General features: G+C 41.7%; 1 protein-coding gene across 1 annotated transcript; it reads left to right on the forward strand.

The window, feature by feature from the left end:
* The first annotated feature begins 9,038 nt into the window (after positions 1–9,038).
* Positions 9,039–55,466, forward strand: LOC126204123 (odorant receptor Or2-like). The gene is made up of 5 exons (XM_049938537.1): positions 9,039–9,847; positions 13,090–13,189; positions 22,310–22,411; positions 44,961–45,116; positions 55,410–55,466. The coding sequence occupies exons 1-5, from the start codon at positions 9,039–9,041 to the stop codon at positions 55,464–55,466; spliced, it is 1,224 nt and encodes a 407-aa protein (XP_049794494.1).
* Positions 55,467–72,089: the final 16,623 nt, after the last annotated feature.

Here is a 72,089-nt window from a genome sequence, read left to right on the forward strand (position 1 = left end):
AAGAAAATTTGATTCTAGAGGTATGCTCAACAATTTGAATGGCTAAGCAGACTCCAAGCTCCGGCCTTTTTGACCGAGAGGTTCTAGACGCTTCAGTCTGGAACCGCGCGACCGCTACGGTCGCAGGTTCAAATCATGCCTCGGGAATGAATGTGTGTGATGTCATTAGGCTAGTTAGGTTTAAGTAGTTCTAATTTCTGGGGGACTCATGAGCTCAGATGTTAAGTCCCATAGCGCCCAGAAACAGACTCCAAGCCAATGTTTAAACAGATCTTACTTAAACAGAATTTAACTAAAAAGCTGTAGTTCAATAAAACCTGGAAAAACTTCAGGTACTTGAAAAGTACATGCACGTACATCCATAATTGTACTCATAGTTCAGATTGGAAGGCAAGTTCCTTACCATATCAAGAACAATATATGACATGTCGGCCATGCGCCAGTCCCCTTACTTGGCTTAGGTGCCAGACTACCCATGGAGTAACTTCAGGAATGTTACTCAGATACATTCGGCCAAGATAATTATACAGGCAATTCTACTAATGAATAAATTATATGGTTGTAGTTGATCGAGATTTATCCCTAACCTTAACACAACCAATAACAATAGCGCGAGAGGAACATTAGCTTTGATTTAAACTAATGGTTGCGAAGGGCTAAATTAAGACTGACCTCCTGTGAAAGATGTATAACAATCCTTTCCAAAATCATGGATAAAAGCCACACTCAATCATTCTTAAAGAAGGGATTCAAATGAAAATTTTTATATTGATATGCCTCCAAAAGTGAATTTAAAAATATTTTCTCACGCTGAGGCAACCCTTAAGGGAGACTTACAACTTTAAATAAATGCATACAACTGAAAACAGAGCAGTTGCACAGAGCAGTCCATAAAGAGTGATAACAGTTTTCCAGATCTTGAACAAAAAAGTAGGATTACACTGACCCACTCTGAAACGCAAGATCTTTCTCTTATAGATCCCATCCCCTCCTTTTGATACCGTTACTCACAAGCAACTATTAATCAAATTACGTGCATATAGAGTATCGTCTCAGTTCTGTGACTGGATTCGTGATTTCCTCTCAGAGAGGTCACAGTTCGTAATGATACACGGTAGATCATCGAGTAGAACAGAGGTGATATATGGCGTTCGGCAAGGTAGTGTCATAGGCCCTCTGCTGTTCTTGATTTACATAAATGATCTAGACTGTTTCCCGATGACACTGTAATTTACCGTCTAGTAAAATCATCAGACGATCAATTCCCATTATAAAATGATCTAGAGAGAATTTCTATATGGTGCGAAAAGTGGCATTTGGCACTAAACAAAGAAAAGTGCGAGGTCATCCACTTGTGTACTAAAAGAAATTAGATAAAGTTTGGGTATACGATAAATCGCACAAATCTAAGGGCTGTCAATTCGACTCAATACCTAGGAATTACAGTTACGAGCAACTTAAATTGGAAAGACCACATAGAGAATATGATGGGGAAGGCGAAACAAAGACTGAGTTTTGTTGGCAGAACACTTAGAAGATGCGACAAACCCACTAAAGAGACAGCCTACATTACACTTGTCCGTCCCCTGCTGGAATATTGCTGCGCGGTGTGTGATACTTACCTGGTAGGTTTGACGGAGAAGATCGAAAAAGTTCAAAGAAGGGCAGCTCGTTTCGTGTTATGGCGCAGTAGGGGTGAGAGTGTCACTGATATGATACGCGAGATGGGATGGCAGTCACTGAAACATCTTCATGTAGATGTAGATGTAGGTCCTCGCCCCCGCCCCATCCCTCAGATAGGTGACAGAAGTTTTAGAATAGGCCAGCAAAGTCGCTGCATCTATCCCCAATTTAGAACACGTGGAGCATTATGGGCACGGACCAAAAACCAGCTCGCGATTTTGACACTCTGACGCATCAATTGGACATATTTTGGCACGATATCCCTCAGGAGTACATCTAATAACAGTATCAGTCAATGCGAAGCCGAATTACTGCTTGCATAGGGCCAGAGGTTGATGAACGCCCTGTTGACTTTTCCAATATTTCTGAAATTATAATAACTTGTTTGTCTCTACTTGTACATCACCTCCACCGATATCAGTCGCATTCAGATAATTCATTCATGATGCATCTGCTTTTATTTGTATTAAGGAGGAAGTGGCTCTACGTCATAACAACACGATGTATGCCCGGTTCCTTCCAGATGTGCAGGCGTTACCAATTCGCCAGCACGTTCGCCTGATTTGACGCCTCGAGACCGTTTTCCCTGGTACAAACTAAAAGAAGAAGTCTACATACGAGTTCCGACAACACAAGGAGACAAAAGAAACACCTTTTTGGAACATTTGGAATTGTATAGAATCTTCAGTCTCTTGAAAGTCCTCTCATCAACGTCAAAAAACGTGTATTACGGTAGTCGGAGGGCATTTAGAATAGTTGGTGAAATAAATGGAATCTTAAAGATGTGTTTATGACGAGCTTTGTTTGCAATTTCATTTTTCTTGCTGTAATATATGTAATTTTGCTACGTAAAAGTGTCTCTTGACATCAAAGACATGACGTGTAGTTAACAATTTTCTAAGACTCAGTTCTTTCTTTTACTAATGCACATATTTTCTGATGTGCTCCTATGTCGTTGGGTTCCGGCAGAAATAGAGCATAGTTCTTACACTAGAATCAGTTTTAAATTAGTTTCTCCAAGACACCTCTCAGATGTGTCAAGCTAGAGCGCTCCGTCAGCCAGGTACGACAGTTTCGTATTACAACACTATCATCTACATCAGACAGCAGCTGGTTTACTGTCCAAAGGAGATAAATCCTAAGTTTTGAACATTACGTTTTCTCCGATACATAATGGGATTTTGAAGAATGAAATTCCCATGAATTGGTCTCCTTTGTAACTACGATACTAGCAACAGAGATGATTGTAGGTAAATTACAGAATATCGGAATTGATGTTGATATTGCTGTGATTAGCTATGAGAAGGGATTACATGTAATTTAATGAATACTATTTCACAATTCAGGCGGGTTAATAGTAAATTATGACAGTTTAGTTCTATCACCATACACACTGACTTCAAACGTTCCGTTTCAGACACTTCGGCATACTCGCTTATAAAACTCCATTTAGAAAGCAAGAGCCCACAATTGCAGTTATTATCACACGATCACCTTAACAGATCATGCATCCAGTTTACTAACAAGAATAATTCGTCCCTACTGTGTAATCTGTACAGCGAAGAAGGAATAAAAATGACGGAAAAGAAGAAAAACTTCAAGGATGCGATTAAATTTCGAGGTTGAAAGACATCAGTGATAAGATTTGCTGATGATATTGTTATGCTCAGTGAAATTCCGGAGTGGAATGAAGAGTCTAATGAACACTAATCTTAGAGTATATGGAAGCAAGATGAAAGTAATGTGAAGTAGCAAAAAAGAGTACAGCGAGTAACTTAACATAAGAATTGGAGATCACGAAGTAGACAAAGCTAAGCATTTGTTTCCTACGAGGTAGTGTGACCGGTGATGGACGGAGCAACAAGGACGTAAAAGAAGAGACTAGCACTATCAAAAAAGGGTATGCCTGGCCAAGAGGAGACTGCTAGCGTCAAACGTATGCCTTAATTTGAGGAAGCGTTGTAGTGGAACGTGGACTCGGAAAAACCGGAACAGAAGAGAATCGAATAATTTGAGATGTGGTGCTAATGAAGAATGTTGATAATTAGGTGGATTGATACGTTAAGGAATGATGAGATTCTTCGCTAAATCGGCGAGGAAAGGAATCGAAGGAAAACACTCACAAGAAGAAGCGACAGGATGATTATTACATGTGTTAAGAGATCACAGAATAACTTCCTTGGTAGAAAAGGGAGCTATAGAGGGTAAAAACTGTGGAGAAAGACAAAGATTGGAATACATCCAGCAAATAACTGAGGCGGAGATTGCTACTCTGAAATGAAAAGTTGGCACAACATAGTAATTAGCGGCAGGTCTCATCAAACCAGATTGTTGACTGAAAGTAGAGTTTTTCTTTTTGGCAACAGCTTTCTAAACTACTTTTGCACTAGTATTTCTTTCTTTTCCGATCCATACAGTAATGTTTTCACTCTAGTTTAAACACAAAAATCTTCATATCCTTCTAAAATTGCGTTGTTTACTTATATGAATTTATTTTCAGTGCGCTCATTGTCTGCAGCTTTGTTTTAGTTTATTTACTTTCCGTACCAAACACAAAATTCTCTAATAAATACTTCCATACTTTTAAATTTATCTGAAGCAGATACACTGTCATCAGTATAACTAAGGTGGGGACAGATATTACATTAACCTTTCTGCATTCAGACATTTTGTGTGGTGAGTGCTAAAAATATGGCATTTGTAGATTTGGAGAATGCTTTCGACAGTTTTGACTTGAATGCATCCTCTAAATTTCTGAAGGCAGCAGAAATTTAGAGGGTGTGGTATTCCAGCCAGCAGGGGTAAAAAGACCTTGGAAGTGCGTTTGAACGGAATGGACCCTGCCTTGAGGGGAGAATATAGGATGAACGTCAACAAAACCCAAATAAATGTAATCGAATGTGGTCAAATTAAGTTAGACGGTTCTGAGGGAGTTTAGTTATGAAATGAGACACTATAATTTGCAGATGAGTTTTGCTATTTGAATATTAAAACTAATGCACCATAGCGAATGTAGAGAGGATTTAAGATGAAAAGCAATGTCAAGGAAAGAGTATCTGATTAAAAGAAATTTGTTAATACCGAATATAAATTAATATGTTAGGAAGCCTCTTCGGAAGGCATTTATCTGGAGTGTAGCCGTCTATGGAAGTGAGATGTCGACGATAAGCAATTCAGACAAGAAAAGAAGGCCGGCCGCGGTGGTCTAGCGGTTCTGGCGCTGCAGTCCGGAACCGCGGGACTGCTACGGTCGCAGGTTCGAATCCTGCCTCGGGCATGGGTGTGTGTGATGTCCTTAGGTTAGTTAGGTTTAAGTAGTTCTAAGTTCTAGGGGACTTATGACCTAAGATGTTGAGTCCCATAGTGCTCAGAGCCATTTGAACCATTTTTTGAAGAAAAGAAGAGAAAGTTTTGAATTGTGATGCTACAGTTTTATGCTGAAGATTAGATGAATACATGGCGTAGCCAATGAGGAGGTACTGGAGAGACTTTAAATTCGTAGTATAAGATCTGGATCGGTTATTAGGACGCATTGTGAGATATGAAGGAATCGTCGATTCCGTGTAATGGGAAGTTGAGGGGAACGGTGGGGAGAGGGGGATTGCAGAGGAAATCAAGAGAAGAGAATAGTAAGGAGATTCAGAAGGCTGTAGGTTGCCATAGTTAGTCGAAGATGAAGGGGCTTCTACAGGATAGAGTAGCGTTGAGATGTGCACCAAACAATATTCGGGTTGACGATCACAAGAACAGTTGTAATTAACACTACACTTAATAGAAAACTCATTAATGGACATAACAGCTACACAAATTTCAGAGTGAGATGACAGAAAAAATTGTTTTCTGTATCAACTAATATTTGTGTTTAGGAAAGCATTCACATGTAAATGCCTTGTTACGCCTTCCTTTGCTAGTACACGCACAATATCTTGACTCCCTCCTGTCTGGAAGTTTTTTCAAATCTTTGACAAAATGCTACCTGACGTTAACTAGACTAACCTAAACTATCAAGCTTCCAGCTGCGTCAAGTGGTTTAAAATCCACTAGCTTTCGGTCGAGTGCTCGTCGCCCATTGTCAAATGGTAACTGTCTTTTGATTGTTGCTACCGACCCTTCACAGCCGCGCTGCCTTCTGTGCCATCACTGGTGCTCCCTCCAGTGCCATATAAGGTAATACTTCGTTGCATGCCCACCACGTCGGCTTCATCCTGCCGATGGCCGGGTTCCAAGCCGCTATCTTCATTGACGATACGTCAACAGCCTCAATTTATCTCAATACCTTCTTTTATTACGCTATCGAGGCACTATTAGTCTGTTTATCGGTCCGTGTATTAACGCCTGTCTCTGAGAATGCAGTACGTCGTCCGTTTTACAGAACATGCGCTGTTCCTGCTTATTTCTCTGGGTACCGAAGGCAAAAGTGTATTTCGTTTACTACACGGCGCTGTTCCATAGCACGCATAAACCCGAGGATTACTCGGCCGATAGCTCTTGGATTTTAAATGACTTGGCGCGGCTGGAAGCTCGATAGAACTTAATCAGTATATATCGCTGCGGGACCATACATTCGTACACTTGGATTATTGTTCGCATTTTTCCTTGTAACCATTCTACAAACAAAGCTTCATTTACCAATACAGTAATTAATAAATTCCTGGAGTAAATTTTTTTCTTTTATTAAGTATGCCATCATTCTTGACACAATGATGATAGCTAGTTTGTTCCAGTAATGAAAAGTTCTCCTTTAATTCAAATAGGCATGCAACATCATGTCAGAAGCGTCTATTACAACCCGTTTACTGGTTGTATCCGTGTATTATTTGTGGCTACCTGACTATTTCGTTTCTATGTTTGATCACCAGCACCAGATAATAAGAGGGGATGGATTTGTTGAACTCATTTTCCTCGGAATGCACAAGGTAGTACGTGACCTAATCCACAGTGTATCACCTTAATATTGCTTTTTAAATTGGTCTAGTTAAAAAGTTCTGTTTTTCCTTTCAGTGAAGTAATGTAGGGAACTAAACAGAGGAATCTTTTTGCAAGTGCTACACACATGAAGAAGTTGACTACGAAAATGTGATTAACTTTATTCAAATAATTACCTAGGCACAGTAACAGCTGAGAAGCACAGTATCCTAAGCCTCGTCTTGCCATTTCATTATTATCTTCTCGACTTTTAGCACATATGCAAGTATAAATCCCAATACAATTGTGTGTTATCGAGTCACAAGGCATCCAGAATTTAGCTCTCCAGTGGTGGTGGTGATTGTTTGACAAACACTGTTATAAGAAAGTGTGACATTTAGTACCAACAAGGGCTTCGTCAATGCTAATATGTTCATGTGGTGTGTAACGATTAGCATGACCTGGTGCTTCTCATAATTAACAAGATGAAGCATTGCACAAGGTATCTGAATCGCTGAGCAGAATACAATTTGTCAAATAAAAGAAATGCCTGAGATGGTTTTGTACTCTAGTATTTAAGTATTGTGCGTCTTCTGTTGAGTCCTATATTCAGTAGGCATGCTGTAAAACGTCTTACCTCAGCTATTGTGAGATTCGTCCATTTTTAATATGGGCTTGTCAAAGTAGTAGCACTTTTAGACACAAAATTCTTAGCTGAGCTATTTATTTCGGTGAAGTAACGCTGAAGTGAAAAGTAAATTGAAATATTCAGTTGCAGAAGATCCCATTGGCGGCATATGCTTTGGTCCAGGCCGCTCATTGAATGGATGTGGTGGCAGCTGTTGTATTCCAAGTGCCATCACTTAGGTGTACTGTGCATGTTGCATATCGTATTCTCTTTCCTTCAGTAAATCGGCATTAACATTACTTTCACTCCAATCTCAAGCTATTTCGGCTAATTCACGGATTTCATCGCCAGGAAGAACTCTACCTGCGCCAGCGTTGGAATAATTAAAACAAATCACAAAAGCCAATAACATAAATAAACTGAAAACAAGAACTCAAAGAAAAAAGCACAAAAACTATATTATATCACAATATTGCTGTTAGACAGCAATAAGCACAATTAGGCGCATATTTTTCTTCGACAACGGGATATATCCTCTGGACTTCATATGAGGTTAACATATTTCAAACATTATTTGTATATGCATCAGTCGATTGTATGTTGAAAATACGAGCAGCTTAATTTGCTGTTTGCTACAAATAAAATAAGCCATCAACAGATCCTCAACCTGAATACCGATCGCATAGAGAAAAACCTGTCAATTACTTTAAACTCCAATTGAGATCAACGTAAAATTCCATGGAAATTCTTATGTACTCCTTACAAAAGTAGACTGACGGAACAAAAAGTTTCAAACATCTTCGTTGATGTGTTTGAGGAGAGAGGATATTAATAAATTCGTCAAATGAGAACACTGTAACTCAGGCAATTTTTATCTCGTACTCTCTACTCATTTTCAGGAAATAACTGAAAGGTGCCCTCTCTAAACATTGGCAGATTAGTAGGAAAACCATCCAATGCAAGTCGCAAGAACCAAAACGTTATTTAGAATATCTCGTAAGGAGATCCTGAAATAATATTTGTTTCCTCTTATATGTGCCGTGTCTCTCAACTTAGACGTTTAATCAGTATGATATTTAACAAACACGCCAGATTTGCAGTTGAGTTGTATTGGCGAATTCAGTTGTATTGGCAACCGAAAGTTGCACTTCACTTGAACTCCCGGCACATGTCTAAAGTAATGGCTCAAAAACTCCATGCAGGGGCTTTTGTTTCACATTACGTACCCAGCTGAAATCGCGGCACATGTCTCAAGTAATAGCTCAAAAACTCGATGCAGGGGTTTTGGTTCCACGTTACGTACCTCTTTAAGCTTAATGCGATTTCCACGTGTGTTTCATGTTCTACAAACATTAGAATATTCTAGTGCCGAAGTGCAGCAAGCACGTTAAATAACGATCGAGCTAACCTCCTCCGCGCATGTCAAATAGATTCTGCTAAGCAACACACGGGCTGTCACGCAGTGCAGTGGGACATAAATTTACATTTCCCGATTCACGGGTTTATTAATTGTTTCATGGAGGAAGTGAGAGGTTTACATTATTTACTTCAAATGATGGCCTACGTTTGTTTATATTATATAACTTGGACATAACTAGGTGGCAAACAACGTGAATAAATTACACTGGAATAGCGAAGCATTATCCGATTATTAAAAATTTAACAGAACTGCGGTACTTTCTACCAGCAACGTTCATAAGCTTTCCGAAGAACGAGGGAGCTGCAGAATCGTTCAGAAGGTCTTTTCACTCATATCGGAATCAAAACACAGGCGTGAGTAGTTAAGGGCTGCTTGGGAACCTAAAAGCCAGTTACCACTGAGATGGCCGAGAGGCGGGAAGAAGACCTGGAAAAGGCTCTGACCTGGACAGAAAGCGGTCAGTCCGTCCTCAAGCTGAACATCCGCCATCTGTGGCTGTTCGGCCTCTGGCCACTGTACGAGTCCAGCGCATTCCAACTGTACACAGTCTATGTTTACATTCTAGCCCTGTGGAACGTCACAGAGTGCTTGCTGACCGTTTACTTCGCCTGGGGAGACATGGACGAAGTGACGCTAGTGATCATGTCAACCGCCTCCCACTTGAACGGCCTGATCAAGATGATGTTCTTCCACTGCGACAGACGGCGCTACAATGCGCTAACTCGCCGCGTGGCCGCGCTGCTTTCGATCCAGAGCGACGTCTGCGACAGGGAGTCTCCAATGGCGGCCATCGTGGACAGCTCTCAGAGGCACGCCTTCCGCCTCACGCTGTCGCTGGTGCTCTTCATGTTCGCCCAGTGCTTCGTGTGGTTCCCCATGCCGCTGTACACACACCCAGAGACGAGGCGCCTGCCCTTCGCTCAGCACGCCTGGGACAACAACTCCAACCTGTACAGCCTCTCGTATTTTGCCCAGTGCTCGGCAGGATTGTGGACGACGCAGATAAGCTTCGGCTTGGACTGTCTCTTCGCGTCGGCCATGATCCTGGTGACTGCGCAACTGGATATTCTCGCAAGGCGTATTCTGGCCCTGAAGTATGATACTTACAAGGAGAAGGTCGAACATTCTGAGAAGAGGCCAATTGCAAAATTCGGTGATAAAATGTACAATGATTTGTGCTTTTGCGTCGAAAGTCATCAAAAAATTCTAAGGTACGTAATGCAACACTTTCTTGCTTCAGATATGTAATGTGGACACACGTACCATATGACGAACTGTACGATACGTTAGAGTGGGGTCTTATACTAATAATAATATGTCAACGGATGAATATTTTCCTGTCTGTTAGGAACAGGTACATTTTTATCATCCGGGATACTAATACAATTATTACGTTTTTAACGGACATTTTCTATACTTCTTTCAAGTTTCTCTTTTCAACAGCTGCACAGAAGTCTTCGCTGAAGTAGATTAATAATAGTTTAACTAATAATGAAGCCAGATTTCTTAGGCTGCCAATACATCGTGTTTGCATAAACGTGAATACAAAGCTAGGTTTTGAACCTCTTATTTACCTCATTTCCCCGCTTTTTTAATTTGTGACATTGGATGTATTTCGTTCGTTAACCATTACGAACGTATAAAATAAAATGTCATGTCTATGTCTCTCACGATGACCTCTGTAAAGACGTTTAACGAAAAGAAAATAATCGTTCTATTTAACGAAATCTAAATAGATTTAACATACACATAACTTAGGAAGTATACCAGGTACAGGGAAAAAACTCCATTCGTGTAAAATGTCGTTTAGATACTGTAAACATTTTGTCCGTATTATGTACGGTGATTTTTTTCACCGTGTATCTCTAGGGATTGATCCATGAGAGGATACGAAACAAAAAAAGTCTAAAGAACTTCTTATGTCCGGAAAGACATGGTTTCACGTCAGAGACCATTTATTCAATCATACATTGTTACACAGACTGCGGTCTAAAATGCGCTATACCACGCAGCCAGAGTTACAATATGTGTTGAAAATGGTTTCTATGTGGCTCAAAGGATGACTGTACGCGCCTTAGCGTGTTGTGTCCCTCAAGCTTACATCGGCCAAGCTGCATCCGAACAATGTTAAAGACAGCATAAATACGTTGTTCCAGTGTCTCCACATATGAAACGGGCTGTATATAAACGGTACTTGTGAGATGGCCCTATAACCAGAAATCGCACAGGTTGAGGTCCGATGAACGAGTAGGCCATGCAACTGGACCTCCTCGTCCGATCCATTTACCAGGGAAGACATGACTGAGATGCGTCCAACGTTAATGGCTAAGTAGGCTGGAGCACCATCATGTAGCAGCCACATAAGCCTTCGAATCATCAATGGAACGTCTTCCAGCAGAGGAGGCAAAGTTACTCGCAAGAAATGCCGATAGTTCCGGCCTGTTAGGCAACGTGGAAGGAAGACTAGCCCCAAAATACGATCGCCAATTATCCCGGCCCATACATTTCGGCTGCACCGATGCTGATTATTCGCTATCACCATAACATGCGGGTTCTGCATACTATCCCGCAGATGACTGTTATGAAAGTTGAAGTTACAGTTGAAGATACCATACTCGGCGTAAAAGTGGCCCCATCTGTAAATAGGATGGATGACAAATCCCAGAGTCATGGTTGCCTCTTGAAGAAACCAAAGACACAACTGCTCCCGATGTGGAAAGTCTGTTGCTAGTAAGTCCTGCACAAGCTATAAGTGATTAGGGTGGCAACATTTGCCATGAAGAATATTCTACACGGTCGTCTGGCTTACCCTGTACTGGCGGGCCAACTGCCTGGTGTGTTAATCACATTTTCCTCCACCTGGTGTCACAACCTTTCGGGTACGTTCTTCATGATTTCCTGAAAAGACACTCTCTGACAAAAGGCGAAACACTATAGCAAACATTGAATGTTGTGATGGTTGTCGGCGGGGATAAGTTTCCTGATACAATCTTGCTGCCTGCCGCCCATTGCCATTGGCCTTTCCGTAAGTAAACGACGTGTTGGCAAGCTCTCGATTCGATTACGGGACCATTGTGTACAACACTGCATCACTTCCACTACAAGGTGAGTCAGAAAGAGAAGGGAATCGCACACAACATTACCAGTGACTATGGCAGGAGAGCGCGCTAGAGATTTGCCGTATGAGGAACAGTACCACCCTAAACCATGCGTACTGTAACTTCGGCTGCGTGCTACGGTGTATGTTAGACCACACTCTCTGTAATAAAACACGATTGAATAAATGTTCTCTAGCATGGAAACCATGCATTTCCGGACGTAAGTTCTTTATACATTTTTTGTCTCGTATCCTCTCATCGATTAATTCCTAAAGTGTGTACACGGAGAAAAAATATCAACCTCTGCCACAGATGTTGAGCACAATTCGTGGCGGCTTTTATTTTATAGCTGATTCAATTCCATTACAGCTAGACACTATTTATAGCCTCGAGTGTTCTGTTCTATAACAAACATTTGTAGTTGAAACCGTTATTTATTTCTATGACCCGGTCCCTGTCTCAAATGTTATAACATGAAGACAAGTTTATTCACCAAACTGCTGGACACATAGTTGTGTTTTGTGTTGGTCAATGTCTACAGAGAAGCAGTGGGAAAATCTTTCGGTAACACCCGTGTGAATCTTCATATCCTGATAAGTACTTTTACCACAATTTATGGAATTTTGTCATTCAAAATTTGCTTTTCTGTGTTAGTGACCATATTTATCAGTTCACTACGGAACATATGTCAGTCCTTTTACATTTCAGCTGTTGATAAATTCGGCCCTGATTCTTAAACCGAATCTACTGCTGCATTTGCCGCCCATCTCTTTCGCACTGGGATTATATCCGTTGCTAATGGGCCAGTTGCCATTGAGATATTAAGTTATAATCTTCGAATATTTCCGCTGTTGCCAGTGCGTTTACGACTTCGTTTGGAGCGACAGCGGTCACTCTTTTCCTCTTATTTTTTAAAGGATGTTAAGTAGTTACCAACTCGCTCGGAGTGACAATGAGTTCGTGATCGTTATGGAGAAGGTAGGCCATTTTTTTTCATCGACCTCGAATGCAGCTGATTCAGTCGATCATGTCAAGATTTCCCATTGGATAATGGTTGAAAGAAACAGCTACTGAATTGAACATCTTATCTTTCCGATAGCAACACAGCAATAGACGAGCTAATACATCACTTGCCTATTAGGGCCACCATGTGCGGAAATAACAGATTACGCTATAACAATAGCACACTGTACTCCAAATTGTTGCATTTATTCTACTACATTTTTGGCGATCTTTTTTCATAGATAAGCTACATTCCAACAAAAAGACACTTGATAGTTCGCTGATTAGTGAATAAGAATAAGAGTAGCATTCTGCCTGCCGTGCAACAACAGTTTTCTTCTCTTCTGTTACAGTTTCGTCAATCAACTGCAGGACACAATGAGCCCCATCGCCATGTCGGAGTTCTTTTTCAGCGTTCTTGTCATATGTTTAGGACTATTTCAAGCAACATTCGTAAGTTAATTAAAATACGTCCGTAAGGTATTAGTGATATACATTAAAAGCTAATCAATTCAAAGGTATTTACTAATTGATTTAGTTAGCCTACTACATAAGGTGCTGAATGATGATGATATTAGATATATATTTTGTGTGACGTTATTTAATAGCAAGAAAAAATCGATAATAGAAAAGCTTGTCAAAGAAACACCAGATGTTTCTTTCGGAATTTTTATTTTGTTATTGCAGCATAGGTGTTATAGTATGAACACAACGCGAATTCGGTGTTTCAGATAAATGTGGGAAATACTTGTTGATTACAGACACCCCTTAGTCAAATTTTCCACCCGTGTCTAAATATTAGGTCTGTGCATAGAACGATACTGTGGCACGAGCGGAAGGCACGAGCAGAACTTTGTAAAAAGTGATCAGATCAGCTCAAGAGCAAGGAGTTATGGGACAAGATAGGCAGTTTTGGATTGTATTTCAGAAACGTTCACAAATGATTTCATCACCAGGAAATGACTCGGTTACGATGATTATTGTGGTGCAGGTGCTGTGTGACTGTATTATGTTAAGGTCACTGATTGAGGCAAGCGTTATCAGTCCCACCTAATCACAACAGCCTCGGTTCACACTTACTGTTATGCTGTCAGCATGTTTCCTAACATTTTGCCTATCATACAGAAAGATAATACAGAAGGTGACACAACTACAAGTCTCGTCTGTCAGAAAGAAGGTAACGTCCGCAGTCCGTGGTCTAGGGGCTAGCGTTGCTGTCTGTGGATCAGGGGTCCCGGGTTCCATTCCCGACCGGGTTGGGGATTTTCTTTGCCCGGACACATGGTGTACGTGTTGTCATCATCATCACAATCATTCGTGACAGTTGTTAGACCGGACTGTGTACAAACATTGGACTGTGTAAAAATTGAGACTTTCTCCGGGTGCTAATGACCCCACAGCTAAGTGCCCCACAGACCGAACATTAACTCAGAAGGAAGGCAAAGTACGATGAAAATGTATTTGCTTGAGAAACGTAATACGATAAAGGTGAAAGATCTTTACACAATATTACAAATGGAAGATTTCTAACAACCTGACAATTGCTTCATTGCCCACACCTTCTGATCTTCTCGGAATGTTTTGGGTGTACTCAGTTACTTTGTTTTTGATGTAATGATACTTTTTAAATGACTATAGCCGTACTTTTGACAGTTTCAGTTTATGAAATTTACCACTTCCCTCTATCCTTGACGATTTCAAGGGTGCAAAATGTTCTGTTGGTGTGACAAGTGTCAAGTTCGTGAGGATGCGTCTTACACCGTATTTTTCCTTTCTGCATAAATTGTTGATCTCAGTTCACGAAAACAGTTGCTGATGCTGACATGTCTGTGGTAAATCAGTTAACACAATAAACCTTTCAGCTCGAGACTGACTACCAGGCATTGATCATAGTGCTATGTAGGCCTAGTAAGATCAGGCGAATAGCTCTGTGGGCTACCAGAATACTGACAATGTTTGAGGCTGTGCACGTTAAGGGCACCGAAAACCGAGTTGCCGATGGTCTTAGTACGCTGGTTAACTAGCAAAATGCTGCAAAAAATGAAATGTTACCAAGCAAACCATCTCAACCTTACACTATGTGGTCAAAATATCCGGGAACCTGGCTGAAAATGACTTACAAGTTCGTGTCGCCCTCCATCGGTATTACTGGAATTCAATTAGCCTTGATGACAGCTTCCACTCTCGTAGGCATACGTTCAGGCACATGCGCAAGGGTTTCTTGGGGAATGACAGCCAATTCATCACGGAGTTCTGCACTGAGAAGAGGTACCGATGTCGGTCGATGAGGCCTGGCACGAAGTCGGCGTTCCCAAACATGCCATCGGTGTTCTACAGAATACAGGTCAGGACTCTGTGCAGGCCAGTCTATTACAGGGATGTTATTGTCATGTAACCACTCCACCACAGGCCGTACATTATGAATAGGTGCTCTATCGTGTTGATAGATGCAGTCGCCATTCCCGAATTGCTTATCAACAATGGGAAGCGAGGAGGTGCTTAAAACATCAATGTTGGCCTGCGCTGTGATAGTATCACGCAAAACAATAAGTTGTGCAAGCCCCCTTCATAAAAAATTCGACCACACTATAGAACCACTGGTTCCGAATTTTACTGTTCGCACTAGACTCTCTGGCAGATGACTTTCACCGGGAATTCGTCATACCTACACCCTCCCATCGGATCGCCACATTCGGTACCGTGATTCGTCACTCCACACAACGTTTTTCTACTGTTCAGTCGTCCAATGTTTACGCTCCTCATACCACACACAATTACGGGCTTGATGTGTGGCTTACGAACAGCCGCTCGACCATGAAATCCAAGTTTCTTCTCCTCCCGCCTAACTGTCATAGTACTTGCAGTGGATCCTCATGCAGATTGGAATTCCTGTGTGATGGCCTTGATTGATATCTGCATATTACACATTACGACCCTCTTCAAGAGTAGGCGGTCTCTCTCAGTCAACAGATAAGGTTGGCCTTTACGCTTTTGTGGTGTACGTGTCCCTTCACGTTTCGACTTCACTATCACATCGGAAATAGTGGAACTATGGATGTTTAGGAGTGTGGAAATCTCGCGTACAAACGTATGACACAAGTGACGCCCAATCACCTGGCCACGTTCGAAGACCGTGAGTTCCGAGGTGCGCCCCATTCTGCTCTCTCACAATGTCTAATGACTACTGAGGTCGCTTATATGGAGTACCTGTCAGCAGATGGCAGCACAATGCTCCTAATATGAAAAACGTATGTTTCTTGGGGGTGTCCGGATACTTTTGATCACATAGTGTAGGAAGTTAAAGTTTTCCACCACTGCATAAAGATTTTAGACAGCGTGAAGACCAAGATTTACTCATTAACGCCGTTAAGGATCTACTAAATAGAGGAGAGTTTGTAACCCCATATTAACTTAATTGTGCTCATTAGAGCACAAGCTCTGGTTTGGGAAGGACGAAGAAGGAAATCGGCCGTACCCTTTAAAAGGAACCGACCCGGCATTTGCGTGAAGCGATTTAGGGAAATCACAGGAAACCCAAATTTGAATGACGGACGCTGTTAACATAAGGAATGAGTGTTATGCTGCAATGCAGAAGTTGATGGAAAGACAAAAGTCGTGATAATTTCGTAATTATATACAATTTCTCATGAATGCCTGGTGTTTCGGTATCTTGGTTATTTAAGAAACCTGGAAATAATTTGTAGGAATTTTATTTTTTCAAGAAACGTCAAGGGTAGAGCGAGGAATTGTCAAGTTTGTGCTGTGTGAAGCCAGTGCAAAACACAAAGATCAGTTCTCTGGTATCGTTGGAAGCCACCTCTGAAATTTATACGTGTACTGTACAGTTTTTTTTTGGTCATCATTCTACTGACTGGTTTGATGCGGCCCGCCACGAATTCCTTTCCTGTGCTAACCTCTTCATCTCAGAGTAGCACTTGCAACCTAAGTCCTCAATTATTTGCTTCACGTATTCCAATCTCTGTCTTCCTCTACAGTTTTTTGCCTTCTACAGCTTCCTCTAGTACCATGTAAGTCATTCCCTCATGTCTTAGCAGATGTCCTCAGAAATTTCTTCCTCAAATTAAGGCCGGTGTTTGATATTAGTAGACTTCTCTTGGCCAGAAATGCCTTTTTTGCCATAGCGAGTCTGCTTTTGATGTCCTCCTTGCTCCGTCCGTCATTGGTTATTTTACTGCCTAGGTAGCAGAATTCCTTAACTTCATTGACTTCGTGACCATCAATCCTGATGTTAAGTTTCTCGCTGTTCTCGTTTCTACTACTTCTCATTACCTTCGTCTTTCTCCGATTTACTCTCAAACCATACTGTGTACTCATTAGACTGTTCATTCCGTTCAGCAGATCATTTAATTCTTCTTCAGTTTCACTCAGGATAGCAATGTCATCAGCGAATCGTATCATTGATATCCTTTCACCTTTTATTTTAATTCCACTCCTGAACCTTTCTTTTATTTCCATCATTGCTTCCTCGATGTACATATTGAAGAGTAGGGGCGAAAGGCTACAGCCTTGTCTTACACCCTTCTTAATACGAGCACTTCGTTGTTGATCGTCCGCCGGCCGAAGTGGCCGTGCGGTTAAAGGCGCTGCAGTCTGGAACCGCAAGACCGCTACGGTCGCAGGTTCGAATCCTGCCTCGGGCATGGATGTTTGTGATGTCCTTAGGTTAGTTAGGTTTAACTAGTTCTAAGTTCTAGGGGACTAATGACCTCAGCAGTTGAGTCCCATAGTGCTCAGAGCCATTTGAACCAATTTGTTGATCGTCCACTCTTATTATTCCCTGTTGGTTGTTGTACATATTGTATATGACCCCTCTCTCCCTATAGCTTACCCCTACTTTTTTCAGAATCTCGAACAGCTTGTACCATTTTATATTGTCGAACACTTTTTCCAGGTCGACAAATACTATGAAAGTGTCTTGATTTTTCTTTAGCCTTGCTTCCATTATTAGCCGTAACGTCAGAACTGCCTCTCTCGTCCCTTTACTTTTCCTAAAGCCAAACTGATCGTCACCTAGCGCATTCTCAACTTTCTTTCCCATTCTTCTGTATATTATTCTTGTAAGCAGCTTCGATGCATGAGCTGTTAAGCTGATTGTGCGATAATTCTCGCACTTGTCAGCTCTAACCGTCTTCGGAATTGTGTGGATGATGCTTTCCCGAAAGTCATATGGTATATCGCCAGACTCATATATTCTACACACCAACGTGAATAGTCGTTTTGTTGCCACTTCCCCCAGTCCTGTCACACATCCCAGATACGAGTAGCTAATAGACGACGAGTTTTCACCGGGAATAAAGGTATTTGTGTGAGTCACCAGGGAAGTGTGACAGGACCGCTATTATGTTCTATATACATAAATGATCTGGGGGACAGTGCGAGCAACAGTCAGTGGTTTCCGCTGATGATGATGTAGTTTACGAGAAGTCGCCGAACCCGAGTGCCTGTAGGGGGATACAAGATGACTTAGACAAAATTTGTTACTGATTTTATGAATGGCAAGTCGTTCTAAATGTAGATGGTTCAAATGGCTCTGAGCACTATGCGACTTAACTTCTGAGGTTATCAGTCGCCTAGAACTTAGAACTAATTAAACCTAACTAACTTAAGGACATCACACACATCCATGCCCGAGGCAGGATTCGAACCTGCGACCGTAGCGGTCACGCGGTTCCAGACTGAAGCGCCTTTAACCGCACGGCCACACCGGCCGGCGCTCTAAATGTAGAAAAATGTAAGTTAATGCGTATGAATAGGATAAACAATCCTTTAATGTTTGGATACAGCATCACTAATGTCCTGCCTGACAGTCACGTCGTCTAAATATCAAGGTGTAACGTTACAAAGCGATAAGGAATGGAACGACCATTTAAGGATTGTGGTAGTGAAAGCGAACGGTCGTTTCTATTTATTGGAAGAATTTTGGGAAAGTTTGGTTCATGTCTAAAGGGGACGGCATAAAGGACATTAGTGCTACCTATTCTTGAGTGCTGCTGGAGTTTTAGGGGGCCGTACCAGGTCGAATAAAAGGAAGACATCTAAACAATTCAGAGGCGGGAAGTAGACGTGCATTCGAATAACACGAAATTGTTATGAAGATACTTCGGAAATTCAAATGGGAGTCAATGGAGGGCAGGCGACGTTATAATCGACGAGCAATATTGAGAAAATGTAGAGGACCAGCATTTGAAGCTGACTGCAGAACGATCCTACTAACGCCAACATACGTATCGCGGAAGGACCACGAAGATAAATTCGAGAAATTTTGGTTCCTAAGAAGGCATTAGTCAGTCGTTGCTCCCTCACTCTGTTTTCGAGTGGAAAAGGAAAGGAAATTAATAGTCGTGGTACAGGGTACCCTACGCCAAGCACCGTACGATAACTTGCGGAGTATATATGTAGATACAGAACGTCTGTCGAACATGCACTGAGTGATGGAATACATTGCTAGTGCCAAGCTGTGCTTACCTCTGGCGTTCGAGGCTTTAAAAAACACGTTAAGTGTTTTCTTTTTTTTTTGTTTAGTTTTGGTTTTTTACATTTCTATGAGGTAAAAACTGAATGCTGTATTTCTGTATTTATATCATCAGAAATAAAACGTAGTGTCTCAGTGTCAATAGGAACATAACACAAAATACTCTTTCTGTTATTTTATGGAAAACGGACATTTAGAGACTGTAACACAAGTTCATCCTTACAAAGAAGAAACTAGCAAGCAGCCACAGTTAAAAATACTATTTATTTACTCAAATAGTGCAGTTGCCGATTTCAAACCGACAGGTTCATTATCTTCAGACGACTGTTAACTTTTGTATTACATTTACTGTTGTTTAAATTTGTTGGTGAAACAGAATACTGCAGTTAATTTAAAGAACTGCAAATGTAATAAAAACGTTAACAGCCATCTAAAGACGGACCTGTCGGCTCGAACCGGTTAAAGGCACTATATATTTAAATGAATAGCATCATTAACAGGGGCTGGATGTCGTTTTCTTTTTTTCAATAGTCATATCATAAAAACAATCTTACTGGCATTGAGAATGACGTTAGTTGTAGTATGGTAATTAGACCGTTCTTGAACAAGTATTTATTTTCTAATTTCTCTCATTAGTTTTTGTGGTATCGTGGCGTGCAACATAATGCTGTGGCCTTAGAATACACAGATGGACCAAAATATTATGAGCACCGGCTTAATAGCTTGTTTGCCCGCCTTCGGAACGAAATATATTGCTGAGTCTGCATATCAGGGACCCGACCGTTGGTTATTAGTTTGTGGAGGGATGTGCATTCAGTGCCCAAGCTCAGGTCATGTAATTTACAAAAATAACGGGGCACCGATTTGCATAGGTGGTGATGGCGCTCGATAGCAACCGGACAGTTTCCATAGGATTTACGTCAAGCGAATTTGATTGCCGAGACACCAATGTGCTTTCGTTGTAATGCTGCTCACATCACTGAAGCTCGGTTCTGTCTCGTAGACACGTACAATTATACTGCTGAATAAATGACATCGCCGTCGAAGAAGACATCGAGCATTAAGGGACGCAGATGGTTCGCAGCTGTCAGCGAGTCTTAGAGTACTATCACAAGTGCCATGCAAGCACAAGAAAATATCTCCCGCAGCGTATTATTGCTCTTAATGCTCCCACCATCCAGCATCAGTGGGGCGCTGTACATTTCAAGCCTCCGTTCACGACCAAGCGACCTAGTGTAGCTAAAATGTGATTCACTCGAAGAACCGACACGTTTCTATTGACAGACGGTCGAATACGGATGGCCTCTTCCTTCTGCAGTCGTAATCGACGGTGTCGTTGGGTCAACATGTTAACACATAGGGCTGGTCTGCTGCGGAGCTCCTTGTTCGACAGTGTGCTATGAACACCTGTGCGTGCTTTATCAATGTGCGATTTCAGCAGAAGTGGTACAGAACACCATCTATCCTACTTTACAGAGCAGACAAGCCTCCAAATTCCACCTTCTGTGAAGAGTCGTGGACGTCCAACCATTTAGCGCCTAGTGGTAGTTTCAGTACCCTTGTACCTTTTCCGTAGATGCTCAAGATAGTAGCAGGTGGCCAGTTGAGCAGCTTCGCCATTTTTGAAATACTCGTTCACAGGCTCTGCATAATAATAATCGGCCCTCTGTCAAAGTCGATCTCAGTGGATTTCCCATTTGCAGCCCATATATTCGCTAGGCTTATCTCTCTTCCGTGTCTGCTCCGCTTACATACTTTCACCACCGCGTCACGTACCCACAACGCCACAAGTTGGCATCCAATGTCATCATGGACAGCTGTGATAACTTTTTGGCTTATCAGTGTATATTGGCAACTTTCTGAATGTTGTTGTTGTTGTTGTGGTCTTCAGTCCTGAGACTGGTTTGATGCAGCTCTCCATGCTACTCTATCCTGTGCAAGCTTCTTCATCTCCCAGTACCTACTGCAGCCTACATCCTTCTGAATCTGCTTAGTGTATTGATCTCTTGGTCTCCCTCTACGATTTTTACCCTCCACGCTGCCCTCCAATACTAAATTGGTGATCCCTTGATGCCTCAAAACATGTCCTACCAACCGATCCCTTCTTCTGGTCAAATTGTGCCACAAACTTCTCTTCTCCCCAATCCTATTCAATACTTCCTGATTAGTTATGTGATCTACCCATCTAATGTTCAGCATTCTTCTGTAGCACCACATTTCGAAAGCTTCTATTCTCTTCTTGTCCAAACTATTTATCGTCCATGTTTCACTTCCATACATGGCTACACTCCTTACAAATACTTTCAGAAATGACATCCTGACACTTAAATCTCTACTCGATGTTAACAAATTTCTCTTCTTCAGAAACGCTTTTCTTGCCAATGCTAGTCTACATTTTATATCCTCTCTACTTCGACCATCATCAGTTATTTTGCTCCCCAAATAGCAAAACTCCTTTACTACTTTTAGTGTCTCATTTCCTAATCTAATTCCCTCAGCATCACTCGACTTAATTCGACTACATTCTCTTATCCTCGTTTTGCTTTCCTTGATGTTCACCTTATACCCTCCTTTCAAGACACTATCCATTCCGTTCAACTGCTCTTCCAAGTCATTTGCTGTCTCTGACAGAATTACAATGTCATCGGCGAACCTCAAAGTTTTTATTTCTTCTCCATGGATTTTAATACCTACTCTGAACTTTTCTTTCGTTTCCTTTACTGCTTGCCCAATATACAGATTGAATAGCATCGGGAAGAGGCTATAACCCTGTCTCACTCCCTTCCCAACCACTGCTTCCCTTTCATGTCCCTCGACTCTTATAACCGCCATCTGCTTTCTGTACAAATTGTAAATAGCCTTTCGCTCCCTGTATTTTACCCCTGCCACCTTCAGAATTTACTTTCTGAATGTAAATTAGTTATACAGAAACAAGGATACATTGTTTTTTCCTTTTCCATTTGGCTCTTACAACCTATTCCATTTCCACTCTTCAGTTGTGCGTCAGAATTGGTGTGGCACAATAGAATTCAAACAATAGTGACGAAGAAGATTTATTTCTCCTGGCATTCACTTTACAGAACGAGGACTTCGGAGCCGTATTTGAGTGTGCATCCTTCCTGCCAATTCCGTGCGCTCACGTGTTTCTCTACTGCTGGGCAGCCAACAGTGTCACTGTTCAGGTAAGTACCAGGGTCAAGCGAGACCAGACACAGACAATTCTCCTTAAGGATCTCCTCACAATATACAAACTGATGAACCATTAAACTGTTTAGATCAGTAGTCGTCAAACTTTTTAGCACAATAGCCTATACTGACATTTCCGGGCAGCACCTAGCGCCGCACATACACCAGCCAGCGTAGCCGAGAGCACTAATGGGCTGCTTCCTGGACTCGGGTAGGCGCGCCGGCCCGGGGTCGAATCCGCCTGGCGGTTTAACCACGAAGGCCGGTATACCGCTCCGCCTGGATGTTTTCCACATCCTGCTAGGTGAATACCTGGCTGGTTCCCGCGTTCCGCCTCAGTTACACGACTTGCAGACAATTGAAAATGTTCGCACTATTACATGGCTTACACTAGACGCGGACAGCTGGGGTGCACTACTTCCATCCCAGGGAGTTCGGGGTGATGGCAGGAAGGGCATCCGGCCACCCTCTGCAACTAACACTGCCAAATCAATAGCAACAAGGTCGACACCTCGCTGATGCGGGACAAAGGCTGCAAAACAGATAGACAGACCTAGTGCTGTACATACAGGGTGTTTCAAAAATGACCGGTATATTTGAAACGGCAATAAAAACTAAACGAGCAGCGATAGAAATACACCGTTTGTTGCAATATGCTTGGGACAACAGTACATTTTCAGGCGGACAAACTTTCGAAATTACAGTAGTTACACTTTTCAACAACAGATGGCGCTGCAAGTGATGTGAAAGGTATAGAAGACAACGCAGTCTGTGGGTGCGCCATTCTGTACATCGTCTTTCCGCTGTAAGCGTGTGCTGTTCACAACGTGCACGTGTGCTGTAGAAAACATGGTTTATTCCTTAGAACAGAGGATTTTTCTGGTGTTGGAATTCCACCGCCTAGAACACAGTGTTGTTGCAACAAGACGAAGTTTTCAACGGAGGTTTAATGTAACCAAAGGACCGAAAAGCGATACAATAAAGGATCTGTTTGAAAATTTCAACGGACTGGGAACGTGACGGATGAACGTGCTGGAAAGGTAGGGCGACCGCGTACGGCAACCACAGAGGGCAACGCGCAGCTAGTGCAGCAGGTGATCCAACAGCGGCCTCGGGTTTCCGTTCGCCGTGTTGCAGCTGCGGTCCAAATGACGCCAACGTCCACGTATCGTCTCATGCGCCAGAGTTTACACCTCTATCCATACAAAATTCAAACGCGGCAACCCCTCAGCGCCACTACCATTGCTGCACGAGAGACATTCGCTAACGATATAGTGCACAGGATTGATGACGGCGATATGCATGTGGGCAGCATTTGGTTTACTGACGAAGCTTATTTTTACCTGGACGGCTTCGTCAATAAACAGAACTGGAGCATATGGGGAACCGAAAAGCCCCATGTTGCAGTCCCATCGTCCCTGCATCCTCAAAAAGTACTGGTCTGGGCCGCCATTTCTTCCAAAGGAATCATTGGCCCATTTTTCAGATCCGAAACGATTACTGCATCACGCTATCTGGACATTCTTCGTGAATTTGTGGCGGTACAAACTGCCTTAGACGACACTGCGAACACCTCGTGTTTTATGCAAGATGGTGCCCGGCCACATCGCACGGCCGACGTCTTTAATTTCCTGAATGAATATTTCGATGATCGTGTGATTGCTTTCGGCTATCCGAAACATACAGGAGGCGGCGTGGATTGGCCTCCCTATTCGCCAGACATGAACCCCTGTGACTTCTTTCTGTGGGGACACTTGAAAGACCAGGTGTACCACCAGAATCCAGAAACAATTTAACAGCTGAAGCAGTACATCTCATCTGCATGTGAAGCCATTCCGCCAGACACGTTGTCAAAGGTTTCGGGTAATTTCATTCAGAGACTACGCCATATTATTGCTACGCATGGTGGATATGTGGAAAATATCGTACTATAGAGTTTCCCAGACCGCAGTGCCATCTGTTGTTGACAATTGTAACTACTGTAATTTCGAAAGTTTTTCTGCCTGAAAATGTACTGTTGTCCCAAGCATATTGCATCAAACGGTGTATTTCTATCGCTGCTCGTTTAGTTTTTATTGCCGTTTCAAATATACCGGTCATTTTTGAAACACCCTGTATACAGGTCTTATTGTTAACTAGTATGTTGTGACCCTCCCTCACCTCCCCCACCCTTAACTGACTAGCTATATTAAGGGTGGGGTAACTTTGCCGCTGCCCCCAAATTCTGATCGTTAAAAGTCGCTTCATTTAGATTGCATCATGTTGACTGTTCTCTATTTGATTGCTGCCACCCTCAGCGACCCCAAAAATTCTGACACACTAACTGCCTGAAGAAGTGTTGTTATGTGTCAGCGGATGATTAATTTTTTTTAACAAGAATAACTGTACTTTTATTTTAATGCACAATGCGATATGATACATGATCACAAATGTTTACTATTATAAATATTTTGAATGTTATTTTTCTCCTGCTGAGCGCACTGTATTACAACAGACTTAATATGATTTCATATTCCTAGCTACAAATTTTTACTGGTAATACATAATGTGCGTTTACGAGTCAATGTTAATGTGCTTTAAATTTATAACATAGCAACTGATCGGTACGAGATACATACATCCATGAGTTGTCAGCGCTGGAAGACGAACAAGCAAACATTCCCCCTGCCATTTCCCCTCACCCTGCAACGATAAATCTATCTCACCCTGCGGTAAGGTTTGCCCCTGAGGCGATCACCTTTAACTCGCCTTCTATAGTTCCTCCAGCATATTTTTATTCAGTGAGGGAGACAGGCTTAGCCAACAGTTGCAAATGTTTATGGAAAAAAATCGACAGATTTAAGGGTAATATCAGGCGTACCACAGAGAAGTGTGATAGGACCGTTGCTGTTTACGATATATATATATATATATGATCTAGTAGAAAGCGTCGGATGCTCTTTAAGGCTGTTCACAGATCAAGCAGTTGTTTATACCAAAGTAGCAATGCCAAAAAGTAGTAACAAATTGCAGAACGACCTGCAGAGAATTGATGAATGGTGCAGACTCTGGCACTTGAACGTAATTAAATGTAACGTATTGCGCATACATAGGAAAAGAAACCCCCTACTATACAGCTACACTATTGATGACAAACAGCTGGAGACAGCGTCTGCAATGAAATATCCAGGCGTAACTGTCCAGAGTAACCTGAAGGGGAATAAACATATAAAACAGATAGCGGGAAAAGCAGACACCAGACTCAGATGCATAGGAAGAATCTTACGGAAATGTAACTCATCCACGAAATAAGTGGCTTATAAGGCGCTTGTTCGGCTGATTCTTTAGTATTGTTCACCTATCTGGGATCCCTATCAGATAGGACAGATAGCGGAGATAGAAAAGATCCCACGAAGAGCAGCGTGATTCGTCTCGGGATCGTTTAGCTGGAGAGAGATCGTTACGGAGATGCTAAACAAACTCCACTGGCAGACATTACAAGAGAGGCGTTGTGCATCACGGAGAGATTTAGTATTGAAATTTCGGGACAGCACTTTTCAGGAGTAAGACTACGAGGAGAAAATTCGAGATATTAGAGCCAATACAGGGGCTTACCGACAATCATCCTTCCCACGCACTATTCGCGAGTGGAACAGGGTTGGAAGAATCATATAGTGGTACCGAAAGTACTCTCCGCCACACACCTTTAGGTGGCTTGCGGAATATCATGCATATACAGATGTAATTTTGGATACATTTCCGTTATCCTTCATCAGTAGCTATTAAACATTAGTAGCTGTTACAAATGGAAATGGAAATTCGAAACAGCTAATGAATAAATAAGTACCACTCACAACTGTTGGCTGTTCCTGATTTCTTCGTCGAATAAAATTATTGGGCACTTGCTCCAAAAGGAAATAAGAGTCTTAAACTGCTAAGCAATTTATCCCTTTCCCCTGTCGTAAGCGGCTAGTTTTACTTAGCTCACAACTGAATTCACCTATGTCAATTAAAACTATGCGCACCTCAAAATATTACTGTCTCTGTAAGTATTTTTATTACTAAGCAGGAAAAGTGCACTATTAACTATTCTCGCAGTTGGTTGACGTTTTTGGATTAGGCTGCTAGTTGCTAAACGCATATTATTAAAAAATACATGATGAGAACCCTGGGCCGCACTAAAATTTGAAACTCACGCGGCCCGTGGGTCGCTGGTTGACGACCACTGGCTTAGACTGTGAGAACACGTATCTCTATGAACTGTTGTGCTTTCCTTTTATAAATTTCGTGTTTCGCATTCTGCGGTCAGTGTCTCGGTGAGACGCTGAATAACTTACAAACTCGCGAGTAGTAAATTCTGAAAGCGGTAGGGAGTTGGTGTTGAGTGGCAAGGCTCTGAATCAAAAACGTTTATTCATAGTTAAACAAACTACTTTATTCACACAAAAAATTTCACAAGCGTAACACTTACCTCCAACATTTATAGTAATACTTTACCAAGAGATACGAGGGCAAAATTCACCAAAAGCTAAAATATACTTTAAAGTCTTCAATATTTAATAAAACTGCCAGCCAGATCAATTTCAATATAAGGAAAACAACTGCTGACAGCATTTAAATAACAAAACATTAAACACCAGCCGCTAACAAGAGTACTGTTACGACTTACGGGAAGCAACTGGTTGCAGAATTTAATAGAATAAACAAATGAATCAAGCATCAACTGACCGCCAGAATAATACTTCAGAGCAAACAAATGGTGGCAGAATTGAAACGAATAATCAGTGCAATAAATACAGGAGCAACTGCCCACCAGATTTAGTATTATCACTTGCAGAAAGCAAATGGCGGCAGGATGTAAAGGATTAACCAATCCAATCCGTAAAGGACCAACTCCTCACCAGATTCAGCACTGTCATTTATAGAAACCAACTGGTTGTAGAATTTTGAATAATAACAAATTCGATCAGTGAAAGAGCAAATGGCAACGAAATTGAGTATTATCATTTACAGAAAACCACTGGTTGTAGAATTTAAAGTAACAGTCAATGCAATAAGCTAAAGAGCAACGGTCCGCCATATTCAGTATTTTCATTCACAGAAAGCAAAACACGGCAGTAACCCACTGAATTAAAAAAAAGGGCTGCCAGGCAGACAATTACTTAAAAAGACGAACCTTTGGTGAAAATGTAATTTACCATAACACAAAAAATTTAACTGAAAGGTAAATCTTACTGTTTACAGTTCACCAAAGTATTGGAGCAAATACGTTTTCTAGTACCGAACCAGCACGGCCTTCTTTACATAATGAAAAACGAAACAGTACACACCTTCAATCGGAGAACACTTAATTCCGTCTGTAGGATTCCGACAGTCAGGAGGTCACGGAACCTAAGCCAGAACACAAGAATCACTTAGGATCTCTTGACTAAATGGTTGGCCAGCCTAACTAGGTCCTTAATTCAGCTCACTCGGCGTTGCTTACGGATAATAAAGGCTTTAGCAGCAAGTGATCCATCTATTTCTGTATACGCTTCGTTTCGGGGATCCATAAATAGACAAAACGAACAGACGGAATTACGATATCTCCTTCCTGTAACATGTGGGACACCGATAATAACAGCCGGCCGCTATGGCCGAGCGGTTCTAGGCGCTTCAGTCTGGAACCGCGTGAACGCTACGGTCGCAGGTTCAAATCCTGCCTCGGGCATGGATGTGTGTGATGTCCTTAGGTTAGTTAGGTTTAAGTAGTTCCAAATTCCAGGGGACTGATGACCTCAGATATTAAGTCCCATAGAGCTCAGAGCCATTTGAACCATTTTTGAACCGATAATAACACATTTAGAAACTATATACACAGGGAAGAGACGACGTTGGAATTAAAGAACTCGTCCGCACAGGGTACTATAGTACAAAAGGCCTCAAATACAACATCACCGGCTGACTTAAGTTAAATGAGATAGTCATTTTGAACAGTACTCGCAGTTAACCTGACGCGACTCGACTTAGCAGCTCCAATGAAGCCGTCAGATTAATGACAGAAAGTCGCTATGAAAGCACTTAATAGCCGCTTTGACGTAACTAATTCACTGACTTCAGAGTGTTTCTGGAAAGTTTATGAAGAACAAAGGTGGGACGCACACGGGTCGATCACAAAACGACATAAGTCTTTTTTTTCATTTTTACAAATTACCAAATACTTAAAAATTATGTATTATGAGCACTATGAGAATGCGTGTCACATTTACTTTACATACACACTATAACGGTCATGAGCATTAGTTACCTTTGAGATTGTGCATGGTGAGTTGATGTTAACAAAGACGCCGCTATCATCAGCACCTCATTGAGTTCGAACGATGTCGTATAATAGGGACACGAGAAGCTGGCTGTTCCTACCGCTATATTGCAGAGAGACTTGGCATGAATGTAGCCTCTGCACATGATTTTAGGCAGCCGTGTTCACGAGAACGTAAGGTCGCAAGGAGGTCTCCGTATGGCAATGTGGCACTACTGAAAGACCATTGTGTTCGGCGTGTGGCTCTGGTGCATCGCACTGCATCTGCAGCAGTAATTTGAGAAACAGTTGACATCACAGTGACACAACCACCCGTCAGAAATCGTTTACTTGAAGACAACTCTGGGCGAGACGCCGTTTAACATCCATGCCTCTGACCGCAAGCCAGCGCCTTTTGCGACTTCAGTGGTGTCAAGCTCATTGGAGAGCAGTGTCGAGATTTGTGTGTTTTCCGGAGAGAGATTTTTCTGCTTCGGTGACAGTGATGGCAGTGTGTTGGTTAGAAGCAGGCCATTTGTAAACGACCTGTTTCAGTGCTAGACACGCTGAACTTACACCTTTAGTTACGGTCTTAGTTGCGATTTAGTATGGTAGCAGACGCCTGTACACTAAGAGCTGTGTCACAAGTTGCATTGTCCAGCTGGTATTTACTATCGTGACGAGTAAAACCAAACAGTATCTTGGGGTGGACGTGGTTCTCAAGGACAGTTTCATACTTGTATTGATCCAATATTCCCTCCAGAATGAGCAGATCACATAGGGAATACCACTAAAACAGTCTCCAGACAATAATGCTCCCTTCCTTGTCGCAGGATGTTTGCTTTCAGACATTTCAGCCCGTACACATCAATGGCCCTCTTTCCGAAGGAGCGTAAAACGTCATTCATCCAAAGTGGCCAACTGTCGCGACTGGTAGAACTTCATTTGCGGTACTGGCGTACGTATGCAGCCTTCGTCGGCGATGAACTGAAGTTAGCATGGTTACATGAACAAGGCACCTTCTGCGGACGCCAGTACGCAGCAGCGTTCTTTGATCAGTGGTTAAGGAGACACTGTTGGTAGCCTCTTGGTTCATCTGGATGGTCAGTTGCTCCACAGTTGCACGTCTAGTCGCCCCAACAGGTCTCCCCAGCTGTTGTTCAGCCGTGTAATCTACGGCTCGTGTTGTATTATGGTTGTCTTGCAACCGGTTTTCGAAAGCTCCGTTCAGTAATGCACGGCCTACCTTAATCACAACGGCACGCGAACAATTTCCAAATTTTCAGACTTAACCGTTTCGCAAATTCTTCCACCTCTAGCCCCTAAGCTAATGAACGCACCCTTTTGGACGTCAGATAGATCACCCCGTTTCCCTATTACGATAGGGACTGTATTACTTTACTTCGTCCCCCCCCCCCCCCCCCCCGACATGCTTTATCTACCCTTCACTGCCTGTGCCGCGACCCGCCGTTTGTGAGTGGTTGGTGTCGAGCATAGGTGGTGCTCACATTAGTGGGACTGTACCGTGAAATTTCTTAATATTTTCTGAGGTGGGCTGAAGAGCCCAGCTATACGACGCCCATGTAGGTTTCCTTTCTTACAGTTAGGTTTTGTGGCATTTAAGAAAAAATGCTGACTCACTTTCTCCCAGAAATTCAGTATCGGAAATGGTGTTCAGTTTCATTTCTCTCTACCAGTTGCACACCACTCTTCAATAGACATTCACAGTGAGACCAAAGAAAGAAACTTCGACAACAAAACAATACTGAACACTCTTCTTCAAGATGTTTATCCTAAACTGCAAATTTACATCTTAACTATTTCTCGTGCTTCCTCAGATGTACCGTAGTTCATGATGCACAGCTTCGTAAGTGTTGTTTTTCGAACATCAAAGCGTTTACTGGCTTTCTTCCAACCCAAACTTCTGTTCATTGTAGAAATAGCTTTATTCGTTTTAGATGAACACTTTCTTTGATCAACTTTCTCCATTTTCCTCCTGGAATTCCAGACACTGAGAGCGTACACCAAAACAATCAGACTTCAAAAAGAAACAGTACGTTGTCTGGTTTAAGCGCCTGAAGGCGGTGTCATGCACACAACTATACACTACACCTTGTTAACCAAGCACATTTGGAAAAACCATCTAAACTATACGGTTTGTTCATACACATTAGCCTCTATTCAAGAATAGTGCCGCTGGCAGCATAGCTGACATTCGGAATGGTCTCACCACATCAGTCTCACCACATCGGTCTCCGTTGTCACTCCATCGTCGACACAGACTGCGCGCTGGCGTCGGTGCATCCTTGATAACGCGCACCCTGGGGCCCCAAGCAGCATGGCACCTCACGGCAACGTTTGCGAATTGTTTAGCAACACTGTTTTGTTCTACAGTTAAGTTTTACTGACGCCCTCGGGCATCAGATAGGCATCCAGTCACCAAGTCGTGACTCGCTCTCAACTGCCACCCGACGTCTTGCGTTCTCAGTATCGTCACAACACTTTTTGTACTGTGTACAGAAGAAGGGAAGTTCACTAACGGCTGTTGTTTGTATCAGCAAGACTATTGACCTTATCAACTAGCAGTATCCATGAAGCAATGGTTTAGGACTTTACTTTTTAGTCGTCTGTCCTTTGCCTGTTTTGATGAGACCCGCCGCAAATACACTACTGGCCATTAAATTGCTACAGTACGAAGATGACGTGCTACAGACGCGAAATTCAACCGACAGGAAGAAGATACTGTGATTTGCAAATGATCAGCTTTTCAGAGATTCACACAAGGTTGGCTGAGGTGGCGACAACTAAAACGTGCTGACACGAGGAAAGTTTCCAACCCATTTCTCATACACAAACAGCAATTGACCGCCGTTGCCTGGTGAAACGTTGTTATGGTGCCTAGTGTAAGGAGGAGAAATGCGTGCCATCACGTTTCCGACTTTGATAAAGGTCGGATTGTAGCCTATCGCGATTGCAGTTTATCGTATCGCGACATTGCTGCTCGCGTTGGTCGAGATCCAATGACTGTTAGCAGAATATGGAATCGGTGGGTTCAGGAGGGTAATACGGAACGCCATGCTGGATCCCAACTAGCAGTCGACATGACAGGCATTTTATCCGCATGGTTGTAACGGATGGTGCAGCCACGTCTCGATCCCTGAGTCAACAGACGGGGACGTTTGCAAGACGACAACCATCTGCACGAACAGTTCGACGACGTTGGCAGCAGCATGGACTATCAGCTCGGAGACCATGGATGGGGTTACCCTTGGCGCTGCATAACAGACAGGATCGCCTGCGATGGTGTACTCAACGACGAACCTGGGTGCACGAATGGCAAAACGTCATTTTTTCGGATGAATCCAGGTTCTGTTTACAGCATCATGATGGTCGCATCCGTGTCTGGCGACATCGCGGTTAACGCACATTGGAAGCGTGTATTCGTCATCGCCATACTGGCGTATCACCCAGCGTGTTGGTATGGGGTGCCATTGGTTATACGTCTCGGTCACCTCTTGTTCGCATTGACGGCACTTTGAACAGTGGACGTTACATTTCAGATGTGTTACGACCCGAGGCTATACCCTTCATTCGATCCCTGTGAAACCCTACATTTCAGCAGGATAATTGCACGACCTAATGTTGCAGGTCCTGTACGTGCTTTTCTGGATACAGAAAATGTTCGACTTTTGCCCTGGCCAGCACATTCTCCAGATCTCTCACCAACTGAAAACGTCTGGTCAACGGTGGCCAAGCAACTTTCTCGTCACAATACGCCAGTCACTATTCTTGATGAACTGTGGTATCGTGTTGAAGCTGAATGGGCAGATGTACCTGTACACGCCATCCAAACTCTGTTTGACTCAATGCCCAGGCGTATCAAGGACGTTATTACGGCCAGAATTGGTTGTTCTGGGTACTGATTCCTCAGGATCTATGCACCCAAATTGCGTGAAAATGTAATCATATGTCACTTCTAGTATAATATATTTGTCCAATGAATACCCGTTTCTCATCTGCATTTCTTCTTGGTGTAGCAATTTTAATGGCCAGTAGTGTACTTTTCTACGCCAACCTTTCCATCTCAGAGTAGACTCTGCAAACATAGGTCCTCAGTTATTTGCTGGAAGTTTTCCCATATATATCCTCCTCTACAATTTTGTCCTATCATCCTGTCCCTTCTTCTTACCAGTGTTTTCCATATATTCCTTTCCTCGCCGATTCTGCTGAGAACTCTTCATTCTTTGCCCTATCATTCCACCTTATTTTCAATATTCTTCTGTAACAGCACAACCGAAATGCTTCGATTCTCTTCTGTTCCGATTTTTATATAGTCCATGTTTCACTACCATACAGTGCTGTGCTCCAAATGTACATTCTCAGGAATTACTTCCATGTACGATACTAGTAGACTTCTCGTGGCCAGAAATGCTATTTTTGCCAGAGATTGTCTGCTTTTGATGTACTCCCTGCTCTGTCCATCATGGGTTATTTTGCCGGCTGGGTAGCAAAATTTTTTAGCGTCATATACTTTGTGATCATCGATCCTGATCTTATGTTTCTCGCGGTCCTCATTTTTGCTACTTCTCATTAAATTCGTCTTTCTTCCATTTACTCCCAGTCCCAATTCTTTACTCATTAGACTGTTCATTACATTCAACAGCTTCTGTAATTATTCTACACTTTCACTCAGGATAACAATGTGAGCAACGAGTCTTATCATTGGTATCCATTCAGACTGAATTTTGGTCTCGCTCTTGAAACTTTCTCTCATTTTCCTCAATGCTTCTTCGATGTATAGACTGAACAGTAGGGCGAAAAGACCACATCCCTCTCTTACACATTTTTTTATCGGAGTACTTCGTTCTTGGTCTGCCATTTTTATTGTGCGCTCTTTCCTCTTGTATTTATTGTCTATTACCAGTCTTTCCCTATAGCTTATCCCTATTTTTCTCAGAATCCCAAACATTTTTCAGCTTTTTACGTTGCTGAACGCTTTTACCAAGTCGACAAATCCTATGAAGGTGTTTTGAATTTCCTTCCGTCTTGCTTCCATTGTGGACAATAGCATTCCTTAAACATCAGCCTAGCAGACTCGCGGACTGGACCCAGTGATAAACCTTCGGGAATTAGTGGTTAGAACGTTATGTTCATTCCAGAGCCCAGCAACCAACATGCCTACCTTCTCTGGTTTCTGCTCTTTGGCAAGAATTTCTGCACAGTTGTTCAGACGTTTAACTGAAGTGTCCCCAGTACGGTTAAAGCTATTATAAAGGTGAAGGGTGGCTACGACACATTAATATCTACCAATAAGTTTCCAGCTTCGTTTGAGCGGAAAATACATATCAATCCCTACTGGTTTCATGGAATCAGAGCAGCATATAATTTACAGAGCAGCGGGAAGCAGCTGCCGTGTTTGAATATGCTCAAGTCAGTGAAAAATGGTTTCAAACCAGAGAGGGATTGCTGCCGAGAGGAATGCCGTTTCGTCTCATCCAGTTTCTGAGCAAACGTTCCACACGGAACATCATTCATGACTATTAGGAAACGGCTATCTGGCAGACGGCCATTGGTCACAGTGACACATACCGCTGCACTTTTTCAGAGTGCCAGACGACACAGAAACCGGACAGCAACTGGTTTGAGAGACGTGGTGTAGTCTGACGAATCGCCTTTTTGCCTCCTTTCAGTTGTTTCACTGGATCGATGCGTTTACGCCATAGTGCGTGAAGGGTGTAGTTCCGGCCGGAGTTGGTTCTGTGATGTTTCAGGAGTGTTTTACCTGTCATGACTTGCACCTACTTTTTCAGAACGGAACCAGAATTCTCGATGTCTGAACTTCTTTCAAACAAACAAATGATCTACAGTGCAGTGTCTGACACACTGTGTAGACGATCAACAGCCGCATTCAGTTTAGAATGAACTCAGAAACTGCGACTGTGGTTCCGCATCAGCTGCAGGATACTTCAGCACAAATGAAATTTTGTTCCAGACTGGGAATCGAACCCGGATTTTCCGCTTGTTGCAAGTGGTCACCTTAACCAATTTTCTAGTTAATTTCAATCAAAACAAAGTGAGCAATATGCAGGAAATATAGACTCATAGTTATTCTACAACGATTACTACTTAACCCTTTTACTATCATTTGGGTGTAAGTGTGGCACGGCAGATTATCAGAGAACCTGTGGGAATTTTCTGCACATTATTACTATGAATGAATGCCCCCTTCTGAAGGGAAGGCTGCTTATCATTTGCAGAATTGTTTTAAATTCAGCTTGCAACTATAACTTGGGCTGTGTGCCTGGTTCACTGTTAACCCTCTGCTCAGCTATGCTACATACTGTCGCATCGACGTAACCGCGTTTGCGAATAGGGAACAGAATGAATCGGTTTGAAAATCTTGTAAGCAGGCTACAGTGGCGTTCACGCAACCAATTCGCGTCAGTGTCTTCAATAAACTGCGCGTACGTATTGACTTGACGTTTGACACGTATTGAGAACCTACTGTGATCAGGCAGAATACTATATGACCACCTACCTAATAGTCGGTATGTCCATCTTTGGTATGGATAACAGCGGCGACTCATAGTGACATGGAGGAAATGAGGCCTTGGTAAGTCGCTGGAGGGAGCCGCAATCACATCCCCACTAACACAAGTCACCTAACACCCTAAATTCTGGGGAGGGGGGCGGTGAGCTCTGACGCCATGTTCAGTCACATCCCAGATGTGTTCGATCGGGTTAATATCTACCGACTTGGGGGGCCACCACGTCAATTGGAACGCACCACTGCGTTCCCCGAACCACTCCCTCACACTCCTAGCTTTGTGGTTTGGAGTATTATCTTGCCGAAAAATGTCACTGCCGTCGGGACACACGAACGTCATGTAGGGGTGTACGTGATCTGCAACCAGTGCTCGATACTCCTTCGCCGTCATGGTGCCACACATCAACCCCCTAGACTCATGGATGCCTATGTGAATGGGCCCCAGAGCATAACAGAGCAGCCGCCAGATTGTCTCCGTCCCGCAATATGGGTGTCAGGGAGCTGTTCCCCTGGAATATGACGGATTCGCGCCTTCCCATCGGCATGTTGAAGAAGATATCGGGATTCATCATACTATGCAATGCTATACCACTGCGACAAAATGCAGTGTCGATGGTCACGTGCCCATTTCAGTCGTAGTTGCCTATGCCATGGTAATAACATCAGCACATGCATGGGTCGTCGGCTGCCGAGGCCCATCGTTAGGAATTTTCGGTTCACTGTGTGTTTAGACACACTTGTTCCCTGCTCAGCTTTAAAGTCTGATGTTAGTTCCGTCAAAATTCACCTCCTGTTCTGTTTCGTAGTCTGCCCAGGCGACGATTGTAATAAGGGGTGGCCACCCAAACCCACGACGTCAGGACGTGCTTTCACCTTGGTTTCGCCAAGCGTTGAATACACTCGTCACAGCGCTGCTAGAATACCCGACAAGTCGTGCAGCTTCCGAAATGCTCGTGTGGAGTCTCCGCGCCATCACAAACTGTCCTTGGTCAAACTCAGATAGATCGCTCAACTACCCACTCTACACACGGTCAGCGTGCTCACTGATACTGCATGCACCGTGCATGTGTCTGACTAGATGTCATTTCTCGCCAGGTGACGCTGCTTTCGCCCGGACGGGCTTATTAGGGATAGAAGGCCGTTGGTCATAACGTTCTTGCTGATAATGTATAATGCTGTTTAAAAACGCGGTAAGATACTCTAAACACGGATGTGTGCCTGTTTTCTGTATGTCATGTAGTTTTTGTGCAGATGTCGTATGAAATCCTTGAGATGTTTGTGCATATTCTTGTATGTCCCACTTCTCTCCATGTTGGAAAGCGAAACGACATGAAATATCATTTTTTGTTGTTGCTTCTGACTATGGCATTAATTAAATGACTATTCATTAACGTCTTCCATCCTGTGAGGGAACTTCTCTTTTTAAACGTAACCCAAAAGATTAAATCTTACAATGGAGCGGTAGGCTACAAAATTTCGAAACCTAACAGAAATTTTTCACCCTTGATAATTATACCATAAGAAAAGCACTGTCAAAATTTTAACTGCCAAAAGTTTCGAAAACTGCCAAATTCACAGCCCGCCAGGCCGTTAAAGAAATGTACACAAGCACCGTAGCTGTATAGGCAGCTCACGTGCAACACGGTAGGCGCCTGGCTTTCGTTGACGCCTCATCGGGACAACGCGATCGTAGTTTGGAAAGCTAATTTCAGTCTCAACTGATAGTTCGTCTGACACGATTATTCACAGTTGCCACACAGCCGAATATGCGACTCATTTAAAATCCATAATAATTTGCAGTTCCTAGTGTGGTATCACTAAGTGTTAACAATGGTAATAAAACTCAATCAATTTTCTGTGGGTCTCATTCGTATATGCTTGCTAATGGCATCTGTCTATGTGCAGGTTCCAGAGTTGGACAGTAATGTCGAATCCTGCTAATGCTCAACCTTGCAAAGATGAAATATGAAGAACGTACTATACAACTAAAATCAACCATTTCTCTTGGACACCTACAAATGTTTTATTTATTAGTTAATTTCCTTGACATTCATTCGAATAATGTTGATATATCGTTAGAAACTGTGGAAAAAGAACGATGATTGTTGTGTTAATTAAAGTCCAGAACAAAAATAAAGTAGCCTTACAGCCCAAAGAAAACATGTATGCTGTTAGCTTTCAGCGACAAAAGAAAGGCTGTAAATATTTTGCTAAACGAAAGGGAGAGAAAACACAAGCGGTGTGCAAAGACAGTTTCATTTCATAATATCAACGTGAATTGTATAAGTGAAAAAGAGATATACAGAAAGCACGAAATGTGCGCCAAAATGAAAAAGCCAGATTCTGAAAGAAAAAAACATTCAAAAGATTTAGACACGCCCTTGAGAGTAAATTTGCCGTCGCTGAGGAGGTCCACGATGACGAGGCGTCTGAATTGTAAATGAAATGAACGTTACTAATTTCCTTGCTTCGTCCAACTGATTAAATGGATTCAGGAAATTACACGGAAAAGGAAGTCGCTAAATTACGAAGTTTACTTCAAGTAAACGTGTAGAGGATATGTCTCTAATGGGTAATACTGTAGAGAAATTTATAGGTGACTTGAAAATGAAGCTTCGTGTTATCCTCTACAATGCTGTATATAAATCCAGTCAGTCAGTTTCGGACAAGAACTGCATGCAGACCGAATGAATGAAGTTTGTAGCTCAAGATTGAAGCACAAAGGAGCTTTACACATATATTCAAGATATTAGGATCACAAATTTAAAGGAATACTGTTTAGCTGCAAAAACTTTGTAATCGAAGTAGCAAAATCTGGCAAAATGCGGCAGAATATGTTTCAATACTACATCCAAGAAGTCTTCTTACTGTCTTCAGAAAACCATCAATTGCTTTTGTTGGACTCTTGGCTTGGAGGAAACGACACTTCTAGCTTTATAGGGATGACGAAAAGACTGAACGTAATGAGGATACCGTCCGGAATTAGTAGTGTGAGTCAGCCTTTCGACAAACAAACGTTTCACCAGTCTGGAGCATTTTTCAGAAAATTGTGGCACAGTATGATTTACGATAGCAGTTTGTCATTTCATGTTTATCGGCGGAACAGTACTGTTAAACTTAAGCTATTTGTGCATTGCCAGCTTTCATCACCACGTTTCAACGAATATGATCAAGTACAACTGGTACGCAACACAATTCGCAGATCAACGACCACGACTATTTCTTACCCTATCCAAATTGTCTTTAAACAGAACTAGTAATTGAAACTTCCTGGCAGATTAAACCTGTGTCCAGAGCCGAGACTCGAATTTCGGACCTTTGCTTTCGTGGGCAATTGCTCTCCATCTGAGCTACCCCAGCACGACTCACGATCCATTCTCACAACTTTAATTCCGCCAGTACGTAGTCTCCTACCTTCTAAACTTCACAGAAACTCTCCTGCGAACCTTGCAGAACAGGCACTCCTGGACGGTTCGCAGGAGGCCTTCTGTGAAGTTTGGAAGGTAGGAGACTAGTTACTGGCGGAATCACATCCGTGAGGACGGATCGTGCTTTGGTAGCTCAGAGGATAGAGCACTGGCCCGCGAAAGCGAAGGTCCCGTGTTCGAGACTCGATCTGGCACACAGTTCTAAACTGCCAGGAAGTTTCATATCATCGCACATTCCGCTGCAGACTGAAAATTTCGTTATGTAGAATAGTAGTTACTGTGGAATGCATTAATTTAGGTTTTTACATGTGTGCTTATTCTTACAAGGGAACCTCCCCATCGCACTCCCCGCCCCCCCCTCAGATTTAGTTATAAATTGGCACAGTGGATAGGCCTTGAAAAACTGAACACAGATCAATCGAGAAAACAGGAAGAAGTTGTGTGAAACTATGAAAAAAATTAATAAAATATACAAACGGAGTAGTCCATGCGAAGATAAGCAACATCAAGGACACTGGGAGTCAAGGAGAGCCGTGGTCTGCTGGTTAGTGAGAGCAGCTATGGAGCGAGAGGTCCTAGGTTCAAGTCTTCCTTCGAGTGAAAATTTTAATTTTTTGTTTTCAGTTTATGTGACAAACTCTTATGTTTTCATCACTTTTTGGGAGTGATTATCACATCCACAAGAAAACCTAAATCGGGCAAGGTAGAAGAATCTTTTTACCCATTTAGCGAATGGTGTACAAGTTAGGTGGGTCGACAACATATTCCTGTCATGTGACACACATGCCGTCACCAGTGTTGTATAGAATATATCAGACGTGTTTTCCTGTGGAGGAATCGGTTGACCTATGACCTTGTGATCAAATGTTTTCGGTTCCCATTGGAGAGGCACGTCCTTTCGTCTACTAATCGCACGGTTTTGCGGTGCGGTCGCAAAACACAGACACTAAACTTATTACAGTGAACAGAGACGTCAAAGAACGAACGGACAGATCATAACTTGGCGAAAATAAAGAAAGTAAAATTTTCAGCCGAGGGAAGACTTGAACCAAGGACCTTTCGTTCCGCAGCTACTCACGCTAACCTCGGGACTACGGCGCTCCCGAGTTCATATTCTCCTTGATGTTGCATATCTAGCACATGGACTACTCAGTTTGTATATTTTACTAATTTTTTTCACAGTTCCACACAACTTCTTCCTGTTTTCTTGATTGATCTGTGTTCAGTTTTTCAAGGCCTATCCACTGTGCCAACTTATAACTAAATACTAAATCTGAGGGGGGTGCGATGGGGAGGTTCCTTTGTTAGGAAATTCTTAGATTTCGCCAATCTATAAACACATCACGCTTTGTAACGACTAGGGAATAATGAAGTTAGTAAAACACACATTATCTAAAATTTATCACATGAATGGTGCTACAGCAATTGTTATGAAATATCTCATGTCAAAAAATTAAATTCCCAATCGATGAAAGACGTCTGCAATATAACATGATATTTCTTCTTGTGTGGCTACTTGTGTAACGATTACATCTGTCACAATTTAGCTGTCGGAATGAACTGCAAGTTACCAAAAAAAAATTATAATTGTAGACACTTCTGGTTTGAGGTTTTCAGTGACATCAGCAACATCTAGGCATTGAAACGAATCAATAGGAGCAGGTGAAAATTTGTGCGAGATCGGGACTCCAACCCGCTTCTCCGCTTAACGCCAGCGGTTGCGTTAACAGCCTCAACCATCCGAGAACGCTTCCCAGCTGACCGAAGTTCCCAGCCAGTTCTAGATAACTATAGTTCAATTCTTTTATCTTGGCGGTTCGCGCATGCCCGCCCAGACGCGGTAGATTGCTGCGTTGCCAGTTGTACGCGCCAAGAGAAGCAGCGCCATAGTATAGTTCGCAAACTTACGTTTAGGGGTGAGCGCGCAGTTTATGAAGTACAGCCACCACGGCCGCATTAACCGTCTCGCTGCTACAGAGACGTGCTCCCCGCATTCCGCGATGTGCGCGATTTTGTCATCATTGTACTGCTCGCCTGTGCAGACACATGGTGTTTCGACTGCTGTGACACACTGTATCATTCATTTTATCATCATTTCACAAAAACTATTTGCCCCCAAAATTTGATTTTTACACATCTTCTTCACGGATACCTTCCCCCCATAACTTACTTAATTTTGTTTCGATGTTCAACGCAGTTATTGTGCAGCATTAGATGTAGTAAACCATTGCACGAAATTTTGAAGAGTTTGCAGAGGTAAAAGTATACTTTCCATATGGTCGATTTTAGTTGCCACTAGAAATTTCAAAAAATTACATTCAAACGAATAAAATTCATGAAGTAAGACACTTCGATGTTGTTTTTAAATAAAGAAAATATTAAGCATCAAACAAGATTTAAAATTAGAATCTTTTACTTATCATTCAAACACTTTAGCCATTACACTAACGCAGCTTGTCATACAATACATCTCCCGAAGGACTTCAAACTATCACGCAAAATACCGACAAATACTGTTGGTATGACTGCGAATTACTCACGTTTCGTCGAAGTACAAAAGGAAATAAACAAATACTGCTATTCTCTATTGCGAAAAAGCGGTTAGTGAGAATGATATGAACACCTTTCCTTGCTATCGCCTGAATTAGGAGGCATACTGCTTGTTTGCTTTAATTTATTGATAGAAAGTGAAGCAATTAGTATAAAGAATGCTTTTTCCAAACTTTCTTTCATAGAAAGTCTGCTATCAAGACATTGCTTTTGTTCAATTACTTTATTTATGACTGAACTTTTCTAAAACTGAAGACACTCGTCCGTGCTCTGCACTGCAGTCGAGCTCTGGCAACGTCGTTCTCTGTTCATTGGCTGACTGTGTTTTGTGACGTCAGATGCGCAGAACGAACCTAAACTCGGCCGCCGTCATAAATGACGCGCACTTTAGAGTAGCATCATTTACCGATGGATCCCACACTCGCCAATTCCGATTCCCACAACAGATTGGACTTTGTGTGTTTTTGAACGTAATCCTGGGGCACATCGTAGCAAATTATGTCTAATTGGCACCATATATCCTAACAGCGCTAGCTGGTTTGAGGGCCCTGGCCATAGTGCTCCAAATACTATTAATGAGCGAGAGATCCGGCGGTCTGGCTGACCAAAATAGGGATTGGGAAGCACGAAGACAAACAGTAGAGCATCCTACTGTGTGCCAGTACAAATGTAAGCCCAGGACGGCTCTCCATGAAGGATCACAAAATGGGTCGTAGAATATCGTCGACGTACAACTGTGCTTTAAGGGTGCCGCTTATGACAATCAAAGGGCTCCTGTTATGATATGGAATGGTACATGACCATCACTCCGGTTGCTGTATCGCTGGTGACAGATTGGTACACTCCCGCTGTCCGGGGTGTGTCCAGACGCATCTTCAGCCTCGAATCTCATTCCCAATTTCTCCTCGTACTCCACAGATTATTTCCTTCTTCCTAGCCTGAATTGCTTCCAGTGTCTCACCTTTTCTATCTCGTCACTTACTACTTTCAATACCAAGTAGTTTGTAGCCTTCTGTGCTGCCGGAAAACCGGCACCTTGTGATACCGACCGCGACATGATTACCCTTTATTAATTAAACAAACAATCAAACTTTCTACTGTATCAGCATTTGTCACTACGTCTTCCGCTTTGACACGAGCCGTATTCCTTGCTCAACACGACTGCCCACACCAAACTAAGACACATTCCCTGAATTATAATACTCTGGCTTAGTGACAATACTTTTCAACATATACTACAGAACAGCGAAATAAAATGATATTATGAGGAGGACTCTTTACCGTAAGACTATTACAATTCTTCTTACTGTGCCTGGATGGCTTCCCTTAATTTATTTTATATTCTGAAAAAACATTTCATACTCCTCGACAACCACTGAGTTTCACCTCCTCGATCGCTGCACATGATTGTTGTTGTTGTGGTCTTCAGTCCTGAGACTGGTTTGATGCAGCTCTCCATGCTAATCTATCCTCTGCAAGCTCCTTCACCTCCCAGTACCTACTGCAACCTACATCCTTCTGAATCTGTTTAGTGTATTCATCTCTTGGTCTCCCTCTACGATTTTTACCCTCCACGCTGCCCTCCAATGCTAAATTTGTGATCCCTTGATGCCTCAGGACATGTCCTACCAACCGATCCATTCTTCTAGTCAAGTTGTGATACAAACTTCTCTTCTCCCCAATTCTATTCAACATCTCCTCATTAGTTACGTGATCTACCGACCTAATCTTCAGCATTCTTCTGTAGCACCACATTTCGAAAGCTTCTATTCTCTTCTTGTCCAAACTATTTATTGTCCATGTATCACTTCCATACATGGCTACACACCATACAAATTCTTTCAGAAACGACTTCCTGACACTTAAATCTATACTCGATGTTAACAAATTTCTCTTCTTCAGAAACGCTTTCCTTGCCATTGCCAGTCTACATTTTATATCCTCTCTACTTCGACCATCATCAGTTATTTTCCTCCCCAAATAGCAAAACTCCTTTACTACTTTAAGCGTCTTATTTCCTAATCTAATTCCCGCAGCATCACCCGACTTAATTCGACTACATTCCATTATCCTCGTTTTACTTTTGTTGATGTTCATCTTATATCCTTCTTTTAAGACACTGTCCATTCCGTTCAACTGCTCTTCCAAGTCTTTTGCTGTCTCTTACAGAATTACAATGTCATCGGCGAACCTCAAAGTTTTTATTTCTTCTCCCTGGATTTTAATACCTTCTCCAAATTTTTCTTTTGTTTCCTTTACTGCTTGCTCAATATACAGGTTGAATAACATCGGAGAGAGTCTACAACCCTGTCTCGCTACCTTCCCAACCACTGTTTCCCTTTCATGTCCTTCGACTCTTATAACTAACATCTGGTTTCTGTACAAATTGTAAATAGCCTTTCGCTCCCTGTATTTTACCCGTGCCACCTATAGAATTTGAAAGAGAGTATTCCAGTCAACATTGTCAAAAGCTTTCTCTAAATCTACAAATGCCTTTTCTTAATCTTTCTTCTAAGATAATTCGTAAGGTCAGTATTGCTTCACGTGTTCCAACATTTCTACGGAATCCAAACTAATCTTCCCCGAGGTCGGCTTCTACCAGTTTTTCCATTCGTCTGTAAATAATTCGCGTTAGTATTTTGCAGCAGTGGCTTATTAAACTGATAGTTCGGTAATTTTCACATCTGTCAGCACCTGCTTCCTTTGGGATTGGAATTATTATATTCTTCTTGAAGTCTGAGGGTATTTCGCCTGTCTCATACATCTTGTCACCAGATGGTAGAGTTCTGTCAGAACTGGCTCTCCCAAGGCCGTCAGTAGTTCCAATGGAATGTTGTCTATTCCTGGGGCCTTGTTTCGACTCAGGTCTTTCAGTGCTCTGACAAACTCTTCACGCAGTATCGTATCTCCCAATTCATCTTCATCTACATCCTCTTCCATTTCCATAATATTGTCCTCAAGTACATCGCCCTTGTATAGACCCTCTATATACACCTTTGCACATGATTAACACCTCATATAAACTCGTAGCCATTGCTCGCGATAACATATTGACATCGTAGCATCCACCAGCTACTTTTTACCACTGTGGATTAATTGCTAGTTTCTGGGGTACGCCCAAAACTAGTGGCAACACTAGAGTATTATTAACCATACAGCTTGTTGTCCTGAAAGAAGTACTACTGTTAAGACCACCTAGCTCCGATTGCGGTGAGAATGGCAAAAATGTGGACCGAGAGAGGGCAATGTGGACAGACAAAGAGAGGGGGAGGAGGTAGACAAGAGGGAGAAGAATATGGAGAGAGAGAGAGAGAGAGAGAGAGAGAAAGAGGCGAGAGAGGGGGAGAGAGAGAGAGAGAGAGATAGAGCGGGAGAGAGAGAGTAGAGGAGACATTCGTGGAGTTCGTAAAGCATGCTACATTCACAGCCACCGCCGGTAACGTGGTATAATGTCTAAAGATGGTCAGTAACTGACTGAAACAGGTAACCATAAAAATAATAGTCTTCATAAAATTCATAAAATATTTACAGTTCCGCCAGCCGTTCAGCTGCTGAGATGGTCAACTATGGTCTTAAGGATCTTATTCAGAGACCGTATGTGAATCACGTAGAACAACATATGGAACAACTGACTCAAATACATATGCATGGAAATAGGAAACACTTTTTTCCCCAGCACGCTTTATTGGATGAGACTGTGACATCAACTGTCAACTTGTTATAATCAGGTAACGTGCGACGTTATCTTGTATCGTTATCCGCAGGCGGAGGCTTTGTCAGCAGCTGCATACAGCTGCTCATGGATGGAGGCGAGTGAGCGTTTCAAGCGTGCTATGAGGATCCTCATCAGCCGCGCACAGAAGCCGCTGATACTCACCGCTGGACATCTCTACCCCATCGATAAGAAGGCATTTGTCTCAGTAAGTTCATTTGCCTGAATGTTTGTAGTTATACCTAGCTTCCAAAAACGAATTCAGGGTTCGATATTGTGGAGAGGTGGAGGGGTTGGGGATCACAGTTTGTTGCTAACTACTGGCCCATACCTAAATATAACTTCCCATCAGCCTTGTTTTTAACATTCTAATTAAGATGTTAGTGTTCTAGAGTTGACTACGATTTGCGAGTCTAATTGTAGAATCATTGGTAACCAATCAAAACGTCTTCGTCTCGGGATCAAACCCTGCACTGCTTAAATTTTGAATAAAAATAATTAGAAATGGTGTCCGAAGAATTCCGGTATAAAAAGTCACCCTCAAGCTGCCAACAGCCGGCCAAAAGAGAGTACAAGAGCGGACAGAGGTTCAGGGCACTCCCTTGCCCTTGGGCTGGGAAAGTACACACAAAGGCGGAAGAATCAGCAATGATGAACAGCATGAGGATGCAGAAGGGAATGAAAACCGCTGCATTACACACACACTATGTGTATCCACAAGGCATGTGGTCTGTACTTGAAGCAGTGTAATAATGACCTCTCCATTGGCAAAAGGTCCCCCATTCGGATGTCTGGGAGGGACTGCCAAGGAGAAGGTCACCATGAGAGAAAGATTGGAAAACCATCAAAAGGATAAGGCTCTATGAGTCGGGGCGTGGCATGTCAGAAGTTTGAACGTGGTATGGGAGACTAGCAAATCTGAAAATCGGAATTCTAGGGTTCAGTCTAGATGTAATGTCGGTCAGCGAAATGAAACACAAAGAAGACAAGGATGTCTGGTCAGGTGAGTATAGAGAAATATCAACAGTAGGAGAAAATGGCATAACGGCGTGGGATTGTTACGAATTGGAAGAAAAGGCTAAAAGTGAGTTACTATGAAATGTTTAACGATAGGTTTATTGCCATCAGAATCGACGGCAAAGTAATACCGACAGCAATAGTTCAGGCATACGGGTCTACGTCGCAAGCCGAAGATGAAAACATATAGAAACTATATGAAGATAATGAACGGGTAATTCAGAATTGAAAGGGAGACGAAAATCTAATAGTAAAGGAGTAGTAGAAGAAAGGGTTATGGGAGAATGTAGTATTGGGACTATGAATGATAGAGGAGAAACTAATTAAGTTTAGCAATAAATTTCAGCTTGTAATAGCGAATACCCTGTTCAAAAATCACAAGAGAAAGATGTGTACTTGGCAGAGGCAGGGAGATACGACAAAATTACATCAAGATCACGCAGAGATTCCGAAATCAGATTCTAGATTGTAAGGCGTACCCAGTAGCAGATATAGAACCATTAGTGATGAAGAATAGACTGAAGTTTCAGAAACTAGTCAGAAAGAATCAGTGCCGAAAGAAGAGGGATACGGAAACACTAAGGAATGAAGAAATACACATGAAGTTTCTGAGGCTAAAGACACTTCCATAAAGAGCAGTCCAGTAGGCAGCTCAATTGACATTACATCAGTTGACATAAATCAGTGGACATAACTAAAAGACAATCATTTTATCGATGGAAGAATTAAATACAAAAATATTCGGGGATAGGCAGGAATACAGAAATACAAATCGATGACGAATGAAATCAACAGGAAGTTTATTAAAGCTAAGGCGAAATGAAGACATGAAAAACGTGAAGAAACGGAAAAGAAATGTAATGGAAGCGATGTCGGAAGGACTGACTGAGCGTAACAAAAAGTCAAAACAACTTTCGGGGAAACGGAAAGCTAGGGTGGTGACATTAATTGTGCACTGGGACTACCACTGTTAATGCAGAGGAGAGATTGGATAGATGGCAAGAGTATATTCAAGGCCTCTGTGACTGGGAAGAATTGTCTGATGATAGAAAAATAAACAGGAGACTACATTTGAAGATAGAGGGGATCTTTGGAGGACTTAAAATCGAATAAGGCAGAAAGGGATAGATAACACTCCATCAGAATTTCTAAAGTATTAGCGGAAGTGGCAACGAAACGACTATTCACTTTGGTGTGTACAACATATGAGTCTCGCGATATATCATCAGACTTTCGGAAAAAGAAGCACACAATTCCGAAGACTGTAAGAGGCAACAAGTGCGAGAATTACCTTACAATCAGCTTAACAGCTCATGCATCAAACATTCTGACGAGAATAATGTAGAGAAGAATGGGAAAGGAAACTGAAAATGTGTCAGATGACAATGTTTGAGTTTAGGAAAGGTAAACGCACCAGAGAGGCAATCCTTACGTTGCAGTCCATAATGGAAGCGTGACTAAAGAAAAATCAAGACACGTTCATAGGCTATGTCGACCTGCTAAAAGCATTCGATGATATAAAATGGAGCAAGATGTTTGAAATTCTGAGACACAGAACTTTATGGAAAGATGGGTAATAAGCAATATGTACATAAACCAAGGGTGGACAATAAGAGTGGAAGATCAAGAACGAAGTGCTCGGATTAAAGACAGTGTAACACAGAGATGTATCTTTTTTTTCTCAAATAGTTCGATCTATACACCGAAGGGAATAAATGGTTGGTTCAAGAGTAAAAAGTTCAGGGTGAAAGGATGTCAGTGATAAGACTCGCAGATGACATTGCTATCCTGATTGAAAGTGGAGAATTGCTGGATCTCCTGAATTAAATTAAGAGCCCAATGTGGACTGAGACTAAATCAGAGAAAGACGAAAGTAATCAGAAGCAGCAGAAATGGTAAAAACGAGAAACCTGAAGTCAGACAGCAAAATATCCCATGACGGACGGAACAAGGAGGACACAAAAGGCAGACCAGTCCTGATAAAAAGGGAATCTCTGGCCAAGAGAAGTCCACTAGAATCCCACTTAGGCTTTATATCTGAGGAAGAAATTTCTAAGAATGTACTGTACATTTCGAACACAGCATTGTACGGTTGTAAAACATGGACTGAGGGAAACTGGAGTAGAGAAGAATCGAAGAGTGTTGGAAAAAAAAAAAAAAAAGGTTACATCAGTCACGGGATAGCCATATGCATGTATACAGATGACGGTAGAATCCCGTACACGTGGTATAAAAGCGCAATGCATTGGTGGAGCTCTCATTTGTACTCAGGTGATTAATGGGAACCGTGTCCGACGTGATTATGCCCACATTGTGAGAATTAAGAGACTTTGAACGCAGACTGGTCGTTGGAGCTAGATCATATGGGACATCCATTTCAGATATCGTTAGATGTTTCAGAATTCCGAGATCCCAGTGTGAGGAGTGTGCTGACAACACCAATTTTAAGACATTATGTCGTACCTCTGACAACGTAGTGACCGACGGCCTTCAATTATCGACCGAGAACAACGGCGTTTGCGTAGAGTAGTCAGACGCAACACGGTGTGTAACAGCCACAGAAATCAAAGTGGTTCGTAGGAATGTGCAGAAAAATTTTGGTGTCAATGGCTTATGGCGCCAGATGAGCATCGTGAGTGCCTTTGCTAACAGGACGACATCGCCTGCAGCGCCTCTCCTGGGCTCGTAACCATATCGGCTGTGCCCTAGACGACTGGAAAACAGTGGCCTGGTCAGATGAGTCCGGATTTCATTTGGTAAGAGGTAACAATAGGGTTTGAATGTGGCGCAGATCTCGTGAACCCATGGACCCAAGCTATTAACAAGGCTCTCTCTAAGCTGGTGGTGCCTCCATAATGGTGTGGGCTGCTTTTACATGGCATGTACCGGGTCCTCTGGTCCCAATGAAACGATGATTGACCGGAAATGATTGTGTTGGCGTACGTGGAAACCACTGGCAGCCATTCACGGCCTTCATGTTTGCGAGCAACGTCGGAATTTTTATGGACGGCGATACGTCATGTCCCTTGGCCACAATTGTTGGCGACTTGTTTGAAGAATGTCGGGACAATTCCAACGAATGATTTGGCCACCTAAATCGCTCGACAAGGGGCACAATTGAGAGATCAGTTAGTGCACATAATCCAGCGCTGGAAACATCTTAGCAATTATGGACGGCTATAGAGGCAGCATGGCTCAGTGCTTCTTCAGGTGGTTCCCAACTACTTATTGAGTTCGTGTCACGTCGAGTTTTCATATACCCCGACCAAGATGAGGTCGGACACGATTTTAATATAATAATAATACTAATAATAATAATAGTAGTAGTAGTAGTAGCAGTAATAACAGTATCTATAATTTGTTTCATTGCTTTAGCATAACTCCTAACAAATTACAATTATGATAAATACATACTTTGCAGAGCATACATCCTAAAACTTAAGAAGTACATGAGTAATGAAACTGATGTAACAAATACATCAACAAACTATCAAATTTTGTTCAGTACAAGATCTAAGTTTGCGCTCATCATTATCAGTACTTTACTTGACAGTGTGATTGAGTACACAGGTCTGTAGACTGTTATTTTTGTTTCTTTATTTAAACTGATCTTATTAAGCCACCAGGCACTCTCACACATCGGACCAGTGTTTCATACGTACTTAGTTTTCTAATTTACATAAGAAATAGCAATTTTAATCTGACAAATAATATTAAAGTGATTTAAGTGTCTATAGTGTCAGTATCGTTAAGTAATACAGATATGCAGTAATAATTCTGGCAGTACTTCTGCTACTGCTGTTGGTGTCACTGATAATGACAATAATAATAATGACAATAATAACACAGGCAGATATAAAAGAATTATAGGTTTAGGACATAGATGTTCTGAAATAGGGCGAGTTTGGAGGAAACAAAAATTGAAGGAGACTGAACACCGAAGAATACTGGAAAACGAGGAATATGTGGTTGGAAAAAAGGGTGTAAAGTGTAACGGGTGCGTCGAGGGACAATGGTAATAGTCATTCTTGCTTGAAATGATATGTCAGTAATCGTCTTCTGAAGCTGAACATGTTCTTCAGTTCCTTAATATAATGCGGGAGGTTACAGTAGAGTCGGGTCCCCTGAGACGGACTTCGAGAAAATTGATGAATGATGGAGTGGGAAAGAAAGCATTCTGTTGGGAACTGATGGTCCTGCTACGTTTTTTCAGAGAAGAGTGTTAATTTCTAGGTGAGAAGAAATTGACAGTGTAGGTTGATAACACATTAGTGAAGCCAAATTGTATGGAAATCTCTGCGCTTATCTGCATGCAACCAGGATAGCTGTGCATATTATGGTGAAATATGATCAAAGAGTCGAATGTGACATAACGAACAGAGGCCATCATGACTACTTCCAGGTGCCTTAAGCATTCCTGAAAAATGCCTCAATGTAATCAATAATTAGAAACGCAAGTGTCTGCACTTCTTTTTCAGATACAGAGGGAGAAGCTTTCTATATATTTTTAATGAATGGAGACATGCTAATGCTTTCTTCCATGCTACAGTTATTTGCTCGGTCCAAATGTGAGTTTGATCTATTATTACTTCTACATTGTTTGCTGAGGGATAGAAGTTGGTATTAGTCCCATTTATTGTTTAAGATAGGATTCCCGATATGTGGGATTAAGGAGACCGGAAAGACCAACCAGTACCGCTTGGGTTTCGGATGGTTTGAGCTGTAACCCTGTATCATGCGTCCATTTGGGTGGAGCTAGCTTCAAGTTTATTTGTTTCCCACTTAGATACAACCGCAGTTATCAGAGTTTCAGCACATACAATGAGCCTTTGACTTTGCACCTTTTCCAGGCTGTAATATACTCTGCGGGCAGTCAGACCACAAGTGCACCCACGTGGTCATGCCCTCAACCAAGCAAACGAAAAGTATCCTGTGCTGAATACAGTTTATAGTTTCTAGAAAGACATGCAGTTTTTGAATCTCTGACTATTTTACAGTTCACTACTTATCTCAGAGATTTGAAAACTGATACGTGTGAAAACTACATGTTAATCTTTTTTATGCATTTAATTAAAAGCTTCGGGTCTGTAGCACCTGTAATTCAGACTTTACTCAGTGTGGCTACTGAGAGCCGATTGAGGTCAAGATGTCGCGGTTTCATGAGTGGATGCCTTTCTGAGACCCACAGGCTATAGTGAAACAGTATTAACAGTTATTCAACAATACACAAATGTTGCAATGATATACTGTGCTATGCGTGGCAGCACAGCGTACGCAGCGTACACCCTGCCAGTACCGTCTGATGCCAGCACATGCGCTGTGTAAACCCTGCAATGACGCCAGGTATGGCACAAGGCTGCTGAGGTGTGTCAGATGACTCCATGCATCAGCCATGATGCTAGTGGCGGGCGGTAGCCCTGTGTGAAGAAGGTGTCCTCAGTCAAGCTGTGGCTTGCAGACAGGAGAGCCCCACAGCAGTGGAGTCTACCCACTGCAGCAGACGTGGGCATCACAGGCTATACACCCTTTCAGCGACGGGAGACCGGCTGCATGTCTCGCTCTGTAAGGTCGGCCACCAAGTGTCTCACCAGTCGGAGGCACCAAAACGCTTGCCGTCGGTCTCGGTATCATTGGGGCGCTGCAGCCTCCCAGGAGGGGCTTTCTGTCCTTTAAGAATTCGTATGCAGCTAGATGCTCCGTACAGTGGATTGTCATAGGTCCCTCCTCCATATTGGTCAGTTGTAGGTTAAGATATCTCCACAGAGAAATGGCCCAAGCTTATTATGTTATCGCACTGCTTTCAACGTCCCAAGTCGGAACACACTGTGACCTGGGCATGGAGAAAGTGGGTCATCCGAGTCATTGTTTTTCCACCTTTGTGTTGCGTCCACAATTTGGCGTCCATGCTGCCCATATTGGTAACACTGTGAGACACACCGCAATACCAACTGACTACCTACGTTGAAATGCTGCTCTGCTGTCAAGGCTTCACCTGCTTTCCTGTGCTTTCTGCATTGCTGAGGAGGGTGTACCATACACATTACCTGGTGGTGCAACAGACTGAATAATAGATTACAAAACTAATAGAATGTAGAATTGCTGTAAAAGCCAACCTTAAGCGCTCACCAGATTGGTAGAGTTACACAAGAAAAACTTGGTACGTTTCATTTCAGCATACCATTTTGTAGTGAGGAAGTCTATAGAGTGTGCTTGATGTGATGTTCAACACGTTGTAGGCTCGTTGTCGTCCGCCTCATTCATTTCTCACGGACTTTAACCGACACATGTACTTAAATGTGAGCAGAAATATCCGCAGTCTGGTCTCTGAGTTGCTGGAGGTTTCTAATCTTCACCGCATACACAGTCTAAATGATTTAAATCCTGGGAATGTGGCTGTCATTGCCGTGGAGTGCCTCAAAGGCATGGCTATCTCAGACGAAACTGGATACTGACGTTTGCCGGAACAGCTGGGCCATAATGAGGTTGTAGGCCATCAGGTTGAAAGATGAAAATGACACGACAGCAGCGACGACAACACATAACATATGTTTATAACTGGCTGCTGTTAGTGTTCCCATAATGTAAAAGGGGACAACAGTACCAGAACCCTATCTCCAACATGAAACCATTATTTTTATATGCGACAACGAACTTCGATAGAGTTATTCAGTGATGGTTGACACCTGCCTATATCTGGTGTTGTGCTTTTTTACCTCTCCATTCACATACGAGTACAAATTAGCTACACACATAAAAGGTACATCATAAGGGTAACGAAGGCTTACGTCCCATCCATTTTGGAATCTGATCCTGACGATGTGGATCGTCCTTTGTGAGGTATCACATTATATGCGTTTTGTAGGATGTAAATTACGTGTGCCAAAATGCTCATTAACAACCCCGGTTCACGCCGGTTTCCTGCGAGATACAGGGAGTATTGCAGTCTGGTTTCATACTAAACGATGGCAGTACAGCATTTGATGTTGCCGAGGTTTGTAGAATTACACACACAGCTTCCAGTTTGCGACAAAGCTAGTTTTGCGGAGTTTCCTGATTAGCTTACTGCATAGTGAGTTACTGGTGGTCTGTCTGTATGGCTCTGGATGCAAACCTCTGTGACAACATGGGTGTTCTTCGCTCCTCATATCAGGATGATATTAATACGTTTTCCTAGAGTTAACACAGTCGGCTTTCATGTCAGTTATATGCAAGAAATGTCTGTCATAACTTGAGAATGGATACAGATAAGCTGAAATCAGAGTGCGATTGTTTTTCCCATGTAATTTTGTATCTGTCCGATATGTTCCATGACCCGCTTTCTAAATATATTTTTCTAAAAGTTATTTTCTTCCATGTACTACAGTTGGCCAACATTTTACAAGAATAGTTGAGAATGAAATGGGCAGCAGTTTATTTACATAATTTAATGTCATACAGATGACATGTGCACATAAATTCACAAATATAACATGGGTGTAGGATATATTAATTCTGTGACAGAGGCTTGAAGGAAGAAAGTAAAAAGTATATAATAATTCATGAACAGAACTAATTTGCATAATTTAGATTACATTCGAAACTAAGTGTAACAAGCAAATCAAAATATTATGGCGCATTTTGATTTGTGGTCACAGAAGTGAGAGATTACAGCAGTCTTTCTGATCATCAAAGACATGTTCTTGAAATATTTAGTTTTGCAAGGTAAGTGCGTAATTTCGATACTACGCAGTGAGAAGCAAAGATAGGTTTCTCTGCTCAGATTCCAATAATTATAATCAGGTTACCTTCCATTAGGAGTGCGAGTGCATTCAACGACTGTGATATGACTTCCAAATGATAGTGCACAGTAATCAGTCATCCCTTTCTTGCAGATGTTAAGATTTTGGCTAATGCCTAGCAATTACCAATGCACCATTTCATCATATCAAAGCATGTTCTAGTGCATTAGTCACCTGTGGTTTGAGCTTCTCTCACAGTTCTTTCTAGACTATTGTATAATGAAGGTAGACTTTGTGGACAAGCCTACCTTCATTATGCAGCATTCTTGAAAGAACTGTGAGAGAAGGCCGAACAACAGGAGACTAACATGCTGGGACATGCATAGAGACGATGAAATAGAGCACCGATAATGGCTAGGCACTAGCCGAAATCTAGATCTGCTAGACAAAACCTGTAAGAGAAAGACAACTGATTGCTGTGCTCTATGATCTGAAATTCCAATAAATACATAATTGCGTAATAAATACACTGCAAGTCTTCTCGTAAGAAATTAACACTCTGCAGTTAAAGACAGTGTTGATATTCCAGAATAATAAACTACAAATATTGGTCCTTTTTTAATGTGAAATTGTTTGAACTTTCAATCGTTAACATTCCAATGTATCAAATTATTGTGCAATACCAAAAACTTGCCATCTTATGTTAGAGGGAGTTGCTGCTTTTCCAACTCCCACAAATGGTCTCTCATTTAGAAAATGGTCACGTATATATCTCACTTTGTATATTGGCTCTTCTGCCCATCTTTCACTTTTTTTCACAATATAAATCTCATTACTAAACAAAACCCAATTTTTAAAATTATCTTTCAATATTTGTCTCACTAAATTGGATACCTATTTATTGATAATGAGGTACATGATTTTGATATTCGTTGTAAACGTAGATTATTACTTACACTAACATTTAAGTTATGTAAATAGTAATTCATAAAAATGAGTATAAAATATGAATATACTGTCATGTATCAACACATTAAGATATGATTACTCATATTGTTCTCATTGTGAAACACAAAATGAATTGAAAATGTAGAACTTAGCGTTCACCACTGAGTGTACTATACATGTCGTGAGTAAATATGCTAGAATGAATCAAAAAGAAGGGAAAACGTGTCAATGTCCTAATGAGCTACTATTTCTTATCTGATCCAGCCATTGAGTCATGGATTTCGATTATTTTATCAGTTTGTTCCAGACCAATTATGTTGTAATTCCTACTTATAAATTATGGTGGCACTTGGCACAGTTCTTACTATTACTTCTTAATTACTTTAGACTGATGAAGTTGAGATGGAGATATTTCATTATTTTCTTCAATGTTATTTTCAGTTGTGTTCTTTGTAGTTGGACATTGTGATATTTTGAAAATTTTCATATATATGATATGGTACATTATGGTAATTCATCTTATCATAGATATATATGTCCAATGAAAATTTAGATGATAGAGTACAAATTATTTGCCAAATAGCATATTTATGAATCTATATATCTCCATGTTCTTAAAGATACCTCTCAGTATTAATTAAAGTGGTTTTATGTTACAACATATTACTGAAAATAAATATAGTTCTCTAGTAACATAACTTCAGACCATAATGTAACAGAGTAGTAATATTTGTTCTGTGTAATTTTTGATGACACACTGACTACAGTCCTTCACACTGTCATTAATGGACTCTAATCAATTTGCATCTCTTTTCCAGCTTGTAAATGCATCTTATTCATACTATGCGCTTTTGAGTCAAACAAACAAACGCTAGAATTCAAATCCACATTGGAAACACAAGCTGGAGGAACATGGGTATTCTGAATCATTGATTGTTTGATGTTAACATTTCAGAAGGACATTTATATGTGATATGTAACAGTCCTCAGAAAAAAATTGCAAGTTGCTACATTAGATTGGTATTATTGCTCATTTTGTGTTGGTGCTGCATAACTGAAAAAATGTTATGTATATTGAATTTCAATTACAAGTAGCCAGTTTGCAAGTGCCATCATAATTATCAGCCAAATTTAGTGCATTCCTCGATATTGCTGCTGCAGGTTAAAAGTATGGTAGTGCAGCCAGCAGCTGCAAATGAACTATTACATCTTAAGCTGCAAGCACATTTGATGAGAAGTTATTCTTTTTTGCTATTATATTACCTTATTCACTGTCTTCTACAGATAAAGATTGTTCACCTTCCTATTTTTATGTCACTATATACAATATTATTTGCCCTTTTCTTAAAAAGAAGTTTCTACATTACATGCAACAACAAGAAATGGAAGAATCTATTCCTCGGTCAAACATAAATTAGGTAGCTGTTCATTCTTGATGTGGTCTCTGCTTTGATGGTGCATTTACCTGCTTTGAATTTTTAATTTAATGTTTATTGGAATAATAACATGAGAATAATGTAAAAGAATTTTACCATTAACATAGCAAAGATGTTCTGAGAAGCTCATTCATTTTGAATTTGATCATATAATTGTGTTTTAAATAATCTCATGTATCAGTTCCACTTACTTTCTTTCGCAAATCTCCAGTCACATTCTTGATTAACACCTCACAAGAACATAAAATCTTCAAGAAACCTTGACAGTCCCTTACCTCTCACATTGCAAACAACATACTTTTAATTTTCTTTGAATTTTAAACTTTTTGGAAAGTTTCTATTACAAATTTATTATTATTCATTTCAGTTTAATTATTCAACCTTACCTCAATACTTAAACGTCAAGTTGTATTCTGAACTCCAAGTTATCATTTGGTTTTCATACCTGCATAAACATCATCAAAGAGTGGATTTTGCAAAAGATTCAAATTTTTCATGTATTGCACAGGTTAAAATTATTTCTTAGTCCACATTTCTGCTTTGTCATGAAACTGGAAATAATATATTATTCTCTACTGTACAAGTATAAAAAACTGATTTATGTGAAAATGCTTCATTCAGTTTTATTTATTCTGTTAATCTTCAATAATATATTCTGTATATCATTGGAAAAAAACAGTACTTACTACAGCACTTGACAAAAATAATGGAAAAAATGAAAATTTGTATGACCATCTGATCACTTTAAATATGTCTGAGCATTTATACCTATTAATTATGTTTTGAGAGATTAAATTGGAGTATAAATGATTGTTATTGCTGTTATTGCTACAATTTTCAGTATTCCATTGAAGTAAACAGGCTTTGTGAATTAACAGTGTAAGCACTTCATGTTATTATCTGATTAAAACTATTTTCACACCGTTAGTAAGCTATCATTTCACTTATCTCTTGTGAAATGTTAATGCGATATACAACTACAAATCCAGTTTACTAATTTGGCAGTTAAAGGTGTGGGGCAGCAAATATGGTCTTTTCCCTAGGCTTCTTAAGTAATTAGAAGCACAGGTTTCTTACAATGTCTGCACCCAGAATAAAGAGGTTATACACAGGCTGCAGTTTAATCATTTTAGAGGAGATTTATAAGGTTTATGGAATAAGTTTAATAATACCAGTACAAGGAGCTATATTTAGTAGAGTTTCACAGTAATTAAGCATCCACTTTGTGAGATATTTGCATTTTTATGTATTTTATTTGGCAGATAAAATCGTTGTACAAGACTGAAAGTCAAATGGAAACTGTATTTTGTATGTGGTAAGTCATTTGTATGCACATTTTGTAATGCCTGTAACTTTTAATGTGTCGTGAAATAACTCATATATATTAAAGGACTTTACTTAACGTTTACGTTTAAGTTCAAACTGCACAATTTCCTACAGCGTGGCTGGTTTCGATTTCACTGGATCATATTCAGAGATACATACCTGCGTTAGTAACTTCTCGTGTCTGTGATGAAACTACACATCAGAATACTTAAAGTTTTGAACATGGCTGTTACTCAGCAACCGTATCCTAGTTTCATCAGAGGATTAAACAGATTGCGCATAAACCGTAAGTACTTTGACCTAGGGGCGTCTTCATCAGAATGAAATGTTGCTAAATCGGAAAATTACACTCCTAAGAAACAACAGTCAGAATATGGAGCAGCTATGCTCAAGTCAAAAGTAAAATAAAACGTTCTAGCCTTTGCCACGTATGCCCAGATGGGAACAACATCAGACACAACAGAAAAAGAAAATTTGCATCTTTGGACTAGTTTTTCGTTGTACTGATTAACAAAAGTTGCTTATCCACAGCAAATCCAGTGTGTTGGAGCTTCGTAATTGTAAACTTCATCATTCGGCTAGGTTCACACGAGTAGAATGTTCGTGAGGAGGCAGTTACGCAGTAAATGGACGCACTACTGAGGCACCTGGGGGTTGATGAGGCACTCCACACAGAGCGGTTGCCAAACGTAGTCGCATGCCAGCTCCACCGCCCAACGCTGAACGGATGTCTTAATTTTATGTAGCATAGGTTTCGTTACAATGTTTTATATATTGTTTGGGTCAGAGGCATATATTGTTTGGGTCAGTGGCTTGAATGATTGCCTGCTGAGGTGATTGCGCTGCATGTTCCACATTTACCTGCCCTATTCTCCAAACGTATGCTGTCAGAAATTTCTTCCTCGGTTTGAGACCTGTGTTTGATACTAGCACATTTCTCTTGGCCAGGAATGCCCTTGTTTGCCGCTAATCCGTAATCTTTCTCTTCCCTGCTCCGTCTGTCATGGATTATTTTGATGCCTAGGTGTCAGAATCCATTAACTTCGTCTACTTCCGGATCCTCAATTCTAAAGTTTAGTTTCTCGCTGTTCTCATTTCTACTACTTTCATAACTCTCGTCTTTCTTAGATTTACTATCAGTCTGAATTCTGTACTCATTAGAGTGTTCATTCCATTCAACAGATCGATTATTTCTGCTTCACTGTCACTGAGCATAGTAATTTGATCAGTGAATTTTATCATTGGCATTCCTTCACGCTGACTCTTTCTTTTATTCCCCTCACAGATTCCTCGAATGCATAGACTGAACATTAGGGGCGAAACCCTTCTTATTCGGAGTACTGTGCCCTTGGTCTTCTACTCTCTTTATTCCCTTTTGCTTCTCGTGCATATTGTATAATAACGATCTTTCCCTATAGTATACCCCTATTTTTCTCAAACTTTCGAACAACTTACACCATTCTACTTAATCGAACGCTGTTTTCAGGTCAACAGTCCCTACAGTCTTAATTTTCTTCAGTCTTGCATTCACTATTAACCGCAACTCTACAATTGCTTCTCTGATGCTTTTATATTTCCAAACTGATCGTCATCCAGCAGATCCCTAAATATTCTTTTCCAGTCCTCTGTATATTTTTCACGTTAGTAACTTGGATGCATGAGCTGTTAAGCTGATTGTGCGATAATACTCCCACTTGTCGGCTCTTGCAATCTTCGGCCGTTTCTCCGAAAGTCTCATGGTATGTCTCCAGTCTCATATAATGTACACAACAACGTCAAGAGAGGGGTGGATAAAGTAAAACTTCATCGTCTTGATGGTGACACACAAACGGGGACTACCTCAGAAGATAGAAAAAAAGCATGAAACTTGGCATTAAAATATGAAACCGACTGTGAAGACTGGAAAGTATATTTCTCGCACTCACTGTCGATTTATCAAATCATTTGCGTCGGCTCAGCGGAACGTACAACACTCCTTCGAAAGGTTCACGTAATGTGGACAGAATTAGAAGACTATACAGAACGTCAGAAGCTCTACACTACAGGAGTCAGTGATATCGACACATATAATTTTTTGAGGCAAATCAGAATTGGGTAAAGATTAAGTCTAGCACAATAGAATGTAACCATCCGACCGCCTGCATTGCAAAAATTCACAAAACAAAATAATATTCCGTTGTGAAACACAATGATCCGTTCAAAATTCTTCTAGAATCGTCTATGAACAGTGTCTTTGACTTCACCAGACAGAGTGAAATAACATCGTTAGAACTTAGTCTGGCACTGAAGTTCCATGCTAGCTACAGAAGTGTCTTAGCGAGTAAAGCTTATGTAGTTTGCATTTGTCGTCTTTAAGAGTGGTTCGTGCACTGAGTACTGTGAAATGTAATTTGCAGGGCATTCATGTAGAGCAGCCTGACAGTATTGGCAAGAATAGGGGAAAAATACATAAATATGTCCAAGTTGTAAAAGTGCATTTATATGATTGACATTGTGATGAATTAAGCTTTAGCTGAACTGAATTATGAATTTTGAGTTAATTGTAATACATGTTAATGTTCAATAAAGTTAATAATTTCAGAGGCAGAAAAGGCGGTTAAGGCAACCGTTAAACATTAGCGTTGGATCCAGGTTTGAGTCCCAGTCTGGCACATATTTTCACATGTCGCCGTTGCATTTAATTGAATGCACATATTCCGCTGAGAGCGGAAACTTTTTTTTCAAATACTGGGAAGATTAATTTGAAAAGACCGATATCTTTGACCACCTTTCCCCAACTTGAGCTCGTGCTCAGTCTATAGTGTCATATTCATCGATAGTAAGTTTAACTCTTATCTTCCTTCCCCCGTGAGAGGAGAGCACATTGCAGAGGTCGCCGAAGGCGGCTAGCCAGGTAAGGGTGTTGTGTGATGTCTCTGAAACGTGAGATCGACCGTTCGCTAATGGCAGAGTGCTGAAGGGTGAATGACGTAAGCGCCTAATCGCCATTACTTATAGCTAAAATTATTAACTAAGTTATAATTACAAAAGACACAGATCGCAGGAAACCCTATTTGTTTGTTAATTATGCCACAGTTATGAGCAAACGCTATACTTTTATTATAAGAAGTTCTGTCATTCGTTGATAGGGCTTTTTTTAGGGTAAGTGTTTCCGAGAGATAGAGCTTCCGAATAACCATAAATCCCGTAAATAGTCAACAGACAAAAAATTGCAATCAAAAAAACGTAGCAACGTTTTCCTTTTTCCATCGAAACATAAGGAAGTTTTTGAATAACAAATGTAAGCTCGTATGATGGCGCAGATATGAAATATGATGCTATTTCTCCAGACGCCATTCAAATAACACAACATTAATTAGAAATTACAGAAATTGTCGAGATGTGACTAGGTGGCTATGTTTTTTACGATTGTAAACACTATATAAGAAAAATGAGTCACTATATTTACAAAAATCGATATGAAATTTACCCCACAGCTCTACTTATTGCACTGAGGAAGCCTCTGAGTGAGGTATTTCAGTATTCTTATCTAAGAATACATACTAGACAGCGGTTCTAACAATGTACATTGCAAGCAGTTTGAATATCAAGAAGCAGTTCTAATGGGTATTAATAATACGTTGTACAATTAATTGCGAAGTTGAATGTGGAGACTTCAGTATGGATTTAATTGCTGTTAATACTACAGATGCCAATGTCCAGCTTCAGTTTGGTCCCCAAGATAACATTCCCTTGAAACAGATACGAGCCCCATAGTAAATGAATATCTGGCCTTTATGATTAACTGACAGCAATAACGCATATCCATCAACCAAACGTATCGCTCAAAGGAAAAGTAAGATTTCACAGAATCATAAATCCTGACTCAATTACACTGATCAAGTAACAATTATGGGAGGATGAATGTTGAGAGAAAGTTTACCAATGACACATAGTAGAAGATAAATTTAACTCTTATCTAAATATACTTTATACATATATGAATCCACATTTCCTCCAGATTATGTCGAACATGACTACGGCTGAAGCGCACAGTATTTTACGTTCGAAAAAGTACTTTTGTTAATTTGAAGAACTAACGTAAATGACGATTTAAGGACGAATTACAGGCAGTATTACTAAAGTTCTTATAATGTCAACCTTATAATGTCAACCTTAGACCAAATACCTTGCACAAAGAAATTCCTAGAACAAAGCAAATTCTTAACAATCAAAGAGTCTTATTATTAAAAGGGGCGCTTAGAATGAGACTGATGTTGGAGTGGAAAATGTAAAACGCTGTATCCCGCACTGGCAGTGCTTGGCTTGATGATATCCTTGTAGATGAGTTACCTGGAACATTGCAGATCAGTAACGTTTGTTTCCGTTACAAGAATTCTGGGAATGGGCCCAAGACGTCTATAACAGACACAAATAGGAGAATAAGTAACTGGTTCACAGAAACCAGCTAAAACCTTGTTTTACAAGGAACTTATACAGCTACAGAAAAATTTGAGTGACTTATCAGACATTAAGGTGCACGCAATGGATGAGGCACTATCTGTTGTGATCATAGAAATCCATATCAATAACAGGTAACCTTAGGTGATTCCAGCATGTGACTAATTAAACTAACAGGCTTAGTTCTGCCTGCTTTATCAGAGAATATCACTTACATTGTGTCTGACGGCTTACGGGTGCCTTAGTTCTGCAGCTAAGTTGAATGTGTAGATTCTGGAGGTGATGAGGGTAGTCCGGCTGACACTTTATCGGTAGACGAGAATGATGAAATACACTCAATGACAAAATTAAAGAAAGGTAAGAAAACAAACAAACGATTTCAGTTTCACAATATCCGGATGATTTATTCAAAAGAAAGGCATCTGAGAAAGTCAACAAAGTGTTGGTCCATTTCTGGCCCTTATGCAAGTAGTTATGCTTGACACTGATCGATAGAGTTGGTGAATGTCTTTCTACGGGATATTGTGACAAATTCTACCCAAATGGCTCGTTAGATCGTCAAAATCCCGAGGAAGTTGGAGGACACTGCCCAAAATACTCCTAAAGATCTCAAATGGGGAGAGATGTGGCGATCTTGCTGGCCGGGGTAGGCAAGAATGAAGACAAGCAGTAGAGCCTCTCGCGCCTGCGGGTGGTCATTATCTTGCTGAAATGTATGACCAAGATGGCATGCCGTCAAGAGAAAGAAAACAGGGCGTTGGATATTGTCAACGAACCATTGTTCGGTAATGGTGCCGCTGATGACAATCAAAGAGGGCCTGCCATTAAAAAAAATTGTATCCCTGACCATCAATGCTGGTTGTCACACCGAAGGCGGGCGACAGTCAGGTTGGTCTCCCCAACTGAAAAAGTTTGGAACTTGACAGGCGGGCCCTCTAATCATCTCGGAATTTTGACGATCTAACTGGCCAATTGGACATCATCTGGCACAATATTCGTTAGGAGGGTACCCAATATCTCTGTCAATTAATGCCAAGTCGAACTAATGCTTTCGTAAGTGTCAGAGTGGACCAACACGTTAAGCACTTTCCCATTTTGTGAACGTCTTTCTCTTGAATAAATCATCCAATTTTCCTGAAATTATAATCATTTTCTTGTGTACATAAACATCACATGCACCAATATCAGTCCCACTCGCATAACTCCATAGTGGTGCGTCGTTTTTTTTTTTCGAGTGTATTACAATGAAATTTATTTTGTAACTATAACAAGTACCTTTATTTATGTGGAATCAGGTGAAGGAGCAGACTGAAAAGATGTATTTGGCTACAGAGGACCTTGATGCAATGTCTAAGTAGTGTGACACTAATGCAGGCGTACGGTAGAGTCTGATTTGATTGCTTTCATGTTAGCGTCCATCTAACACAATGTGGGAATGTATGCGGTATCAAATATTGACAACAGACGCGCAATGGAACTCCCTGGATTTTTAAAATTTTATTTGACGGCCTAATGGATCTAGATATATTGTCACGTCGAAACGACAGCCATGTCTAAATAATAAAGCAGGGTCGTCATTCAGATACAATACTCTGCAACGAAAACACATTTATAACTGACACCGAAGTATAGCAATAACAGAACTAAGCTGGACGGAGAGTGCTACTATTCACAAACACTGAGTATTCCGGAATAATACTGTTTGTGCAAACATAGAATGTTCTGAAGTATAAGAACATTACGAATGTAAGATATTTAGAGAAGCCTCCAGAAACGGTAATTGCCAAATAACAGTTAACTGCTGGTGATCGGATTTGGACTGACGACCTGCAGCAGGCCTCTCAGTGACCTTAACCATTACGCCAGACTTCTAGTACCACGATGGGTGGCACTATTATTCATCCCAGAATGAGATTATCACTCTGCAGCGCAGTGTGCGCTGATTTGAAACTTCCTGGCAGATTAAAACTGTGTGCCGGACCGAGACTCGAACTCGGGATCTTTGTCTTAAAGCAAAGGTCCAGAGTTCATGTCTCGCTGCGGCACACAGTTTTAATCTGCCAAGAAGTTTCAATATTATTGATAATTAATTGATAATTAGATCTTGATATAAATAAGCCACAGGAAGTTTAATCGCATCTAACGCCGCGAAATAAAGAAGTGTTTCCAAAAATTGTTTTAAAGGCAGCATTTGCTTTGTATAAGACAATTTTTTTCTGTGATTTTTTTCGAAGTCTGTGTGTGTGGAAGAATTTATCAACCAAATTAACCAAAAGTATGGAAATAATGTGATACTGTCATAACAAATTATTTAGAAGGGAAGGGCGCTTCTGAAGGGATTTTTATGGTTGAATTCAAATCAGTATTCTAGTTTTCTAATACGCATTCCTTGAGGGGTACATCTGAGCAGAGTTCAGTAATTTCGGCTGAATGAACCAACATTATAAAGGTGCATAGGGATGACAGGAGTTGAAAGTGTATTTTGCCAAATTCCTCCGGTTCAGTAAGCCACCCTTCTTCCAATTTGTGTCTTTTTTTGTAAGCGAGAAAGTAATATCAACAATGAATTTGCGATGACACGTTTAATGAGTTATAGAAAATTCGATGTACTTTCGAAAGATTAAAATGTTGTTTTTAATGTACATTGAAGATCAACTACCTGTTGCAAGGGGTCTCAACATTAGCATCGTCAATGACTATGAACTTGAGTTCTTACAGTAAACTGATAGAGCTCCTATAGTCCGGTGGACGCTGGAAAGAGTTTAAATGAACTGAAGTGTGGTTATGGATTCGGCTTAACCAACTTCGATCATTCAATCCAAGTCACTGAATGCTGTGTGTTTTTAGAGCACGTAATATACTAATCAAAGTAACTGTAAACTATAGCCACAGATTCAGAATAAACGTTGTTCTCCAGCCACTTCCTACATCTTCCTACTATTTTTCGATTAGTGTCAGAGATGCATATGGTAAGGACCAAGGAATCCGGACATGTACAGCACTTACTCATCACAGTACGTTGGCGTATTAGATGACCCACAGCAGCTAATAAGTATCTTGTTTAACGAACAGTCAAATGAAAACGAAACACATAAAAAAAGTAAGTAAACTGCTTGATATTTGAAAAGTAATCGCAGTAACTGTGAACACATTCATTCCACTGTGAAGGGAGATAGTCATTACTTCCATGGGATAATTATAGTTGCCTATGGAAACATGATTGTACCTCAACGTGCAAAAGTTTGTCCGACACAAATCGGAAGCCACGAATGTCTTTCTTCAGTGCTTCAAAAGTACAAAAATCACTGGGGAGAGAACGGTACAGTATAGAAGATGTGTAAGCGTATCGCAGCAAAATTTCTGCATGTTAGCCCAAATGCCCAGGGATGTTGGTAGTTTAGTTAATTGGCATAGGAGTGCAATAAAACGACGTTGATCTTGAATATTTGTATCATTCTGTTACATGGTAGTACCTACAAGCTTGTTGCCAATGTTGTTTTGATTATGCTGCAGAGGTTGTAGTGGGAAGTCCCTACGCGTTCTTCACACAGTCTCAATCTCTCCCAATGCGATTTTCATATTTTAGGAACACGGAAGCAAGACATTCGTGGCCGTCGGTCGATTTGGTTGGGACAAAGAGATGCGCGCGTAGCTACGTTCATGTCTCATAGACACCTTAGATGTTCTCCCATGAAGGCACCGACCTTCTTCTCTTACAAAGGGGTAAATGTATTAACAGTTCGGGCAGTTACTTTTAAAATAATAACAGTTTATAAATGATTTGAGAAAATCAGTCAACCAGTTACAGGTATAACGTTTTATCAATAACTCATGACCATAATTTCAACAACTGTAAAATTGTCGTTTTCAGAAGTAAATGAACCTATCGACTTCTTCATTTTCATCGCAGTTATCAAGGTGCAAAGGATATACGAGTACAAAGCCACTGGATAAAAATATAACAAACAAAAGTTACTTCCATGTAAAATCACATATTTGCAACGACAATTTTCAGGGCAAAGAAGCTCAGGCCAAGTAATATGGTATGTGTGCAGTAAAACCACGTAAAATCTATTAAAAAGATGTTCCCGTTGCAACTGAGCTATGCGCATAAGTCTAGAAATCCTGGAAAATATGTATAGCTGTAAGGTAAGCAGCTAATTACTGAGTACTGCAACTACTGTAAGAGATAACCATCTTTGAGAATTCAGCTCATAGTAATACATTGGTATCTCTTCTCTGGACACAAATAAGCCAATCCCCGTCGGATAGTATGATCTGAAAAAACCCTCTCTTTAGGGACTTATCAATCACTTCACATAAAAAGTCTTCAATAAGACCACTGAATAGTGATGAATACTTCATAACATTTCTTGCGTGTCCACACTACACACGTTTCTGGCCACGTAATGTGCTTTTTGTTAATTGACATAGGAGTGCAATAAAACGTTGCTGACCTTGAGCATAGCTGATAGCACATCTTTGAGGCATGAAATACACTCCTGGAAATGGAAAAAAGAACACATTGACACCGGTGTGTCAGACCCACCATACTTGCTCCGGACACTGCGAGAGGGCTGTACAAGCAATGATCACACGCACGGCACAGCGGACACACCAGGAACCGCGGTGTTGGCCGTCGAATGGCGCTAGCTGCGCAGCATTTGTGCACCGCCGCCGTCAGTGTCAGCCAGTTTGCCGTGGCATACGGAGCTCCATCGCAGTCTTTAACACTGGCAGCATGCCGCGACAGCGTGGACGTGAACCGTATGTGCAGTTGATGGACTTTGAGCGAGGGCGTATAGTGGGCATGCGGGAGGCCGGGTGGACGTACCGCCGAATTGCTCAACACGTGGGGCGTGAGGTCTCCACAGTACATCGATGTTGTCGCCAGTGGTCGGCGGAAGGTGCACGTGCCCGTCGACCTGGGACCGGACCGCAGCGACGCACGGATGCACGCCAAGACCGTAGGATCCTACGCAGTGCCGTAGGGGACCGCACCGCCACTTCCCAGCAAATTAGGGACACTGTTGCTCCTGGGGTATCGGCGAGGACCATTCGCAACCGTCTCCATGAAGCTGGGCTACGGTCCCGCACACCGTTAGGTCGTCTTCCGCTCACGCCCCAACATCGTGCAGCCCGCCTCCAGTGGTGTCGCGACAGGCGTGAATGGAGGGACGAATGGAGACGTGTCGTCTTCAGCGATGAGAGTCGCTTCTGCTATGGTGCCAATGATGGTCGTATGAGTGTTTGGCGCCGTGCAGGTGAGAGCCACAATCAGGACTGCATACGACCGAGGCACACAGGGCCAACACCCGGCATCATGGTGTGGGGAGCGATCTCCTACACTGGCCGTACACCACTGGTGATCGTCGAGGGGACACTGAATAGTGCACGGTACATCCAAACCGTCATCGAACCCATCGTTCTACCATTCCTAGACCGGCAAGGGAACTTGCTGTTCCAACAGGACAATGCACGTCCGCATGTATCCCGTGCCACCCAACGTGCTCTAGAAGGTGTAAGTCAACTACCCTGGCCAGCAAGATCTCCGGATCTGTCCCCCATTGAGCATGTTTGGGACTGGATGAAGCGTCGTCTCACGCGGTCTGCACGTCCAGCACGAACGCTGGTCCAACTGAGGCGCCAGGTGGAAATGGCATGGCAAGCCGTTCCACAGGACTACATCCAGCATCTCTACGATCGTCTCTATGGGAGAATAGCAGCCTGCATTGCTGCGAAAGGTGGATATACACTGTACTAGTGCCGACATTGTGCATGCTCTGTTGTCTGTGTCTATGTGCCTGTGGTTCTGTCAGTGTGATCATGTGATGTATCTGACACCAGGAATGTGTCAATAAAGTTTCTCCTTCCTGGGACAATGAATTCACGGTGTTCTTATTTCAATTTCCAGGAGTGTATATTCGTTGACACAGTTTTATAGTAATTTTCAACGACGTCTTAACACAGCAGGAAGCATCTTCTTGCGGTGCACGGCTGTTGCGTTGGAAGCACGTTGGTCTGTCATTTCAACACCAACCAGAAGATCCCAGCATTGCCGTCAGGGCCCCGTGTTTTAAATTAAACAGAAAGGAAAAAACACATTTTGTAACATTTGCTAAATATGTTTAATCTATTAAAATTATTATCCACTCATTCAAGCAAAATAGCGTAACCTACTCTACTACTTATCGTGACAGAGACATAATCAATTATGGAAAATCTTCAAACGTTGAGACATTACGCTATAGCGTTGGTTGCCTTCTTTGCTTCTTCCGTTCCTCTCTGAAGATTCTTCTAGACTGCAGGTAATTGTAACAAAGTGCGTTCTTAGGGTCAGCATCTGTGGCTAATCAATCAGTATGTCGACAATGCTTATTATCTTTTCCAGTCCGGGGGTGTACCAAAAATTTTCTATGACAGTCTTTGCACCGGTAGTGATTTGCCTACGAGATTTTTCTTATTGGAGATTTATTTTATAATAAATATGCAACCATTCGCTTTTTTTAAGATTAATTCAACCATGAACAAGTTTTAGAGCCACTCCGGGGCGGTCATCATCAGATGAAGGTGTCACAAGAATATTATGTTGCGGACGAAGCGTAGCTAGATGCAATGTTGGTGCAGCTGGCGTTAATGATGGAAATTTAGCAATCGCTGACGACACGTTTACGAACCCGAAAGCTTTTTTGTGTTTTAGGTTCTTACAGTGCACTACCTTGTGGTATCCACATATCTGATTGCTTCTTGGAACCTAGAGTATCAAGCTATGTACACAAACATACACAGTATTTAGCTACACTTGGTTTTACACTGATTCACAGAATGGAAGGTCTCGATGTTTCTAAAAAATATGGATATGATAGATATTACACTTTACTACATAACAGTCTTTGGCAGAAGATACATTGTATTACGGTACAAATATTACTAGTGCAGATTTTAATTTTAGTAAATGTTACTAGCTGCAGGAGTCTGTTTATATTGGCAACAAAATTTTTAATATGGATTAACGGTTATAGACAGGTAAACAGCTCGTGTGGAATAGTTAACACGTAATTAATGAAAAATTTTCGTGAGTTATAGAATACCATAGTCGTTACATGCCAAGAAGAGCAAGGCTGGAAACAGTTGTTTTCAGGCTGCTGCCTCGGAGTGCAGTAGTGATAGGTAATGAGGCATATTGCTAAATTCAAATGCTCTAAGCACTATGGGACTTAACATCTGAGGTTATCAGTCCCCTAGAATTAGAACTACTTAAACCTAACCAGCCTAAGGACATCACATACATCCATGCCCTAGGCAGGATTCGAACCTGCTGCCGTAGCAGCAGCGCTGTTCCGGACTGAAGCCCCTCGAGCCGCTCGGCCAGTTTGGTGTGCAGGCATATTGCAGTCAGACGTCTCAGGTCCAATTTGTTTCGCAGATGGGCTCTCCTGCGAGGCATTTTCCAGTGTACCTTACGTGCCTACACAGGAGGATGATTATGGGGTTGTAACACGTGCATGTTGCTCAAGGCAGAGGGCCAATGCGAAGGCTGTCTGTCTGGCCTCATCCATTCACCATATGGGTGGACAGATGGCTGCTCCTTCAACATGGCTTGGCAGGCATAGAGAGTAAGGCATTTACTAGCCATCAGGAGCTTCAACGTTAGTCAGATCTGCACTTGATATTTCTGCTGGGGGTCTCATCCAGGATGTGGAGGAGGAATTACTTGTGGCTATTGAGCGTAAAGGGTGCATTAATCTGCATGTTGTCACCAAAGATGCCTGTTGCTTGGGTTCTGAGGGCATCCTGAGTTCATATGGGCGTTTGGTGTAGTTAATGGAGGCTACTGGCATACCTTGTGGGGTGCATCCAGAGCTCGCAATTTGCAGCTTTCTTCCCAGAGTTCTTCGGGGTTCCTTCGTCTGGAGCCAAGTGGAAGGTCTCACCGAAATCATTATCGACTCTGTGATAGGCTCGGTGGCCGATTTCTGGGCCTGCGTTAGAGGTTGTGGAATTGTAGGACTCCCGTTGATAGGTCATGTGTGCACTCCACAAAGGAGGCAGCTACTCGGATAGCAGAGACTCGTGGAGTGCACATGGGGGATCTTACGACAGATGATAGGTTGATGTTCTGTGATGAATGTTTGCCAGACGACTCACGTTCTGAGTAAAAACATTCTGACTGTCAAAATCATAACAGATAGTTGTCGAAGTACATTTATTAAAGTTCCCAACATTTATTGTCCTTCAGGGAACTACCCGCACTCAAATTATTGTTGGGACCAAGAGTTGGCTGAAATCAGAACTACGAAGCACTGAGATCTTTGGCGATTCGTGGAACATGTATGGAAAAGATAGATTAGACGCCATAGGACAGGTGTGTTCATTGCAGATGACAAAAATGTTGTCAATCCTGAGGTCGAATCTGAGAGCGACAATGAAGTTATCTGTTACCATACATCAGCCAGAACATTATGATAACCACCTACTATCGTTGTAAGCCAATTCAGGTGATAGCAATGCCAACTGGCGAGGAATAACTGCTAGTCAGACAAACACATGGTCCCTGTAGTATCAGTGAGCATGTTGTTCATATGTGGAATGGGAAAGGCGCTCAGTCTATCTCAGTTTGATCAAGCACAGATTTTGATGGCCCATAGGCTCAGCACTTCGGAAACTGCAAAACGTGTCGTGTGTCCGAAGAGTTCTGTGGTGAGTCTCTTCACCATGTCGCAAAAGCAAGGCGAAAACATGTCCAGGCATGGTGCGCACGAGCAGCAACCTCTCATTAATGATGTCGGACATTGTAGGCTGTGCAGACTGGTAAACAATAAGGCCGAACAATTCTGGGCAGAATACAAGTGTATCTGACACTCAGTACACCGAACACTTCAGTACATGTGTATCGGAACAGTCAGTGCACTGAACAGTCAGTGCACTACATGGATTGGAAAGGGGCACAGGTCATCCCCGTTTTCAAGAAGGGACGTCGAACAGATGTGCAGGACTATAGGCCTATATCTCTAACGTCGATCAGCTTAAGAATTTTGGAACACGTATTATGTTCGAGTATAATGACTTTTCTGGAGACTAGAAATCTACTCTGTAGGAATCAGCATGGGTTTCGAAAAGGACGATCGTGTGAAACCCAGCTCGCGCTATTCGTCCACGAGACTCAGAGGGCCATAGACACGAGTTCACAGGTAGATGCCGTGTTTCTTGACTTCCGCAAGGCGATCGATACAGTTCCCCACAGTCGTTTGATGAACAAAGTAAGAGCATATGGACTATCAGACCAAGTGTGTGATTGGATTGAAGAGTTCCTAGATAACAGAACGCAGCATGTCATTCTCAATGGAGAGAAGTCTTCCGAAGTAAGAGTGATTTCAGGTGTGCCGCAGGGGAGTGTCGTAGGACCGTTGCTATTCACAGTATACATAAATAACCTTGTGGATGACATCGGAAGTTCACTGAGGCTTTTTGCGGATGATACTGTGGTATATCGAGAGGTTGTAACAATGGAAAATTGTACTGAAATGCAGGAGGATCTGCAGCGAATTAACGCATGGTGCAGGAAATGGCAATTCAATCTCACAAGGGGAGGCCGCCAATTGTGAATTTCAGATTCGATTCATACTGCGCATAATAAAAGCTCATGGCCAGAGGTGTGATGTGGCAAAGCACCAAGATGCACTTCTCAGCTGTTGTCGAGAAAATCGACAGTTAAAAGAAACCGTTGCGGTGAAATACTCTCTACGATTAATAATATTCCATAGTGTCATGGCGCAGCGGTAAGCGCTCGGGTTTGTAATCCGAAGGTCGCCGGATCGAATCTCGCACCATGCAACTTTTTTTTTAGTATTTGTTTTTTGTAAAATATATATATATATATATATATATATATATATATATATATATATATCCCGGCAATCAGTTGCAACAATTATGCATATAATAAGTTGTTGAAAGTCGTTTGTCGTGGAAAAACTGGCGACTTCGAACATCATTATGTTTTCCGCAAACAAAGTCCTATTTCACAAATGTTATTAATTGTCTTCATAATGTTAACGTAGAAACGATATTCCGAAATGAATACGTATAACGTAAGTCAAACGTTCGAATTAGAATAGAGACCCCACGAACACAAATTCGCTGTGGCAGGTATGAAATATAAACTCCGTTACTCGCTCGTTACACTTGAAGGACAGATGTTGAATCGGCCAAAACGAGCCGCCGCATAACAGCGTAGTTGCCTGCTAACTTCGAAAGAAGGTAGATGCGGTCCCTAGCGCAACTTATAACATCGAA

The sequence above is a fragment of the Schistocerca nitens genome, chromosome 9 (assembly GCF_023898315.1).
Source record: "Schistocerca nitens isolate TAMUIC-IGC-003100 chromosome 9, iqSchNite1.1, whole genome shotgun sequence".
Lineage (NCBI taxonomy): Eukaryota > Metazoa > Arthropoda > Insecta > Orthoptera > Acrididae > Schistocerca > Schistocerca nitens.

Bases quoted from the DNA above. Each gene is read 5' to 3' on its own strand.
- LOC126204123 (XM_049938537.1), top strand. From the start codon at position 9,039: ATGGCCGAGAGGCGGGAAGAAGACCTGGAAAAGGCTCTGACCTGGACA. The intron at 9,848-13,089 runs GTACGTAATGCA...CTTCTGTTACAG, and splicing joins AGTCATCAAAAAATTCTAAG to TTTCGTCAATCAACTGCAGG. The intron at 45,117-55,409 runs GTAAGTTCATTT...TCTCTTTTCCAG, and splicing joins ATAAGAAGGCATTTGTCTCA to CTTGTAAATGCATCTTATTC.